Source organism: Spinacia oleracea, chromosome 4 (genome assembly GCF_020520425.1).
Source record: "Spinacia oleracea cultivar Varoflay chromosome 4, BTI_SOV_V1, whole genome shotgun sequence".
NCBI classification, from domain to species: domain Eukaryota; kingdom Viridiplantae; phylum Streptophyta; class Magnoliopsida; order Caryophyllales; family Amaranthaceae; genus Spinacia; species Spinacia oleracea.
The window spans coordinates 176,224,956-176,296,484 of NC_079490.1; the positions used below are offsets into that span (position 1 = coordinate 176,224,956).

The 71,529-nt window shown below is 38.9% G+C and overlaps 5 protein-coding genes across 8 annotated transcripts in view; 2 read left to right on the top strand and 3 right to left on the bottom strand.

Annotated features, from left to right (window-relative positions):
• Positions 1–14,790: 14,790 nt before the first annotated feature.
• On the bottom strand, positions 14,791–16,677 carry LOC130472199 (uncharacterized). Its single transcript, XM_056842699.1, has 2 exons — positions 16,145–16,677; positions 14,791–16,057 (listed from the first exon to the last, which is right to left on the bottom strand). The coding sequence occupies exons 1-2, from the start codon at positions 16,675–16,677 to the stop codon at positions 14,791–14,793; spliced, it is 1,800 nt and encodes a 599-aa protein (XP_056698677.1).
• Positions 16,678–20,667: 3,990 nt separating this feature from the next.
• Positions 20,668–23,242, bottom strand: LOC110792848 (uncharacterized). Its single transcript, XM_021997669.2, has 2 exons — positions 21,406–23,242; positions 20,668–20,675 (listed from the first exon to the last, which is right to left on the bottom strand). Exons 1-2 carry the CDS (start codon positions 23,240–23,242, stop codon positions 20,668–20,670), a joined length of 1,845 nt encoding a protein of 614 aa, XP_021853361.2.
• A 28,606-nt stretch (positions 23,243–51,848) lies between these two features.
• Positions 51,849–56,862, top strand: LOC110792854 (probable protein phosphatase 2C 60). Its single transcript, XM_021997678.2, has 5 exons — positions 51,849–52,262; positions 52,619–53,247; positions 53,748–54,115; positions 55,117–55,353; positions 55,929–56,862. The coding sequence occupies exons 2-5, from the start codon at positions 52,929–52,931 to the stop codon at positions 56,172–56,174; spliced, it is 1,170 nt and encodes a 389-aa protein (XP_021853370.1). The 5' UTR covers positions 51,849–52,262; positions 52,619–52,928; the 3' UTR covers positions 56,175–56,862.
• A 5,774-nt stretch (positions 56,863–62,636) lies between these two features.
• On the top strand, positions 62,637–67,097 carry LOC110792853 (protein ROLLING AND ERECT LEAF 2-like). The gene is made up of 4 exons (XM_056843010.1): positions 62,637–64,661; positions 65,100–65,329; positions 65,535–65,758; positions 65,835–67,097. Exons 1-4 carry the CDS (start codon positions 63,575–63,577, stop codon positions 66,706–66,708), a joined length of 2,415 nt encoding a protein of 804 aa, XP_056698988.1. The 5' UTR covers positions 62,637–63,574; the 3' UTR covers positions 66,709–67,097.
• Positions 67,098–67,218: 121 nt separating this feature from the next.
• LOC110792852 (protein CHAPERONE-LIKE PROTEIN OF POR1, chloroplastic) overlaps positions 67,219–71,529 on the bottom strand; it is a 4,344-nt gene continuing 33 nt past the window's right edge. Inside the window, exons 1-4 of one of the 4 annotated variants that reach the window (XM_021997674.2) lie at positions 70,997–71,529; positions 69,102–69,459; positions 68,159–68,330; positions 67,219–67,610 (exon numbers count right to left, since the gene is read on the bottom strand). The exon at positions 70,997–71,529 is cut by the window's right edge and continues 9 nt beyond it. In XM_021997674.2, coding sequence (XP_021853366.1) covers positions 67,454–67,610; positions 68,159–68,330; positions 69,102–69,459; positions 70,997–71,290 — 981 coding nt within the window. In that variant the 5' untranslated portion in view covers positions 71,291–71,529 and the 3' untranslated portion in view covers positions 67,219–67,453. Of the gene's footprint in view, positions 67,611–67,666; positions 67,884–67,971; positions 68,331–69,101; positions 69,460–70,996 lie in introns of those variants that run through there. The other 3 variants (XM_056843012.1, XM_056843013.1, XM_021997675.2) reach the window with 3 other exon arrangements.

Genomic DNA, 71,529 nt, shown 5'->3' on the forward strand with positions numbered 1-71,529 from the left:
TTCTTTCTCCATGGCTTGCATCCAATTAATATCATCTTTAGCTTGATGATAGGTTTTGGGATCATTGGAAGAAAGACTTACAGAAAAAGCAAGAGAATCCCAGATATCATAAACGTCCAAAGCCAGATTTAATAACCAACTATCATCATCAAAATTATCTGTTTCTGTATGAATAGAAGAATCAACAGAAAAAGAAAGAGACTCACTAGTCTGTGATTCTGGTTCATCTCTGTGTGGAACATAGCTTCCAACAAATTTTTTTAAGACAACAGGAGGTTTGATAGGTCTTGTAGATTTCCTTTGAACAGGAATTACACTCTGATTAGGAACAAGAGGAAGGTGAGAATGGGTAGAGGAGTCAGAAGAAATAGAAGTAGGCATAGATTGTGAAGAATTAGAAGGAGTGGTCTGTATGTAAGGAGTAGGAGAAGTTGGAGGAGAAAGATGAGCAATGTCATTTGGTGAAGTCAGGGAAATATGGGGTGAAGGATTTAGAGTAGGAGTGGATACAGTGGAAGAAGAAGTGTTTGAGATAGGAGTTTGACAAGAATTAGTGCTTAGATCAATCATAGGAAGAGAAGTAATCATTGGAATATCAGATGCAGATGCCAGCTTGTAAGGGAAAACAGTCTCAAAGAATATCACATCCCTTGAAACAAACACTTTGTGTGTGTCAAGATCATAAAATTTAAAAGCTTTACATCCAGCAGGATACCCAATGAACAAACACCTTTTAGTTCTTGAGTCAAATTTGTCTCTCTGAATGTGAGAATTGTGAACAAAACACAGAGAGCCAAAAACTCTGAGATTTGCATAAGCAGGAGGAGTGTTAAACATGATCTCAAAAGGAGTTTTCCCATTTAAGACTTTGGAAGGGATTTTGTTGATCAAATGAGTAGCAGTGAGAACACACTCTCCCCAGAATTTCTTAGGAAGGCCTGCATGAAATCTTAGAGCTCTAGCAATTTCCAGCAAACTTCTATGTTTTCTTTCAACTCTACCATTCTGTTGAGGAACATAAGGCACACTTCTTTCATGTAAAATTCCCTTGCTGGCAAACATGTTTCTACAAGATTCCTTGATTATTTCAGTGCCATTATCAATTCTAATTTTCTTTACTAGTTGATTAAACTGAGTTTGGACCATAGAGAGGAATTCAGAGATAATTTTCTGAACTTGCAACTTATTATGAATCAGGTAAGTCCAAGTTATTCTGCTATGGTCATCAACTATAGTTAAGAAATAAGAAGCTCCATCTAAATTTCTGACTCTGTATGAACCCCAAAGATCAATGTGAATCAGATCAAAACATGCAGCAGCTCTACTGTTACTCACAGAAAAAGGAAATTTATGTTGTTTGGCACTATAACAGATATCACAGTTGTATTCATTGATTCCTTTGCAACATTCAGCATTCACAAATTTCATTTTTGACAGAGAAGGGTGACCCAATCTAGCATGTAACAAATCCAGAGTATTTCTAGCATCATCCTTAGTCTTAGAAATACTAGTAGCAGTTTTATTTGGCAATCTCATCATATGTACATCAACCATACTATCAACTGTATTGCAGCTAGGTAACTGAGAACTATTACCTTGACAAATATCAACTGGAGTTTTGACAAAATAGTAGAGTCCATTTGTCCTTTTTCCAGCACCAAGTATCTTGGAATTAGAGGGGTCCTGGAAAATGTATCCAGTTCTGGTAAATGTCACTAGGATTCCAGTATGTTCAATCAATCTCCCAACAGACAGTAAATTATGCCTAAAACCTTTCACTAGTAGCACATTATGTAAGACCAAATCATCACTGAGGATAGTATCACCAATTTTCTCAACTATCATCTGAGTTCCATCAGTCAAACCAACTTTGATAGGCTGAATAAGAACTCTTATGTTGGTCAAAATATTTTCATCAAAGGTCATATGATCACAAGCACCAGAATCAACAATCCATAAATGATCATGACTTAATTCAGTTGTAGTGCAGTTAAAAGAATGAGAAATAGTACCTGCATAGTTGGCATAAGAACAACTTGCTGCAGGAGTATTTGCATTCTGAGATTGTTGTCCTTTCATCACCTTCATGACTTCTTGACAAATGGCATTAAGCATTGCACTGTTAACCAAACCATTATCTGCAGCTGTATTATCAAGAGGATCATCACCAGCATCAGTTGCAGAATTTACATTAGCAGCAAATCTAGTGTTGCTTGAGTTACTTCCTTTAGATGCCTTGATAGAGTTGTACCAATCAGGATAACCAATTATCTTGAAACATTGTTCTGCAGTATGGCCTTTCCCTTTGCAATGAGTACAAAACCTATTTAACTTCTCTTTCTTAAGCTCTTTCCAATCTTTCTTTCCATGATTTCCATCATTCTTCTGGACCTGATTTCCTTTGTAAAACTGTGCAGCCATGGCACTACTATTCAGAATGTTATGCTCAACAACAACATTACTCACTTCCTTCTGTTTTTCAATCTGCTGAGTGATTGAAAACACTCTATTCAAATTAGGCATAGGATCCATAGCCAACACATTAGTGATGGTACTGTCAAAACCTCTATTCAAACTAAGCAAGAACTTCATCATTTTGTCCTCTTCTTCGAACTCAGCCACTTTCTTCAAAAATTGACAACTACATGTCAACATAACACCACAAGTACAAGTAGGAAAGGCTCTTAGAGTCTACATCTCATCCCATAACTTCTTCAGCTTACTGTAATATGACACTATAGTCATATTTTCTTGAGTCAAATTCTCTATTTCCTTCTTTAACTGATAAATCAATGGACCATTAGATTGTCCAAATCTTTCAGCCAATTCAAGCCACAAGTCAGCAGCATTATCAATATAGCCAAAATCATCACCAAAATCATGATTCATAGAGCTTAAAATCCAGCTCACTACCATAAAATCAGCTCGTTTCCACTTCAAGTAATCCTTATGATTAACAGCAGGTTTAAGCAACTCACCATTAATGAAACCTTCCTTATTCTTAGCTATTAGAGCTCTTTTAACATTCCTACTCCATCGAACAAAATTCGCACCAGTAAAAGGAACAACAACTAAACTAGAAGTAGGATTGTCTGAGTTTGCTATGAAATAAGGATCAAAGTTATTGTTGTTACCTTCAGAATTTGATTGAGAACCTTCACTTTCATTGTTTCCAATCGCCATTGCAGAAGTCAATTTCAGTAAGAATCAATTTCTTCAGATTTCGTGCAAGAAATTTCGCAACAATCGCAAGAAATTTCGCAGCAAAATTCCAGTAGGAACTTCAGTGATCAAACACTATTAATCTGAGAAATTCGAAGAACAAATCTCAAATTGAGAGACCTCAATCTCTTATCAGAGATTATTGCTCTGATACCATGAAGAGTCTGAGCAAAATATCAGAGTAAGCAAGAGATAATTGTATTCCAGAATTTAGTGAATGAAAACAGAATTCATTGCTTGAGAAACAAGTAGACTAGGGAATATATACAAAGACCCTAACCAACTAATAACAGAAATCAATTATGAAAAAATAGATAAAATAATAATATAAATTATATATTTCCTATACTAAGGCACTGTCAAATTGTCAATAGTGTAATGCCAAAATTATTGGATTATTTGTCTGAATTGCTGGGATAGAGTAACTACCATCAAAATGAGATGGCGTTAATGTTCAAACCAATGCTAATTTAATGACTAATTTCTTATCATTCCGTCTACTATTTTTTAACTGTTACATCATATCCAATATTATGCTAATTGAATAGTAGGTGGATGGCATGATATTTAGCCTGAGAGCATTATTATACTAGTATTTTTTTTAGAAAGGTACAACACGAGGACTTTTCAGGAGGTCACCCATCCTAGTCCTCTTAACTCCGGAGTTATGATGAAATCCGGTGCATTAGTGTTGGTATGATCACACCCAATTAATACTCACAATATATAAACGCTAATATATAGAACATGTATTCGCACATTGTCTACAAGTATTGTTTCTTTATACAAGTATGGATCAGTATTTAGAACTCGCGCAATAGTATAAGATATACGGAGTACGAAGTACTGTAATTAACTACTCCCTCCGTTCCTTTAAGTTGTATCCGTTTCCTTTTTAAGCGTTTCTTTTTGTTGTATCCGTTTCTATTTTTGGACATATATTTTATCCTAAAATACCCTTACATTTCTATCTAATTACCAAAATACCTAAAGATTCTACCCATATTCCCACCTAAATTTCCCCACCCTTATTATTTAATTCTTTTCCCTTCCCCATATACCCACTCTCTCACCTCCTTTATCACCCATCATTATCACTCCTCTCTCTTACCTTATTTCTTTATTATTTTCTCACTTCTTTTTTATTATAATCTCTTACATACAATAATTTTTCTTACACCCAATCATTACACTTATATCAATACAAACCAAGATTCCAATTTTTTTAAAACCCCCCACTTTCCTAAATGGATACAACTTAAAGTAACGGAGGGAGTACTCCAACATTTACTCTCACTTGATGTGAGACCAAGATTGTGACATCAATATGTGAATTTTTATTCAAGTGAAAAAGGGAGGCAATAATTGGGCACTAGCTCCTGATTATAGTTAACTAACTTAACTACTTATCTAAATCTATGAAAAGCAAATTAAAAGTTAATTGTACATATCTTATATTCTATATATAGTCCAAACGGAAAGCAATTAATTGATATTATATCTAGTTAAATTATATATTTGTGTGTGTATTTATTTTAAATTAAGCTAGTGTAAAATAGTGGACAAAATGTAAATGCATGGTTTCATCACTCTTTGTACTACCACTAAATTTTACGGAGTAATTGTTTATGAATTGTTGTATGATACTCCGTAAAAAAGTATGTACACGTGCGCTTGTAAACGAGTAACCTCCAGTCGAACAAACAACTAAAATTAGTTCTGATAAAACTCAAATCTTAAATTGGAAGTTTTTCATGCTATAGCACTATGTGTCATCTCTTTGAATTTTATTTAATACGTAGTATATAGTTTTTTTTTATAAGACCATCGTTAATGTTCTCTTTATATATTATTTCCTTTATAGATGTTATAATTATACACAAAGTATCAGTTCTCAATTCTCATACACATAATTTTATTTGTTTCACATTCCAATTTTAATTTCATCACACTACAAATCCATGATCTTATGATGTTTCAAAATTTTCGTATCATAAATGATAAATCTTCTTAATTCCATTATACCAAAATTTTAAATTAAGAAACTCGAACTAGATAAACACTACTCCTTCCGTCCCAGATTAGTTGTTACACTTTCCTTTTTCGTCCGTCCCAAATTAGTTGTTATACTTCTAAATTAGGAATGACCCCACAATTATTACATTGTCTGAATTTTAGTTGAAAATACTCACCAGCTAGTAAAGTGGCCCACCACAATGCGGATGACATGCTGAGTGAATGACTTTAATGCAGTGTTAGAAGTAGTAGACTAGGTACATCATTCTTAATTAATGACGCACAAATTTTATATTAATTAATGAATTAATTGTCTAAGTTAATCTAGATTATCTTTGATGAAATCCATGCGATAGGTTAGTTTACGTGCAGATTCCAATTGTCAATATACTTGAACCTACCAAAGAAGATTGGATATAGAGATTATGTACGTAGGTAGCCAGTTGTCTGCTCGTATCTTAATATTAACGTTATCAGCTCAATATTCCTTGGTGGATCCGAGATTGATACCGTCGACCATGGTGGTAAGGGAAGCTCGTAGCTAGCTAGCTCAGACGGTAAGTTATCCCGTTGTTCATGAATATATAACGGATTCAATTAAGTTATTAGGGAGGTCGAAGAGGTCTATAATAGGAAAGACTCGAGTATTATGAGTTTATCACATTTATCGGCGTTTATTGTTCATAAACACTAATTAATTCAACAATAATATAGGTTATATATGGATTAAAATTGTTGCTTGGATAAGATCGATCGATCGATCTTAAAACCCTTGGTGCACGTACCACTCTTGCAGTGCAATATACGTAGTATGAATAATTGAGCAAAATAAATTAAATATCAAGTGTTATTTATTTCCACTTTTCCAGCAAAGAAATCTCAAGTCATATTCAAAATGGGTCCCTGAATATTTTGTAACAAACGTCATAGTAGCTTAATTAAACCAGATTCATGCATATATATGCTTTCACTTCGATCTCCAATCACCCCTTTGAATTTTTATAACTTATAGGTACTACCTATCTGAAGACTACGAGGGTCCATAATTCAAGTACGGCCCTAGTTCTAGTGTCATACTCAGCTCGTATTTCTATTTTTCTCCGTTCTTAAAGGTTTCCTCCTCTATTTTTCTATTGGATAATACAGCCTCTAAAATATAATACGTATCTTAATTAATTAATTTATTTATGTCGTCTCCATTATTTTTCCTTGTGCTAACAAATAAATCCACTTATACACGTAATATATGATTTTTAATAAGGTTAAATAATAAAATGAGAAGGAGTAAACTCCAACAAAAGTGGATGCACTTTTTTGAATGAAAAATTATTGAGGTCTTTAGCCCTTGGTCATAAAGATTGTTGTTATATTAATATATAAATACGAAATATTCAACTTTGGTCAAAATATTATTTGTTTGATTTTGTGGAATATAATTATAGTACCATCAACTAATTAATAATTACGTGGTTACGGAGTACTTTTCTATAAAGTGAGATTACGAGAATACAACTTAACTTTTGTTTATTTGCATGCATGAACTGGGGAAGGTGTTTTATGTACGTGCATTTTTGCTCTTTGGTCAAAATATTAATTCTTTGATTTTCGTTAATTATTATACTCCGTACCCCCAAATATTATAATTTAAAATAATAAAGTATTAAGTAATTTAACGTAAAGAAAATTGATGTTTTGTTTGTGGCAGTGAATTGAGATTAAAAAATCTCATGTTCCACAATATATGCTTTATGTGCCACGTCACTTTCTTTTATAGGTCAATATATATCAATGTAGATTTATTATAAAACAAAAGACGTTTGAATATGAATATAAATATCAACCAATAAGTGAAAGTAGTGTACAAATGAGACGTAAATTGTAGAATAGAAAATTCGAAGACCTGAATTGATACTTGTTTGCATGAATTGGGGAAGGTATTTTATGTGGATTTGAGAAGAAGAGAAAGTCAGGAAAGCCCTATTTTTATTTATTCAATCATGGATGATACACGTTGCCAAAATGATTATCTCCTCTAATAAGCTCTCTCTCCTCCTTGTTTCTTAATTATCAATTATTGGGTGTGTATTGTTAGTTTGTTACCATCATGCTACAAAGAGGACAATTAATCAAATTGTTCTGGATTACCTTAATCAGCTGGAGAAGATTCATCGAATTTTCTTGAACTTGATCAGCGTATGTTTGGTTTAGAAAGTTATACCTCGTACTCTATACTAGTAAGAGGGAAAACCACCAAAGAACCCGTCTGAAGCCGGCAAAAACGGACCCAACGACGAGGAAGACCAAACCTGCTTAATAAGAGGGCAATCCCTAAACAGATGATCATTATCCTCTAGACCCTGGTGACATAAAGAAAAAGAAGGATCCACAGGCATACCTCGGTGTTTCTTCGTCGATCTTCTTAAGGGATCCTGTTTATGCCAAAATTCGTATGGGGGCGACTTTCGGCTAGGGTCGACACTAACTAAGCAAAGAATCAACGACACAAATAAAGAGACACGACACAGAGGAGTGTTGACGCGGAAAACCCAGGAATAAGGTAAAAAACCGCGGATAGCTATGAGGCTATCAATCCACTAAGTATTCTATATGATTGTTTATGCTTTTCTTTCTGAGAATCGATAACTAAAATCTCAAGTACAATAATGAATAATGAAACAGTTTACAACTTAGGAATTTCGGTGCTTGAGTGAACGTGGCTTGCTTATCATTATCTTCGTCCTTTTATAGGGTATTCTCAACGGTCTAATCGGTTGAGAAAATCCCACAAAGATAGGAGTATCTTCATCACACGTCTCTTCAGCCTTCAACTGCCTCCGCGCTTCTCGCGTGAGTCTTGGACTTGTTCTTGCTAGCTTGACGGCGCTGCCTATCATGGGCTTTAGGTCAACTTATCTTCATCAACCCGTTTCTCGAGGACGTGTCTCAGTTGCTTGTACTTTGTCGCCCGTCCTTCGTCGGTTATACCTCGTCGTACGATGCTACGTCGGACGTATCTCCCTGGAGCTGTGTTTACCTGCGACACGACAGGACCTGGCTGACACGACATGATCAAACGTTAGAACGGTTATGTCGTTAGTCCAAAAAGTGGGATAACAGTTTGCCCCCAATTGTGAATTTGCGGAGTCACACAGAGCAAAAGAAACAATTCAAATTAAAAAACCGTCTTTAACTGCCTAGTTCGTGGGATAAAACCGTTCAAAGTTCTAGAGTAATAAATACCAATTCACGACATGCAATAAAGTTCTTCACACCACGCTTTTCAAAAAATTTCTAGATCCGAAAGCAGGAGAGAGAAGAGGGAGAAGGCGAAGTCGATTTTCGCACTGAGTCTGTTCGATTTCAGGTAAAATTTGCTTTCTTTTTCGATTTCCTTGTAGATTTTTGTAAGTGAGATGGGTAGATCTAAGTCGGTTGTAGCGAGAGGAAAGGGGGAGTCGGGTTCCACTCGGGTTAAGTCCCTTAACCCGATATATTCTACTGTGGTGGATCCGGCGGCTTTTGTTGAACTTGCTGGTTTGCCGCCGTCGGCGGAAGTGAAGATTCCTGGCTCGGATGAGGAAGCCTTTGACTGTCCAGAGGGGTATGTGGTTATGTATGAGTATCCGTTCACAATTGGCTTCAAGTTCCCTTTCACTCCTCTAGTTAGGTCCTTTATCGAGGTTTTCCATTTGAGTCCGGGTCAGTTGATGCCCCAGATATGGCGGGTTTTCACGGTGGTGCACGGAGTTACTGCGAACTGGCGTACGCCGTTTGACCTGTCTGATTTGATGTATACTTACGACTTAGCACTGCAGAAGTGTTGTAGGTATACCTTGGTTACGAAGAAGGGGAAGACGAACTTAGGTGTTGGTTTAGGTGTGAACGACAGGGGTTGGCAGAGTCGTTTTGTCTTTGTAGGCAAAGATTCTCTGGGAGATAAAGGGCGGTTTCTGGTCGAGGGATGGACGATGGAAGGTAAATGTGTCGTTTTATCTTTGTTTCTCGTCGTTTTACTGAACGTCGCCTTACTTGGTTTTGTTTTGCAGTTGTCAAGGCGTCGTCGTTGACTGAGTTGAACGCTGATTCTGAGGATAAGTATCGGAAGTTCTTGGGTTATTCTGTCGAGGATAGGTCTTTCAGTCGCGACGGAGAGTTTTTAGACGAGCAGGAGGTGGACCGGTCAGGCGACGTCGCCGAGGAGGAGGAGACAGACGAGGAATCAGGTCAACTGACTCGTCGTCGGAAAAGGTTGGATTTGCTTGAGGAGGTAGTGGCAAACTCGTCGTCCGCCGAAGGTGAAGTAGGTGATATGGCTGACAACTCAGGTATTTGTCGTTTGTTTATTTTGGGGTTTGTATATATTTTTGTTTTTGCTTTGGATAATGTTTGATCGAACGGTTTTGTATTGGGTGTAGAGCATACTCTTTCGTCTCGTCCTGTGTCGAGGATGTCTCAGAGCGAGATTCAGGAGCGCGCGAGGAAGCGACTGAGGTCGTCCTCGACTTCTGGTGGACGAGGTATGACGGTCGTACCTCGGTTTTCTGCGATAGGTTCGTCGGCCGAGACGCCTGTCGTCATAGGAGCCGAAGGCTTTCATCCGATTGCTTCGTCGTCGCCTCCACAGCCGTTCAAGGCGTCGTCTGCTGCTGTCGACGTTAGTAAAGTGTCTACTTCGTCGGCCAAGAAGCGACCTGTCGAGACGGATCCTGTCGAGGAGACGGTTATCACTTTGCCCCCAAGCTTCTTGGGTGATGAAGAGGCGTCGGTTATATGGCCTTTCGCCGATCGCTTGATCTTGCCTACGACGTATCGACGATACCATGAGGTGGACCCTCTTCCTGTCGCGTCGGACGCCGCTGAGCTTAGTCTGCTGGTGAGTTTTATTTAGTTTTTTCTTCTTTTTTGTTTGCGAAAGATGTATGTTGTGTAAATCTGTTTTGGCATTGGTTTTGCGCAGGCGTCGCAGGCTGCCTTGGCTGTACGCAGGCAGTGTTCGTTGCTGTGCGACGAGGTGACGAATGCAAGGCAGCTGACAGCGACGGCGAAGAAGACGGCCGCGTCGTGGGAGGCGAAGTGGAAAGCTGCTGAGAAGAAGGTCGTGGATCTTGCTGCGGTGGTTAAGGCTAAGGGTGACCAGTTGAAAGGTAAGGATAAGCAGTTAGCCGACGTGGCCAAAGATCTGGAGAAAGTGAAGGAGGAGTTGACCTCGACGACGGAGGAGTTGGATGGATTGAGGAGCTTGTACGACGCCCTGCAGGAGGAGGCGAAGGACGTCGAGGCTCTTGCTATATGGAGGACGCGGGCGCAGATGATGTATTCCTGCCTGATTGGGGAGACTAGCCTTTGGCCGTGTCAAAAAGGAGGTGGATGACTATCTGGCTAATGGCGGTACTATGGCTGACCTGTCGGTGCCTGTGGTGGATTCGGAGGAGTTGGCGAAGACGGCTGATACTGCTAGTACTGAGGCGACGGAGGTGGATGCGGCTTTGTTGGTGGTGAGTGCGCCTGTTCCGGACCAAGAGGGGGAGGTTTTAGCTGTTGGGTGCGAAGAGGAGGCCCTCGTCGTCGTTTCTCAAGACGAGACGTTGGACGTGGCGTCGGTGGAGGCGCCAGTCGTGCCCCCAGAGCAAGAGTCGGAGCAGGAAGCCGTGGTCTATACTCAGGAAGAAGGGATGTAATAGTTTGTAGTTTTTGAATTTCTGTTGGTTTTTGTGTTTTGTTGGTAAACTTCTTTACTCGTCGTCGATGGCGGCGACGAGGTGGTTTGGATGACTTGTGTTTTGTTTTTGTGTTTGGAATGTTTTTATTCGTCGTCGGTAGTGGCGACGCGGTGTTTGGATAATGTTTTGTGTTTGAATTTCGGAGATCGTGGCCTTAGGGGTCGCGCGTCGTGTATGTTAAGTTTGTTTTTCTTTTCCTTAGTCGTCTGTTCTTTATGGTTATCCCGTCGCGTTTTGATGTCTTAGTTTCGTGTAGCAAATGCTTTGCAAGTAATAAGTATTGAACCGACTGTTGTGTAAAATCATACCTGCGTTGTTAGTTCGTTGTCTCTTGCGATCTCGTTCTGAGTCGTACGTTGTTGCTTATGGATGTCATTCGTCGTGTGTCTTGCATTCTGCAAAAGAAAACAGGGGTCGCTAGGAGGATTGGCCGTTGGGGATGCCAACGGCCCTCCGATGCCTAAGTCAGTAATGGTTTTTAAAATAAAACGATAAAGAAAAGTAAAGACGACGATACGACGACTGATAAAATTGGTCACGACGAGATTTCAAAAATGGTAGAGTTTAAGATGTGTCGCGTTCCAGCTTCGGGGGACCGACTTGCCATCTTTGGTAATGAGTCTGTATGCCCCCTTTCCGACGATTTTGTCGATCAAGTACGGTCCTTCCCAAGCTGGTGCTAACTTACCCGCGTTTAATTCTTTCGTGTTTTGAAATACTCTGCGCAGCACCCAATCTCCTTCTTTGAACATTTTCACTTTGAAATTTTTGTTGAAGCATTTTGCCACGATCTGTTGTTGTGACGCCATTCTTATCAATGCTGCTTCCCTGAAATCTTCTGTGTTGTCGAGGTTTTCGCTGAGTTCTACGTCGTTTTGCTCTGGCGTCATGAGTCCATATCGTGCACTGGGCAACGTCACTTAAGGGGGAAGTACCGCTTCGCACCCGTAAACGAGTGAGAAGGGAGTCTGTCCCATCGCCGTCCTAGGCGTCGTCCTGTTGGCCCATAGGATGGATGGCAATTCTTCTGCCCATCGCCCCTTCTTGTCGTCCAACCGCTTTTTCAGCGACGCGATGATCGTTTTGTTGCTGGATTCCGCCTGTCCGTTTGCTTGGGGGTATCTGGGCGTCGACGTCTTTAGCTCGATGTTCCATGTTTTGCAGAAAGCTCTTGTCTTGTCGCTGATGAATTGTGATCCGTTGTCGCAGATGATTTCTGACGGTATTCCGAACCTGCATATTATGTTAGTCCATATGAACGAGCATACCTCTTTGTCCCTTACTTGTTGGAATGCACCTGCTTCTATCCACTTGGAAAAATAATCTGTTAGGGCTAACATGAAGACCTTTTGTCCTGGGGCGACGGGCAATTTGCCAACGATGTCCATCCCCCATTTCATGAAAGGCCACGGAGTTAGGGTTGGATGCAAGAATTCGGATGGTTTATGTGTCATACCTGCGTGTCGTTGGCACTTGTCACACTTGGATACGTACCTCATGGCGTCCTTAAGCATTGTTGGCCAATAGTATCCATTTCTTTTGATTCTGGTTGATAAGCTTCGTCCTCCTTCGTGTCCTCCGCATTCTCCTTCGTGGTATTGTTTCAATAGTATTTCCCATTCGATCTCTTCGGCACATCGCATCAACATTCCGTTTGCTGATCGCTTAAATAGTACGTCCTGCAAAATAACATATCGTGAAGTTTTGAAAAGTATCTTTCTGGCGTCTAGCTTGTCGTCGGGTAGAGTTTCGTGCTTTAGGTAATCGAAGATGGGTTTGGTCCAACTGTCTGTGTTTAAGGTTGATAGGACGAGGCTGGCGTCTTGTGGTATGTCTTTTTCGACGGCGGGCGACAGTAGGTGTACTAGAGGTATGGTCGAGAATGGTGATTTTCTGAGTGCGGATCCTAGGTTGGCAAGGGCGTCGGCTTGCGTGTTTAGGTCTCTTGGGACTTGTTTGATGGAGAAGGGTTTGAATTTGGAAGTTAACTCTTTTGCTTTCTCGAGATACAAGGTCATTTTTAGGTCTTTAGCTTCGTAGTCGCCGTTAATCTGGTTGACGATTAGTTGTGAGTCGCTGAAGATGTTGAGTCCGCTTGCCCCTAATTCCATAGCTAATGTCATTCCGGCGATTAGCGCCTCGTATTCTGCTTCGTTGTTAGTTGCCTTGAAATCGCAGCAGATTGCCTGTGCTATCATGTCCCCTTGTGGTGACTTTAGTACGACGCCTAAACCTGCACCACGAAAGTTAGATGAGCCGTCGACGAAGAGTGTCCATATTCCTTCTATGTTGTTGATGAGTTTGACTTCGTCGTCTGCTATCCTCTCTAAGTCGGGGCTGAAGTCTGCCACAAAATCTGCTAGGGCCTGTGATTTTACAGCCGTCCTTGGTTGATACTTGATGTCGAACCTTCCTAGTGCCATTGTCCACTTCTCCATTCGACCTGTCAGTTCTGGCCTACGCATCACGGACTTAATTGGATAGTTAGTCATCACCACTATTTGGTGAGTTTCAAAATAATGCCTTAGTTTTTTGGCTGCGGTAACGAGTGCTAAAACGAGTTTTTCGAGGGAAGAATACCTGGTCTCTGCTTCCAGTAGTGACTTACTGATGTAATAAATGGGTAGTTGTTGTGCTTCGTCCTCTCGAGCTAGGACCGCGCTCACTGCCGTCGAGCTAACGGCTAAATAGAGTTGTAAGACTTCTCCTTCTTTTGGCTTGGATAGGAGGGGCGGCGACATCATGTATTTTTTGAGGTTTTGCAGGGCTGCTTCGTGGTCGTCGGACCAGTTAAACCCCTTGTTTTGCGCAGGACGTCGTAAAATAATCGACACTTGTCCGACGACCGTGATATAAAACGGTTCAGTGCCGCCACTCTCCCTGTCAAGCGTTGTACCTCTTTTATGTTCCGCGCGGATTGAATGTTGATGATCGCGCGCACTTGGTCGGGGCTGGCCTCTATTCCTCGTTGGGTGACGATGTAACCTAAGAATTTTCCTGCGGACACTCCGAAAGAACATTTAGTCGGGTTAAGTTTCATACCGTACTTCTTTAGTATGTCGAAGGATTGTCGTAAGTGCTCCACGTGATCGTCGGCCTTCCTCGATTTCACCAGCATGTCGTCAATGTATACCTCCATTGTGTCTCCGAGTTGGTCTTTAAACATCTTGTTGACTAATCTTTGGTACGTCGCACCTGCATTTTTAAGACCAAAAGGCATGACTTTATAACAATAAATTCCTCTATCTGTTACAAAAGATGTTTTTTCCTGGTCGTCTGGGTGCATAAGGATTTGGTTGTATCCTGAGTAGGCGTCCATGAACGTGAGTAGCTCGTGTCCGGCTGTGGCGTCGACCAGGGCGTCGATGTGCGGTATAGGGAATGGGTCCTTGGGGCAAGCTTTGTTGATATCTGTGAAGTCGATGCAGACTCTCCATTTTCCGTTCTTTTTGCTGACGACGACGAAGTTTGCTAACCATTCTGGATATTTGACCTCTCTGATCTTCCCTGAGTCTATCAGGTTTTGGACTTCTTCGTCTATGATTTTATTCCTTTCGGGTGCGAACTTACGTCGTTTCTGCTTTACTGGTCTGAAGCTGGGGTCGACGTTGAGCTTGTGGGTAATCACGTCTGGGCTGATTCCTGTCATGTCCTCGTGCGACCAAGCGAAACAGTCCGAGTTTTCTCTTAGAAACGACACTATCTGACTTTTGATGTTGTCAGGCAGTGAGGCTCCGACCCTTATGACTTGGTCTGGCTTTGTCTGGTCTAGGACTATCTCGTCGATTTGTTGGTCGTCGGGGTCGTCCGACGTCGACCCTAGCTGTAATTGCTAGATGGGTGACTTGGATGGTTTCAGTGCTGTCTCGTAGCATTTCTTCGCATCCCTTTGCTGCCCTTTGATTTCCATGACTCCCCACTTGGTTGGAAACTTGATTGATTGGTGATATGTTGATGGCACTGCCTTCATTTTGTGGATCCATGGTCGTCCTAGGATGACGTTGTACGCTGATGGACAATCGACGACGTTGAACTTGGTCATCATGTTGACGCCTTCTGCGTATGTAGGCAGCGATATCTCTCCTACCGTCCGTAGTGCTTCTCCACTGAACCCTACCAGGACTGTTGATCTCCTTACTATGTTTTTCTCTTCTAATCCCATTTCTTGTAGTGCTTCCAAGAACAGTACGTTGGCTGAGCTTCCGTTGTCGACCAGTATCCTTTTGATCAATGCGTTCCCTATTGGGAGAGATATTACCAACCCGTCGTGGTGCTCCCGCTGTGTATCTACAGAATCTGAATCGTCGAAAGTGATAGCCATTGCGGTCAGGGACCTGTGTAGTGCGACCTCGTCTTCGGTTAGTCCCTCTTCTACGGTTTCAGATTCTCCCCTGTTAATTTTTTTAGCTGCAGAAGAGGTTAGTCCACAAATATCTGAACCACCGGAAATAACATTTACCACTTTCCTGAATGGTGGTGGGTCTGGTCGCTCGCTGCTTGTCGCTGGGCCGGGCTGGGTGGTTTGCTCTTTGGAAAATGTTTCTTTTCCCTTGTCGCTCAACAGTTCCTTTAGATGCCCCCGTTTCAGGAGGTATGCGACTTCCTTTCTGAGGGAGATGCACTCCTCGGTTGTGTGTCCGTTGTCGCGGTGGAAGTCGCACCATTTGCTCATGTCCTTCATGGAGTCCGGTCTGTCGTTCTTCCGGGGCCATCTGACTGTTCCACCTACATTTTGAAGGGCGTTCACCACACCTCCAATGTCGACGTTGAAGCCGTAGTCGGAGATGTTAGGGTGTTCGACCCGCTCGTTCCTGTAAACATTGTTAGTATCATAATACTGATTGACACTTTGTACCTGGTTTTGCCGAACATATGGTTGGTGTCGCCAATTGTTGTTCCTTGGGGTGTACGATCTTCTGTCGCTGCTGCCCCCTATCGATCGTTGAGATGCTGTTCGGGTAACCTCGTCGTCTTCAATTCGCATCTGGGCGGTGGCCCTTGATCGCACCTCTTCGAAAGTTGCACAGGGGTATTTGGTTATTTCCCGGTATAACTCCGAATTGGGGATGAGGCCTCTCTTGAACGCCTCAATAGCAGTCCTGACATCACAATTTTTTATACCAATTTTTTCACAATTAAAACGGTTAAAATAATCGCGTACCGACTCGGTTGGCCCTTGAACCAACCGATAGAGATCACTGGTTTGTTTTTCTAACTGGCGACTGCTGGCGAATTGTTGATAGAAGGCGTTGATGAGGTCGGACAGACAAGAGATGGATCTGGGAGGGACGTTCGTGAGCCATTCCAAAGCTGCTCCATCAAGGGTGCCGCCGAATGATTTGCACATAACAGGTTCCACTAGGTCGTGCGGAATCCCGATCTGCCACATGCGCTGCTTGTAGAAGTTGACGTGCCTATAGGGGTCGGATGTCCCGTCGTACAGGGTGGTCCAGGTTGGGAGCCGGAGTGTGTGCGGAACTGTCACTCTAGCGATCGCTTCGCAGAACGGCGACGCGGCATATCCGTCGGTCGGCTCGGTCTCCACTGGTGTAGGTGCCCCGGGGAACCTGGTCATCAACTTCATCAGGCGGGAATAGTGCTTTGTCATGCGTGCATCCATCTTGTTCAGGCGTTGGGTCACCAGATCGGGAGCTTCTTTGTCTTCTTCCTCACGGGTTTCCTCCTCATCGTCGGTCACGTCTTCAAAGTCATCGGGCATCTCGAACGTTAGCTTTTTTTGGCTTCCCACCTTTGTAGCGGGACTGGTGCTTGTTGCTCTTTACAGATTCGAGCTCTTTCTGGAGGGTTTCATTGGATGCCCTCTCTTGGGCTAGCTCGGCTTGGGCTTTCTCGTAAGCCGCCTTCATCTCTGCGATCGTCATCTCTCCAGTAGTCATGGTGAAAGGGGTGATTTTGTGTAAAACCTAGTTAATGTCCCCACAGACGGCGCCAAACTGTTTATGCCAAAATTCGTATGGGGGCGACTTTCGGCTAGGGTCGACACTAACTAAGCAAAGAATCAACGACACAAATAAAGAGACACGACACAGAGGAGTGTTGACGCGGAAAACCCAGGAATAAGGTAAAAAACCGCGGATAGCTATGAGGCTATCAATCCACTAAGTATTCTATATGATTGTTTATGCTTTTCTTTCTGAGAATCGATAACTAAAATCTCAAGTACAATAATGAATAATGAAACAGTTTACAACTTAGGAATTTCGGTGCTTGAGTGAACGTGGCTTGCTTATCATTATCTTCGTCCTTTTATAGGGTATTCTCAACGGTCTAATCGGTTGAGAAAATCCCACAAAGATAGGAGTATCTTCATCACACGTCTCTTCAGCCTTCAACTGCCTCCGCGCTTCTCGCGTGAGTCTTGGACTTGTTCTTGCTAGCTTGACGGCGCTGCCTATCATGGGCTTTAGGTCAACTTATCTTCATCAACCCGTTTCTCGAGGACGTGTCTCAGTTGCTTGTACTTTGTCGCCCGTCCTTCGTCGGTTATACCTCGTCTTACGATGCTACGTCGGACGTATCTCCCTGGAGCTGTGTTTACCTGCGACACGACAGGACCTGGCTGACACGACATGATCAAACGTTAGAACGGTTATGTCGTTAGTCCAAAAAGTGGGATAACAGATCCTATGTTTGTGTACTTGGAAAGAAACATTTTATTCCTGAAAGAGACAACTTAAGATCTTACTAACGATTTCCCAACCAAAGCATAATCAGAATTCCATAAAACAATAAGTTTGGTGGAATCAAACAATCATGCACATTTAAATGCAACACTTAAACATTTAACACATGCACAAAGCAATTAACTTCTTATGCTAGCAATTTACTACTAATGCACATATAATTTTATCCTATATGCCCTTTCCTATATTACTCATCTCTCGTAATAAATCAAAATAAGTAAAACATTGAAACACTTAAGGAATAAACAAGAACAATTAAAAGAAAGAAATTTTCATCAAACGAATAAATGGAATAAGATTTTTTTTTTGTTTTTTTTTTTAATTTTAAAATTTCGAATATATTTAATTTAAATTCGAAAAAAAACGTACTTAATTCACATAAACGAAAAGTTTCGAATAATAAGTTAATTTCGAACTTAAATAAGAAATATTAATATAATTTCAAACAACATAAAATGAATCTGGTCCCCCCAAAAAAAATTACGCATTTTTAAATGATATAATGAGTAGGAGCTCAATTCTAGGAAATTCGTTTTAGGAAACTAGCTAGTTTGGGGCCTAAAAATTATTGAAGTAAAACCATAAGCTCTGATACCACTTTGTAACACCCCGACAATTCCCTCTTTTCTAAAATAACCTTTTAATATAATTTTGTAGAGAATTATCAAGGCATTATCGCCCGTGTGAAAACGTAACGGCTTATTCAGAATTTTGCAGCGGAAAACATAAAACTAACTTTAGGTTAATAAATAATCAATTACAAAGTTAATTCTCAAAACCAATCAACGAAAATAAAGTAATGTAGATAGTACGACAAGTTTAAAGTCCAATTTAACAAACCCAAGTCACTTAGCAAAACAAAATAAATACAAGCTCTCTAATCCCGATCCCAATGATGCATCATCTTCAAACCTGTAGATGGACGATGCTTATTGATCCTTAGAGTCTGCTCACTAAAATGGGTCATCACAGGATCAATAAGGCATAGCCATGATCAACACACACAAACAAAGCACGTAATCAGCAAAGCTGAGTACTACATACTAAAACAATAATAATCCTAACATGATTCTATTAAACGAACAATCCTAACATGATACTAATAAAACATAAGTAAGGGCAAATAAAACATATTAACTTGAAGACTATATTTGACTGAACTAAACCTTTGTATCATTAACATTATTTTAATTGAAATAGTCAAAGGACCGAGTTGCTACTAGAAGCTTTCACTAAGGAAGACGAGGTACGGGCTCGACTCCGTAACCCCAATGACCTGCGATATCGAGGAACTTTTGACTGAAATAGAACCGGTGATCAATCCGGCCCCAGAAAAAGACATAGGCGACCTATGACCCCAACTCCTGATTGTCCGTCACTTCAGACGTGCACAGTCTAAAGCTATTGCTACTCAGTTTAACTTTACATGATTTACAGATTAATACTTTGTTATGACTCAACAATCACATAAGTCATACAATCAACAATTAATCACAACTGTTTTTATCTTGGAATTAAGTAAGTGATCACAAAGGTATAAATCAAGAACTCATTCCAATTAATTGAACCTTTCATTTAACAATGATCAACCCCTTGTTAGGTTATGATACATATGACAATACATAAATCATGCGGAAAAACCATAAAGCCAGGAAAGCATATTATTTACACATACTCATTTAGCATAGTATAGATGCATACACTTTGTAGCGTGCCTTCCCTAGCTGCGCCCGAACCGAACAAGAACAAGTCTTTAGGACTCCAAGTGTCGTCCCTCCGTAGATAGTCCACAGTACGTCCGGATCCGCCTCAAGATTGACCAACTAGCCACGCAGCCCACGCTGGGCAGCCTTGCCTTGGCGCGCTGGGCCTGCCTTGCGGTGGGCCTGGCGCTGCCTTTGGCTAGGCGTGCGCGCGTCCTTGCTTGCTGGGCGATGGCCTGGCTTCGTGCTGGGCCTTCGTCCGGCTGGCCTCGTCCGATGCTTATTCGTACGATACGCTTCCGATTAAATTCCCGGTTCCGGAATTCATTTCCGATACGAACAATATTTAATATTTCCGATTCCGGAATTAATTTCCGTTTCGAACAAATATTTAATATTTCCGTTTCCGGAATTATTTTCCGATTCCGATAATATTTCCGATTCTGACAATATTTCCGTTTCCGGCAATATTTCCGATTCCGGCAATATTTCCATTTCCGATAATATTTTCCGATACGTACCATGTTTCCGTTTCCGGCAACATCTACGACTTGGATAATATTTATATTTCCGATACGATCCATATTTCCGTTTCCGGCAATATCATCGTTTCCGGAGTATTCATTTCTTGCTTGTGACGATCTCAGCTCCCACTGAAACCAAGATCCGTCGATTCCGAATATCCATAAATAGAGTATTTAATGCCATTAAATACTTGATCCGTCTACGTACTATTTGTGTGACCCTACGGGTTCAGTCAAGAGTAAGCTGTGGATTAATATCATTAATTCCACTTGAACTGAAGCGGCCTCTAGCTAGGCATTCAGCTCACTTGATCTCACTGAATTATTAACTTGTTAATTAATACTGAACCGCATTTATTAGACTTAACATTGAATGCATACTTGGACCAAGGGCATTATTTCCTTCACCCCTCTATATGGGTATAAGGTTTCAACTTACTAAACAAGGTCCTCGGCCCTCATAAAGTAGTGAAAAGCTAAAAGGGGACAACGATCAATCGATCTAAATCAATATATATTTAAAATAATCTAGTGTTCCCTACCAACATGTTTGCATCAATCATCCATACTAACATGTTATAATTCTCATAACGAAATATATATTCAACATGTTCATCCAACAATATTAAACATGTAAATTTCAACATAACCAAGTTCATCGACAAATTCAACATGGTTTCAATAATAACACACATCACCAAGCACACAGGTATGTACGTACCTTGTGTAAACAAATTGATAGGCTACTATAACAATCTCAAGGGTCGCCTACAAAGAATTATCCACCTAAACACAACCAATATAGATTCATATCAACTCACACTGAATTTTCAGCAACATTAGGGTGCTTCAAGCCCTTCCTAAACATGATTAGAACATTCCCCAATGACAACACTTAGCTACTAAACCTCCTAGCATAGTGATTACAACACTAATGATCACCAATTATCATAAACTTCAATAAAGCATCCCTTTTTAAAATTCCAGCAATATAAAATAGTTTAAAACTTCACCAAACCATAATTAATATGCTTAAAATCATAAAAACAATAACATTAATAATTCATAAACATCATACTATGATTTTCTAACTATTAAAGCATTAAAATTCATGCTTTAAATAATTCAAATCCCTGTTTCAATCGAATTATGTAATTTGAAATTTAATAATTTAATAATTTAATTATGCAAACATGTAAATTTGAAATTCGTAAATAAATTATAAAATCATAAACTTTACTCAAGAAAAACATAAATTGAATAAATAAAATATAACTAAACCATTAAATTAGCTTAGGGTTTTAAAGGAATTAACCAAATAAGGAGGGAGAGAAGAGAGGTAGGCCGGCGGTCAAAGACGACGGCAACAAGGAGGTGCGGCTGGAGGCGCGGCTGGGTCGCACACGGTGGATGTCGGTTCTGGTTCGAACAACACAGAGCAACGAGTGAGAAAAAAAGAAAAGAACGAAAAATAAAGAGAAATAACGAAGGAGAAGGAAAGGGGAGGGGAAGCTACCGTGCAACGGTGGACGGCAAGGCCGCGGACGCTGGTGGCAGCGTGGTGGTGGTGCTGTATGAAAATTGAAACAACCGAGTGAGGAGAAGGCAAGAAACACGAAGGAGAAGCAAGAAGCACAAAGCAAGAGAGGAAGAGGAGCATTACTAGTAGCTGTCTTATGTGGTAGCATAACAACATTGGTATCATGGACATGTTCTACTGTATTACAGCTTTGTTGTTGGAGGGCAATACCTTTGGAAGAACCAGCATGAGAGGGCAGAACAAAATAGTACAAACCATTTGTTCTTTTTCCAGCACCAAGCAACTCATGGCTAGCAGGGTCCTGGAAAGTGTATCTAGTTCCAGTAAATAAAACTTGAACACCAGAATGTTCTATCAATCTACCAACAGACAAAAGGTTATGTTTGAAATCCTTAACCAGCAACACATTATGCAAAACCAATTGATTGCTTAAGGCAGTGTCTCCTATGGTGTCTACAGTTAGTTGAGAACCATCAGGAAGACCAACTTTGATAGGATTAGTTAGAGTTCTGATGTTGGTTAAGATAGTGTCATCATATGTCATATGATCACATGCACCAGAGTCAACTATCCATAAACATTCATCATGCAGCTTAGTCACAGCACAGTTAAAAGAGTGGGAAATTATACCTGCATAATTGACATAAGAACAATGAGCTCCACTTGCCTCAGTGCCCTGTGCTTGTTTGCCCTTCATCACTTTCATAACTTCTTGGCAAATAGCATTCAGCATTTCATTGTCCACCATCCCATTTTCATTGTCTGTGTTGCCCAAGGGTTCATCACCAATGTCAGCAGTGTAATTAACATGTGCTGCAAGTCTGTTTCCAGTAGTGCCATTACTCTTATAAGCTTTGATAGAGTTGTACCACTCAGGGTAGCCAATGAGCTTGAAGCACTGATCAGCAGTATGTCCCTTCCCTTTGCAATGAGTGCAGCTTCGATTCATCTTCTCCTTTTTTATTTCTTTCCAGTCTTTCTTTCCTGAACCAGCATTATACTTCTGAAATTGTGATTGTATCCCTCTGTGAGCTTGAGCAGCCATAGCACTGCTAGTCATAGCATTGGACTCAGCATTACCACCACTCAATTCTTTTTGTTTCTCAATTTGTTGAGTAATTGAGAATACTCTGTTGATGCTAGGTAAGGGATCCATGGAAAGAACATTAGTCATAGTACTGTCAAATCCACCATTCAGTCCAAGTAGAAACTGCATCATTTTATCTTCTTCTTCAAACTCAGCAATCTTCTTCAGAAACTGACAGCTACACTGCATCATAGCACCACATGTGCAACTAGAAAATGCTCTTAAATTTTTCATTTCATCCCATAATTTCTTCAATTTCCCATAGTAAGTAACAATAGTCATGTTTTGCTGAGTTAAATTTTCAATTTCTTTCTTCAATTGGTAAATCAGTGGACCATTAGATTGACCAAACCTCTCATTCAGTTCACGCCACAAATCAGCAGCAGTATCAATATAACCAAAATCATCTGCTAATTCATGATTCATGGAACTCAATATCCTGCTAACCACCATGAAATCAGCACGTTTCCATTTCATGTAATCTTTGTGATTTACAGCAGGTTTTGTTATCTCACCATTGATAAATCTTTCTTTGTTCTTATCTACTAAAGCACATTTAACATTTCTACTCCATCTCATAAAATTCACACCAGTAAATACAGCAGCAACTAATGAAGAGGTAGGATTATCTGAATTAGCAATGAAAAACGGATCACAGTTATCAACATTACCTCCATTGTTGTTGTTGTTGTGTGAATTATCACTTTCAGAATCTTGAATTGCCATTTCTGGTGATCAAATCACTCGAACAATTGTCGAAGAAGATTTTAACTATCGCAAGAAATTTCGCAATAACACTCGTGAATTGCAAGAAAATTTCGTAATAAAATTCCTGCAATCAGATACTCCCAGCTTTGATTCAAAAACAGATCGAATTTTATTTCAAAATGAGCAAACCTCAATCTAAAATCAGAGATTCTTGCTCTGATACCATGAAGAAACTCAAACCAATTTGGGGAGAATTTGAGGAAACAACTGATTGCAGTAATTGAGTTATAATCTCACAAAAGCTAAAACAAGCCAGCAAACTTGTTTATATACAAAGTGTGTTGCCACCTCAGCTATCATCCTAACAGAATTTGTAACTAACTCATAATATAAAGAAATAAATAAATAAAAGTAACCACTAGTTCCTATATAGTTCGAGTGGGAGGAGTTGTGTTTTCTCTCTTGGCCTTCTCCTGATTATTGTTGCGGCAAAGACAAGGTTCTTCGTCGATTTCAATGGAGATTGGTTGGAGTTAGGGTTAAGGCGTGATCGTGTGAATTGGGTTAGGGTGTTGATGGTGGTTAGAGATGAAGATGGGGGGGAAAGATGGTTTGGTGGGAGGGTTCATGTTTCTGGGAGGCGGAGTTAAAGGTAGAGGTGGTTTTCTAGGAGTGGAGGAAGAAGGACGAGGAAGCAGGGGTGGGTCCAGGAATTTACAAATGGGGGTCCAAAAAAAATTATGATTTCCTTTCTAATTTCTCATATTTTCTCTTTTTAGGGGGTTAAAGTTGAGTGGTAAGTAGGCGAAATATTAAAAACGAAATAATAAAATATGTGGAAGATTTATGAACTTTAATTTTGGATTTTCATAATAATAACTAAACACCTAGTCTAAATTGCAACAATAACTTGGTGCAATTTCAATTTTAAATGGAAAAAATGAGTTTATCATACTTTGAAGGAAATTTACTTTATTATAATAATTGCCACTAAACAAATAGCACACAAAGACACTAATAAAAAAAAAAGAACATCATTCTTAACGCTTATGGGGCATTATGCTATTATATACGAAATAATTATTAAGCATCTAAGTCTAAGAAATATGCAACTATAAGTCTATAAAAGTGGAGTATAAAATACATTACTAGAAGTATATCTTATAAAAATTACAACATCTTTTTGAAGAAAAATATCATTACTATAATTATTTTTATTTTTTTGTATTTCGGTAAAAGCAAAATCATGAACCATATAGAAAAATAAAAAATCGATGAAGGAAAAACGACTTGTAAAGAAAAAAATGAAGACAAGTAAAAGACAAAAAAAGGAATAAAAACTCATATTAAATCTCCCTTAAAGAGGATTTGAACCCAGAAAACTTGGGTAGCATAATATTCAAGCAACCATTATGCTATAAGTATATTTCATTATCATTAATGTAAGATAATTACAAATAAATTAACTATTTCAAGTGAAATTAATTACCCCAACATCAATTTTACGTTTTTTTTTTCAAAAATAATGCGGGTCCCTTTGGACCCCTCCGGGCCTATATAGGTCCGCCCCAACGAGGAAGAACGAGGGAAGAGGAATAAGAAAATTAATAAAATATAAAAAGTAAACCTTTTTAACCGGTTTCCAGTCATTTAGGTCCAACAAAGGTTAATGGGGTGCAAAGGTTGGATTATTAGATATAATCTAAAGGTTATATTATTAACGGAAAATGGCTCAAGGGTTGGTTTTATTAAAAGTTAATAATAAATAATAAATAATAATGGAATTCAAAATTTAATCGTTGCACTTTACTTTTACGTTTAATTGTCATATTTCGTTTTATGACGTGAATTCACTAATATTTCTTACCTTGTTTTCCATATCAAAAGTTATATTTGGTGATAAATCAATGATAGCTTGTAAAAGTTTAGAATAGAGAAATGAGCATGAACAACCTAATATGGGGGAGGAGAAATGGCCAAAGAAAGTTCCACACTAGTCCCTATGGTGTAAAACCAATTAGCAATAGCAAAAGTAATGTCCCAAACTTATAAATTAGTATTTTCTTTTATCTTTCTCCAATGAAAAACAACAACTAACATGAAATAACATTAGATTTCAAAGCAATTATTTATCGTATAAAATTTGTGAAAAGTTTAGTGCCACGATTTAAATATGTACTGTTCCGGTGTTGTAAAGGTGGAAACAATGGGCTTCGAATGAAGGCCCTTTCGTGTGTGTCGAAGATCTTGCTTGCTTGAATGAGTCGAGTCCGAATTCACCTGCACAAGAGTAAAATCACTAGCCTCGGGGGTGTTTCCGAGGAAAGCCCCTCCGATGCCTAAGTAAGAACGATGCTCGGATTCTAGAGAGAAGTTCTCTAGAAGAGTAGTCTTAAGGCGATAAATTGAACGTACCTTGAGGTGTGAGCCTTGGCGGCCTATTTATAGTATTTGCATAATAAATGCCCATAGGTCATTTATTGTTATTGGGCCTTGGGCCTTAGTGGATGGCTGAATAGCCATGTTGGTTTGTGGCAGGTTTGATGTTGCTGTTTTGAGCCATTGGGCTTTGGACTTAGTGGCCCAATTGAATATCAATTGGGAGCCCAAACAACATGCCCCCCAGACCCGGTCCATTTAGAGTTAAATGGGTGGGTTTCCGGATGTCAAAAGTCCAAAAGTTCCCTCTCTTTTTTGAAAAGAGGCGACTTGCATTGATGACAAGTGTTGGGACTTGTTTTGAGTTGTGGAGATCGTGGGTTTGAAAGAAGTTAGTGCGCCTTTTTTTCTCTATAAATACTGGGCCCAAGATTTCCTTCAAACCTTTACTTTCTCTCTCTTTCGTACAAAATTCCTTTCTTTTTTCGGCGATCGCAACTTTCGAGTTTCTTCAGATCTACGGATTTCAGTTACCTTTTGTCTTCGGGAACTTGTCTCATTCACTTTGTCGACGAATTCCGCTTCGGAAAAAGGTAACTTGTTTGTGAATTTCCCTTATTTTTTCGCTCTTTCTTCTACTCCTCAATCTAAACCCTGGACCGAGAATTTGCAACCATGGTGAAGAACAAAGGCAAGAGTAAGTTCGTCGTTGGTTCTTCCAGTCACTAGTAGAAAAAACCCCTGTTGCAGCCCCCTTGTTGCAGCGTACAGGTATTAATACGCTTCAACAACCAGTCGGTCAACGCGGGTCAAACCCTTTAAAGGGTTATTGCAGCGTACAATTTAATTGTTCCCTGCAAAAAAGTTTGTTGCAGCGTACATTTTAAAAGCCCCCTGCAATAGCCTGTTCTTATTGCAGCGTACAATTTAAAAGCCCCCTGCATTAGCCCGGGTAAAAAAAAATTCGCTGCAGTATTAGTTGAATAATTCAAAACAAATCAAAGCATCTCAAAATTTGGGTTCTCGCACTTAACTCTCTTCTTCTTCCCTTAGATTCCCTGCGTCGTCCCCTCAAAAAAATACCATTCCCTGCATCGCCCAAAAAGCTTCCTCGTCGATCGTACTGGCCTCCTTGCCAGTCGCTGGTGGGTCTCTTTTTCGCCTCCTCTCCAGCCGCAACCTGTTAGCTTGCTCGGCCGGTGGTTTCAAGGAAAAACTTAGCTGGCTCGCGCCGGTGGTTCCAAGAAAGAAAGTTGCTCGCGTCCTGCTTTCCGTCAACCTCTTCCATGTCCCTTCTTTTAGGTTTGTTCAAGTCGCTTATCTGATTTTCGTTTTAAGAATTAGGGTTTGTTCATTTCATTTTTAGGGTTGTGTGAGTTTGTTCAATTTGTTTTTAGAGTTCAATTCGTTTTTAGGGTTTGGTCATAGATAAAGATGTGGTGGTGTTGGAATTAGAGAATGGTGGTGGGGTGGTGGTGGTGGGGTGGAGCAAGGGAGGTGGAGTTGACGGTTGTATTTTCACTACGCACTTGAATTATGTATGAAAGTGTACCCGAAATCTCTGACAAAACCCACCAAACTCCATAATTCTATATTTCTTTTATTGTATTTATGCTGTCTTAAGTTGAGTACATCTTGCCTCTTTTTAGCTTGTAATTTCTGCTACAGATCTCCAGTGGTGCTTGTTCTTGTTCTTAATCTTCTGTATTAATATTCAAACTTCTGTATGCAAGATGCTGATTGATTTTCTCTTCATTACTTGTCAGGTTCCAGAGCAAGATTGATTCTGCTGAAGGATCATAGCTGCCAGGACATTCATACCCGTCATGTTGCACAAGGTTGTAGTTGCCTGCTTGGTGATGGTGGTGGTAACATTGCCTTGTAAGATTCCCTGTGTATTGGTAACTCCCTTAAGAACTGTGTAGTAGATTTCATCATTCCATGTGTCTTATGAAGTTGATTTCTAACTTGAGAATTATTGCCTCTAAAGTGTGTGTATTTCTAGTAGTTATCCTTTCATTGATATGTATATGAACTAAAAATCGGTTAGGAGCGGGTCACATGAAAATGGTGTCGAACATTGGTAGAAAGGGATTCAATATGTTCTGGACTCCTAGGAGATTCAATATATTTTGCCAACCATCAATTGTTCAACCGAGCTTAAACTTCAGATTGGATTGTGTTGCAGATGAAGAAGAATGGAACCTGAAATTTTCTTTCAGTTATCTTCGCTTGATATTTACAGAACGTAAAATGCTGTTGCTGAACTTATGTTATTTTTAGGAACTAAAATGTTGTTATGAGCTATAAGTATGTTTGAGGGAAATGCCAATTTATATTATAATATATGTTCCATTTCAGTGTTATTGCTTTTGGGACTCTTTGCAGTCATCTAGTAAGTTAGTTTTTAGATTAATTCAAGACTAATTTTGCTGTTCTTGTCAGTAAACTAAGAGTTAATTAATTGACGATGATTGTTTTCAACAGGGAACAACTTTGCTTTGGTTGACATCCATGATCCCTTCACTGAAACCATCACCTTGTGCTTAGTCTAGTGGTGAGAGTTGTGCCTCAGCTACTCCAATTCAGTATTATTTCTGTTTTGTTCTTTTTGCCTAATCTCGATAAAGAGAATCCCAACAATAAAAGGGTTATAGATAGTTTCTTCAACTGGTATTATGCCTCAACAAGATTAGCAACTATAATTGCTTTGACAGTTATTGTGTTTGATTTTCTATCATAATTTTTGTAAATCTATAACCTACAATTCAAACCTTGCAGTTAGTTTTTGTTTACTGCGTCATGTGCTGAAATTATGCCAAGTTGTAGTCTTTTAGAACAATCTATTGTTGCATGTCGTTCTTATTTTTTAATAGAAAGGGTATTCTAAATGCAAGAGCACCATTTCCTAATAAGAGTAATAACACTTCAAAAGTGTGCAAGTAAAAGCTAATGAATCTTGTTTTAAGAAGATATACAATTAGAGTACATGACAACAAATTTATGTCCTTTATTGCAAATGAGTTGAGCTAACTCGAGTTTTGTGCTGTTAGAGCATTGCTTTTTTGTGCAATGTTGTTTTGCGCTAAACCCAGTTTTTCTCACTTGGTTTGAACATGCTTCATGTTCCAATGAGTTTGCATATGAGCAACTCTAACAATTAGTTTGTCTACTGTTGAGGGCCGTGTCATTTTGGTATTTTATATTAACGCAGTATCTATGTGTGCTGCTAGGGAGGGTGGCAGTAGGGGTTGACTTCTGTGTACTTGTGCAGGCATGTATGTCTATATATTCCTTTGTGATGGTGTTAATAGAATTGTCTGTGTAGCAGATGTAAGGAAATTTTGGAATTAGTCTGTTATTGCTTAGTTTTTCCTCATGTTAACAAGATCACCTTTGGTCTGCAGTGATAAGGCTTTCTTTGTTGACCTATTTGTGCGGGCATCAAATGTACCAGCTATAAAGATGTATGAAAAGGTAAGGCTCTTTTGACTTTTTTATGTTCTTTTTTCTTATGCTTTCTCTGTATTAGACTGAAATGCAGTTCATGGAGATTCTAAACAATTTGATTTCTCTGTATAATGTATAAGGACAATAGTTAGTTCTACTGGTCTTCTTTCTATAGCTTACACTCACAATTACATTTATGAGATGCCTCGGCCTACTCAAGCTACGGCTGATTTATTCTAGTTTTTCAATGATTCGTTAAGGATATATGGCCTGAATATATCTTTGGCTTTGAAATAAAGTTTTATATAGTATACACAAAAGGTCTTGGAGTCAAAGGTAAATTGTTGAAAATGGTTGTGCTAATCATGTTGTGAATCAGTCAACAATAGTTATGGTTGTGATGTCTCAAGCCATCGATTATGACATACACCGCAAACCATAGTTATGTACTATGAAGGTTCATGCATACAACTCTAGTTTGAAAGTAAGATAATATTTGTTATGATGGTGTTTGTCAGAATGAGCTGATATGGAATAGCTTTGGTTATTACTGTTTTGTTTGATTTTATCTGTCATTTATGTTACTGTATTAGTCTATTCTCATTTGGTTAAGAAAGCTGCGCTCCTTTTTATTATTCCCCCAAAAGGCTGTGGACAATCATATGCCTCTTGCTGTCAAGAATCGTACCGTTGAGCAGATTCGTGGACTGGGACTTGTGTAAATGATCTGAAGTCTGAACTATTGCTTTAGTGTTAGATGACTTAGATCATTTATGATCTGCTTGAGATCACCAGCAGTATGGTTTAGTGTTAGATCCGACTTCAAGATTGCTTTTTTGGTGGCATGCAACTATTTAGAAGCCAGGAGAGGAAATTCAAGGGAGGTGAAAACGAGAGTGAGGGGTAGATCATATTGGAGGAGACAGAAGAAAGAGGAGGGCTAATTAAGAGATAGCATAACAGGGGAGGTGCACATAGGGAAGGTGGCATTAGGTTTCTATAATATGGGGTAGGAGTGTTTTTGTCCCTTTCTTTTAATATTTGGGAGTAGCAAAATAGTCATGTACGAATGCGTCGTAGCACATTTCGATCAGAGATACTAGCAACCGACTTGCATTCGTCACCAAGGCGATGCGCTTGCTAAAACTTCCGACTTGAACTTTGACACGGATCTAAATTCTACGACTGTGAGACCAGTTGATTAATATGCTTAGTTTTAAGTTTCTAAGACTTATTCTAACTACTTATACACATTTAAGGCTTGTTTGGTCGTTATAGGACATATTTAGGCTAAAATGACATTTTCGCTCCCAACTATGAACCAAAGAACCTAAGGACTCATTTTAAACTTACTAAATGTTTTATATGCTTATTTTTAACTTTCTAGGACTCATTCCAATCCATTTATGCACATTTAAGGCTCATTGTGTCGTTTTAGGTCATATTTAGGCTAAAATGACATTTTCGCTCCCAACTTTGAACTTAAGAACCTAAGGACTCATTTTTAAATTATTATATGATTAATAAGATTAGTTTTGAGTTTCTAGGACTTATTCTAATCTACTTATACCCATTTAATGCTTGTTTGATCGTTATAGGTCATATCTAGGCTAAAATAAGGCATTTTCGCTCCCAACTTTAAAATAAAGAACCTAAGGACTCATTTAAAACTTATTACATGTTTAATATGCATAATTTTAACGATCTAAGACTCGTTCCAATCTATTTATGCACCTATAGGCTCATTGGGTCGTTATAAGTCATATTTAGGCTAAAATGACGTTTTCGATCCAAACTATGAACTAAAGAACCTAAGGACTCATTTTAGACTATTAGGACATTGTCATTAGTTTCTTGAATGTTAAAATGTGATATTTAATTTGTATTTAATCTAATGTTTAATTTAAATTTCTGTTTTTGTAAAGGTCTACACTCCGAGGATTGCGCCTTATGCGAGGAATTTGATGTGGTTCGTGAGCAATGGGCTAAGTTTTTTACCAGCAAGTATTTATTATTGGCTTTAGCGCGCTTGATCGAGTTGGTTTAGTTATTATAGAATAAATTTTATATTAAAATGTATGTTTATGTTGAAATTGGAACATATATTTAAATGTAATATGTGCACTTTGGTTTTGGGATATATAGTATACAAAACTCCAGTTGTTGTTTTTATATTTGTTATACAGGTTGCGTTATTCTATTATTGTTTTGACAGGTTTCTATATTTGGTGCAAGGCACTCTAGGTATCCCTAAACAAAATTAGAATTTTCCCGCCAAAAGTGCTTTGTTGCAGCGTACATATATATTGTACGCTGCAACAAGGGAAAAAAATTTCGCAACATTTCAGACTTGTTGCAGCGTACAAATAAATGTACGCTGCAAAAAGTTGAGTCTTTTGCAGCGTACATATATATGTACGCTGCAACAAGTCCAAATTTTTGCCAATTTTTTGGCACTTGTTGCAGCGTACATACATATGTACGCTGCAAAAAACCCCTTTTAGCAGCGAACATTGTACGCTGCAACAAGTTCAGACTTGTTGCAGGCCCCCCAGTTGCAGCATACGATGTACGCTGCAACAGGGGTCTAAAAGCCCGCTGCAATAAGGGTTTTTTCTACTAGTGAGTGAGAGGGAGGAAGTGCCCTCGGAAAGGGTACAGAAAACTTCGAAGGGCTGGCCTTCGGATAAGGTGGTGGAGAAACGTTCGACTGGTTGGGATGCCTCCAAAGATTGCGCTGTTGGAGGATCTGGTGGGTCTGAACGCGCTACTTCTGGTAAGAAGGCTGGTTCTTCGGGTCTCCGTCGGCCTTACCCTGAGTTTTCAGTTCATTGGACTGAAGCTGATCCGAAGGGTAAGTATGCTCTGATTTTGCATGAGACCACCAAGATTGATGGTCCGTTGGAGAAATCAATCAGTGGTGACTGGTTAGTGGAAGCGAAGCTGGGGGCCTACCATCGGAAGGCCGAAGAGCTATATGGAATCCAGCATGCTTTGGGGTACTGGTGTGAACTTCCCGATCAGGAGCGTCCTCGGGTGACTTATCCGCCGAAGGGGTTCATCTCTGTGTACACTCATCACTTGGAGAATGGTCTCCGTTTTTCCTTGGATCCGTTCATTTCCGAGCTCCTGGTGCCGTACAACATCAGTTTGTCCCAACTTACTCCCAAGTCTATGAGGCACATCATCGGATTTCGATGGGTGTGCGATTTTGTTAACTTTCCCTGCTCCGTCTCCGTTTTTAGAGATCTCCACGATCTGTCCTTCAACCATGCTTCCAAGGGTGAGGGGTATGGCTGGTGGACCATCATCAACAAAAAATCTCGAAGAAGGGGCGAGCCGAACTATATTACGGCTTACCCTTACCTCAACTCCGACCATAAATGGAAGACGGAGTGGTTGCTCGTTCGTGTGCCGACGGATCCGAAGCACCCCAATTTCTATCGTCCTCCCAAGTGGTTCGTGAGGCCTGATCCTGATATGGTGGGGGTGGCTGCTCCGGATCGGAATCATCAGCACTACGTGGATCTCCTCCAGTGGTTTCTGGCTCGGGAGGATAACTACAAACTGCCGTCTAGCTGGCTCCCGAATCTTAACTACATTTTGCGGGAGGACATTATTGCTGTCGCCGGTCTCAGCAGGATTTTTGACAGGGGTATGTGTCTTTCGGCTGGGACCGTGTTTCAGTGAGTTTGGCCTCCTCTCTTTTCCTTCGATTTATTGACTTATTTCGTAATTTGTTTTTGTAGAATACGGTTTCAGTTGTCTTGATCCTGAGATCCTGGGCATTTCTTTGGATCTGCGAACTATTCACGACTCGACTCCTGAGTACAAGTTCGGGAAAGAGAATCCTCGCAATCCTCGTCTGAAGGACTATGTGTTGTCTCCTTCGGGTGTTGCTCGGATTTCTGAAGTTCGAGCCGATCCGTTTGATTCTGCTTCTTCTCCCGAAGCTGTTCTAGTGAAGGTCGTGCTTCCTCCCTTAAGGACAACTTCAGATCCGGTGAGTGTTTCTATCTCTTCGATTTTTATTCGTCTTTACTCCTTTTTGGTTGGCCGTCGGCTAACGTCTTGGTCATGGACCATCTTTTTAGGGTACTGGGACTGACGATGTGCCGCGCGCCGTTCCTTCAGTTTCATCCCCGGCTCGGATAGATATCTCTTTATCTAGGAACCGGGTACTTCACCTTTTCTTTATTTCTTTTTTTTTGTTTTCTTCTGGTTTATTGACCCTCGGTCTCCTTTCTTAGGATCAGAAGAAGAGGAAGGGTAGCACTCTTCTGAGGTCTTCTGCGCATCCAAAGAAGGCGAAGGCTTCTCAGACTTCGGAAAAGGTATTGCTTTGATCCAGCAGCTTTCTTGTGTTCCGTCCTTTTCTCTTCCGCAGTTGACCTTTGAATGCTTGCTTTTGTAGGAAACGGCTTTGGAAGATATGCCTCCTCCCAAGAACCTTCTTCACTTCATGCCCTTGCCAGGGCAGAAGTTAAAGAGTGTGGTGGTTTCGGAGCTGCCGCCCGTTGATCAACCGTTGGCCGAGGAAACTGCCATCCCTTCTTCGCTGAAGCCGTCTACTCCTTCAGGGATCGTGATCCAGGATATCACCAAGGCGGTGGAGGCGCTCGAGACCGACTCTGTTCCTGGCTCGGATGTCCTCATCGTGGCCGAGGAAAAAGAGAAATCTGCTGACGTCCCTCTCGAAAGGGAGAGAAGTCCAGATAAGGTGATGGTAGATCTTACGGGTCCTGATGTTGAGATTCCCGAGGCTTCGGTGGCCGAGAAGACTGTCCCTTCTGCTGAGGAGGAGCAGCCCGAACAAGGCAAGGGGAAGAAGAGGCGCCATGAAACTTTGGGCTTTACCTCGACTTCGGCTCTGGATAGGCTGATCCATGCTGACCCTTGCTCGGATGTTCCGTTGAAGCGAATTCCCGAGGAAGTTAGGGAGGCGATGGCTCAGTATGCCAGGCCTTCGGTCCTAGGGGAGGATCCCTTGGCTCATATGGGTTCGCTGGTGGGTCCCGAAGCTGCTAGGGAGAACCTGCTTCGGGCCAATCCGCAGTGGAGGGTTCCTGGGGTCGAAGAGAGGAATCCAGCTATGATGGCCCAGTACTACTTGAATGAGGTAAATGTTGGAATTCTCTTTGGGTTGTCCCTTTGTTTTATGCTTCTCCTTTTTTTGCTTATCCTTTCTTCTTTCCCAGGCTGTCTTCTGGTCCTCGTTCGCTTCCGAGTGCAGCTCGATTGAGGAGAGAAAACTGAAGAAATATCAGGAGGCTTATGCTCGTGATATTCCTATTTTGGACCAGAAGGCTGGGCAGCTATTCTCCGAGCTTGTGGAAGTCAAGAAACTGTACCTCCAGTACAGTCGCGAGGCTAGAGATATCGCTGGGAAGATCGGGGCCGAAGTTGGCAAGCTCACCTTCCGAGTCGAAGAGGATGCTGAGAAGATAGCTTCCTTCGACAAGGAGAAAAAGGATATGGCCACCAAGTTCGCGGGCGAACTTGAAGAAAAGGATAGACTTCTACAGGAGATGAAGTCTAAATTTGAGGCGGCTGATAAGGAGAGCAAGGATGCGGAGGCGAGGCTCCAGCAGTTTGTCAAGAATCGGGAGATGATCCAAAATCAAGCTGACAAGGTGCCCGTTCTTCGGCTGGAGATCCGAGAGAAGGATGAGTACATTCGGAGGCCGGAGCAGGACAGAGCTGACCTCTATACTGCTGATCAGTGTAGAGAACAGTACTGGAATGGTATCTTGGGTGCTCGGCGCATGTTTGCGAAGAACATGCCTCATTTCCCTTGAAATGAGAAGGTTCCTCTCTGGATGCGGGCCCAGGACCACTTGGTGGAATGCCAGGCTGACCGAGATGAAGCCGAAGCTGAACGCCAAGCTGCTCTTGCAGAGGCTCGGGCTCAGAAGGCGATTTCCGAAGGTGACACCACTGCTGGAGGTTCTTCGAAAGATGCTCCCCCAGGGGATTTTTCTGAGACTCCCAAGAGTTAGGGATTCGGGCAGTCGTCTTCCTCAGAGTCGGTTGGTTCCAGTTGAGGACTTCCGAATGTGTGCTTGCCTTTCCCTCTATTTCCTCGGCGCTGCGTTGTACTTATTTCTTTTTGCTTTCTTAGTACTTCGGTAGGCCGGTATTGTCTGTTGATGGCTTCCGATTTTAACTGTTTCATTTTGTTTTCAATTTTTGAGGGTCCTCGGGTATGCACCGAGTTGTTTGATGTATTTGTACTTCCCCCGAATATTGAATGAAAAATGAATATTTGTTACTTGGCTTTAAGTCTTTTGCACTTCCGAAGCTTTAAGTCTGCCTTTGAATCCGTGGATTTTTCGAGCTCTTTCTTTTTTTGCAGATTTGCTAAGAGACTCTTTAATACTGCAAGTTCTTCAAATCCGTAGATCTTCTAAGAGACTCTTTAAGTTTGTGAGTTCTTCAAATCCGTAGATCTGCTAAGAGACTCTTTAATTTTGCGAGTTCTTCAAATCCGTAGAGCTGCTAAGAGACTCTTTAAGTTTGCGAGTTCTTCAAATCCGTAGATCTGCTAAGAGACTCTTTAAGGATTGCGAGTTCTTCAAATCCGTAGATCTGCTAAGAGACTCTTTAATTTCCAGACTCTTCAAATCCGTCGATTTTCTAAGAGGTCTGAATTGTTCTTCCGATCTCTTGTGGTTCGGAAACCTGGGCAAGAGATCGCTAGTCTGCCTCTCAGTTATGACTTTGGTTCCAGGTAGCTCTTCTAGCCACTTGTTTTTGTCATCCTCAACTCTTTTCTTGAGTGCTTTGAGGATGAGTTTGTTTGCAGCTTCGGCTTGCCCGTTGCTTTGTGGGTGGCAGACTGCCGAGTAAGCTAGGTGGATGCCGAATTGCTTGCACCATTTTTGCAGCGGGGTGTTGTCGAACTGTTTCCCGTGATCGAAGACCATTAGTCTTGGTATGCCGAACCTTGTGATGATGTTCTGCCATATGAACTTGCTGACCTGAGGTTCGGTGATGGAGGAAACAGCTTCGGCTTCGATCCATTTGCTGAAATAGTCGACTCCTACAATCAGCCACTTCTTTTGGTTCGCAGCTGAGGGGAAGGGACCAATGATGTCTAACCCCCACTGTGCGAAGGGTAAGGGATATATTGTTGATTGTAGAGTTTGGGCTGGCTGGTGGATAGCTGGTGCGAATTTTTGGCACTTCTCGCATTTCCTCGCCATCTGCTTTGCTTCGGAAACCATGGTGGGCCACCAGTATCCGGCCCGAAGGGCTTTGTGTGCCAATGTCCTACCTCCGATGTGGTTTCCGCATATTCCGAGGTGGATTTCCCTTAGGATGTAGTCAGCGTCGGTTGGACCCACACACTTCAGCAATGGAGCAGAGAATGATTTCCTCATGAGCTCTCCTTTGGCGTCAATGATGAAGCATTTGTTGAATCTTTTCAGCTTCCTCGCTTGTAGCTTGTCTTCGGGAAGTTCTCCCCTTTCTTTGTATGCAATTACTGCGTCCATCCAGCTAGGCTCGGTACGTAAACTGCATATTGTGGGGGGTGGCAAATCAATGCTTCTCTCTTGGTGAACCTCCACGTGGACCGACCTGTTTAGGTAGATGAGTGTTGAGCTTGCGAGTTTTGACAGTGCGTCAGCTTGCGTGTTTTTTCCTCGGGGAATGAGGATGACTTCAAAGGATCTTAACTTTGACGTTAAGGATTTGATTTTCGCTAGGTAAGCTGTCATGCTGGGCCACTTGGCCTCATACTCCCCTCGGATCTGGTTGGCTACAAGTTGGGAATCAGTTTTGAGACAAACATGTTCGGCCTCCAGGGATAAGCAAAGCTCTATCCCTGCGATCGCGGCCTCGTATTCGGCCTCGTTGTTAGTTGCTTTGAAGCCGAACTTCAATGCACACTCTATGCTTTTCCCTGCTGGGGGGATTAATACAACTCCTGCTCCCGAGCCGTTTACTGTGGAAGATCCGTCAATGAAGACCTCCCAAGTGCTTTTCGTATCATCCAACATCTCTTGGTATGAGCACTCGGCCAAGAAGTCTGCCAGGTCTTGTGCCTTGATGGCTGTCCTCGGCTGATATTTGATGCCGAATTCTGATAGCTCGAAGGCCCAGGCAGCCAATCTTCCCGACCTCTCTATCTTGTCAAGTACTTTCTCGAGCGGTTGGTCGGTCAGTACTGTGATCTGATGAGAGTCGAAGTATGGCCTCAGTTTCCGTGCAGCTACCACCACTGCATATGCAACTTTCTCAATGAGTGGGTACCGAGTTTCGGCCCCTGTGAGTGTTCGGCTGGTGAAGTAAATCGGCTGTTGCTTTTTCTCTTCTTCCCGAAGGAGTACTGCACTGACTGTTCCGGGGCTAACTGCGACATATAGATATAGGGTCTCCCCTTCCTTTGGTCTGGCCGGTGTCGGAAGTTGGGCTAGGTGGGCTCTGAGCTGTTGGAAAGCCTCTTTTTGCTCTTGTTCCCATATCAGCTCGGGATCCACTTTCCTCGGGACGCCCTTTCTCTTGATTGGCTCTGCTTCTCCTCCGGGGATATTTTTTGGTTTTAGCGCTTTGAAGAAAGGAGCTCCTTTGTCCGAGGCCTTTGATATGAACCTTGTTAGTGCGGCTAACCTGCCGGTTAGCCTCTGCACGTCTCTCTTGGTCCTCGGCTCGGGTAGATCCAATGCTGCTTGGACTTTGTCCGGGTTTGCATCGATTCCTCTTTCGCTTACCATGAATCCGAGGAACTTTCCGGACTTCACCCCGAAGACACATTTTTTCGGGTTCAGCTTCATGTTGTATTTCCTCAGATTTCCGAAGGTCTCGGCCAAGTCTTTGACATGGTCCTCTTCCTTGATGCTTTTTACGATGGAGTCATCCACATAAACCTCGACGTTCCTCCCTTTCTGGTCGGCGAAGACGTGATCAACTAGCCTTTGGTAGGTAGCGCCGGCGTTTTTCAAGCCGAAGGGCATCATTTTGTAGTTGAACACTCCTGCACTCGTGATGAATGATGTCTTCGCCCTGTCATCGGGGTGCATGAACACTTGATGGTATCCTGAGAAGGCGTCCATGAAGCTGAGCAGTGCATGGCCGCTTGTAGAGTCTACCAATTGGTCTATCCTCGGCAGGGGATAGCAGTCTTTGGGGCAGGCTCGGTTCAGATCTGTGAAATCCACGCACATTCGCCAAGAGTCGTTTGCTTTCTTGACCATTACCACGTTGGCCAACCATTTGGGGTACATGCATGGCTCGATGAATCCAGCCTCTTGCAACTTTTTTACCTCTTCGGCGATGGCTTTGTTTTTCTCCGAGGAGTAATTCCTCTTTTTCTGTTTGATTGGCCGAGCTTCAGCGTTGACGTCCAGCTTGTGACAAATCAGCTTCGGATCTATCCCTGGCATGTCTGCTGCTGACCATGCAAAAATGTCTTTATGATCCCTAAGCAGTTGGATCAAATCGATTCGGAGCCCCGAGCTTAGGCCCTTGCCTATTCGGACGCTCCTGTCTGAATCTTTTTCGAGGAAGATATCCTCCATTTCTTGATCTGGCTCGGGAGATAGGGTTTCGGGGCGAGCATCAACCTCCGCGGGAGATAGGCTGCTCGTGCCTGCTTTTCTCCTCTTTGCCTCGTTCTCCTCTTTTGGAGTATCTTTCTTTTCTTCCTCAGCCTCGGAATCGTCTCCTAACTTAGGCTTTCGGATGGCGGTGTGGCAGGTTGTTCTTGCAACCTCTTGATCACCTCTAATTCGCTCGGCAAATCCTGCGTCCGAGACGTATATCATCAGCTGATGGTAGGTGGATGGGATTGCTTGCATTTTATGAATCATGGTTCTCCCCATGATGACATTGTATACTGAGTCGCAATCCATCACTAAGAATTCGTCTCGAAGGGTTTTTGCTGCTTGGCCTTCGCCAACTGTAACTGGTAGGGTGATCTTTCCCCGAGGGATAGCTGCGGATCCGTTGAATCCGATCAGGGGGTAGCTAACTTTTGTCAGCGATTCTTCTGTCTCCTCGAGGATCAGCTGCTCGAAGCAATTTCTGAAGATGATGTTGACGGCACTTCCTCCGTCGACCAACACTCGGTGTACATTGTGGTTATTGAGGTCCATGGAAATTACCAAGGGATCGTCATGTTTGTATTGGACTCCGAAGCAATCATCAGCGGTGAAAGTCATGTTCGGGGGGTGTGGTTGGTTGTCTCCCACGGCGCTGAAGTTGACTCGATGGGAGAGAGCTCTTAGGTGTTTCTTGCTGGCCTGGCCAGACCTCTGCCCCCCGAACACCACTAGGATGTCATTCTTCTTCTTCCCTGTTGCTTCGTAAACCCTTTTCTGGGATTGCTCATGCGGTTTGCCACTTGCGGCCTTTTCCTTTTCCTCCCTTCGGTCTAACAAGTATTGTTTTAGGTAGCCTCAGCGAACGAGGTCCTCAATGTTATCTTTCAGCGAGTTGCATTCTTCGGTGTGGTGACCGAAGTCATAGTGAAACTCGCACCATTTGTTCTTGTTTCTCCGTGCCGGGTTGGACTTGAGCTTTCCTGGTAGCTTCCACTTCTCATCATTTCTGTTGAGGCTAAAAATTTCTTTTCGGGGCAGAGCTAATGGAGTGTAGTTAGTGTATTTGGGTTGAAGTTCACCCCTTCTCCCGTCTTTCTTCGGGCTCATATCTCTAACTCCCACTTTCTCTTTCCCTTTCCTTGAGCTGCCCTCGGGCTTGCTCTGGTGGTTTTTTGTATCTCTCGGATCCGACGATCCTTTCAACCTTGCAGCAGCTTTGTTGAATTCTTCGGTTCTGATAAATGCATCAGCCATTTGGAGCACGTCGGCTATTTTGGAGGGGTTTTTCATTGAAAGTTTGTCGCGGAATTTCCCCTCATGGAGTGCGTGCTTTAAAGCGAAGATGGCCACGTCTGACTACAAGTTTGGTATGTTTGTTGATTCCTTCATGAATCTGGCCATGAATTCTCTTAGACTTTCGTCTATTTCTTGTTGGATTGAGGTTAATTCTGCGGTGGTTCGTTCGGGGCGATTGTTGCTCACGAACTGCGTGCAGAATCTCTTCTTCAACTTCTTCCAGCTTTTGATCGATCCCTTCGGCAGCGATCTGAACCACTCTCCCGCCACTCCGGTTAGCGTGGTTGGGAAATATTTGCACCAACATGCTTCGGAGTAGGGGCTCAAGAACATTTGTTGCTCGTAGGAGATGATGTGATCCCTCGGATCCGTGGTTCCGCTATACGTCAGGTGTGCTGGCAGTCTGACCTTTGGGATTTCCTCCATGATCAGCTCATCCGAGAAAGGGGATGACGTTGGAGTCATGATTCTTTTCCCTAGTCTATCCCTGATGCCTTCGCTTGCCGGGGTTCTGTGGTTAGAACGCTCGGGCGTACGACGGGGGCTAGGGGTTCGATCATGTCTCCTGTCTCTTCTTCTTTAGACGGCTACTGACCTCGGGCCGTTCGCTGGATCTACTTGATTCGCCTACCCCAAGCCTTGAATGGATCGAAGGTCTTAACCTCGAATGGACCGAGGGCCTCAACCTGCTGAGTACCGAACTTCGGATCCGAGTGTTAGGAGTAGTCGATCCGCTTTGGAGAGCTGTTGGGGTAGGTGTTGGTTTTGCAAACCAATCTGGTTTTTGTTGTGCCGTTTTTTGGGTGTCCCACGTGCTTTCCATCCATCTCGACGTTAGGTGTGTTCCTGTCAAGGGAGGGAGTTCTCGTTCGGGTCTGGACACCTCGACACTGAGCGGCTCGTTCAGCCGTCGCTTGGTCCTCCTCTCCTCTCTGCGATCTTTTGCCAATCCTTGCTGTTTCTTGTTGAAGAGGAAGTTTTGCATGATGGTCATGGCCGCATTGAGTTCTTCCCTGGATGGAATCGGAGGTCCTGCGTTTGTGGCGGTCGTAGCTCTGCTTGGCTGTGACTTCGCCACTGATTGAGGATGCGCCTCCTCATCAGATTCTGAATCTGATCGCACTATCATATCGTCATCATTGTTGTTGACAACATCATTAACCATTTTGCAGGAAGAGATGGTTCGTGTTTTTCAAGGCTTTGAAGTGTTCTTCCCCACAGACGGCGCCAAATTGTTCCGGTGTTGTAAAGGTGGAAACAATGGGCTTCGAATGAAGGCCATTTCGTGTGTGTCGAAGATCTTGCTTGTTTGAATGAGTCGAGTCCGAATTCACCTGCACAAGAGTAAAATCACTAGCCTCGGTGGTGTTTCCGAGGAAAGCCCCTCCGATGCCTAAGTAAGAACGATGCTCGGATTCTAGAGAGAAGTTCTCTAGAAGAGTAGTCTTAAGGCGATAAATTGGACGTACCTTGAGGTGTGAGCCTTGGCGGCCTATTTATAGTATTTGCATAATAAATGCCCATAGGTCATTTATTGCTATTGGGCCTTGGGCCTTAGTGGATGGCTGAATAGCCATGTTGGTTTGTGGCAGGTTTGATGTTGCTGTTTTAAGCCATTGGGCTTTGGACTTAGTGGCCCAATTAAATATCAATTGGGAGCCCAAACACGTACGGAATACAAAGTAATGGAAATACAAAGCAATCGAGGACTAGGAGCAGTGGTAAATTGCAGTAGATCGATTGGGTGTTGATTCTCTTGAGATTAGGCCGGGTTTCAATGTTTTATCTACGATACTGTAATTGATTTAAACACGTGAAGAGTAATGGAAATAAGAACAACAACGGGTATACGTAACAGTCTTTTTTATTTTGTTGACTTGAGAACACACAACTAGACCTGGTTATTAGACAGGGTAGTCCAATGGATATAGGGTTAGGGTCAAGTTAATAGGGCTTTTATTGGGCAGGGCTCTTATTGGACAGGGCCTTTATTGGACAGGGTCATTATAGGGTCAAACTTATACTACAATTATTTTGAAAATTAAAATAGCAATGATACAAAAAATTACGTGTATAGATTCGTATTTACTTGTACATGCACATGACTCTTTTATTTTTCATTTTTCATTGCTCGTTTATTGACCCGCCCACTAATGACCCGCTATTGACCCGCGACCCGCTTTTGACCCGCCCATTATCGACCCGCTAAAAATGACCCTTTCAATACCCGACCCTCTTTTGACCCGCACCGACCCTGACCCGCCCCGCCCGATAACCAGGTCTACACACAACTATGTATACTTTTGTTGACTTGAGAACATGGAAATAAATCAACAGTAAAATAACTAAATAAGTCCGTCGCATTGACATTATCACAATAAATATAACAAGGCGAATAAGTAATTCATCGTCCACATACTATATACCATAATATATATAACCTTCAAAAAATGTACCATAATATATAAATGTATCTATAAGATCGTGTTTTCACTAATGTATAACCGGTTATATATATATATATATATATATATATATATATATATATATATATATATAACCGATTGCTTATATCCATAGCTAATTTCATAACTTCATTTCATTAAAAAAAGGGGGGGAGGGGCAACAATTCGCTTTTGGACAGATTTGATGAAAAATGAAGCAGTTAAAAACACTTAAAATAAAGTCCCATACTAAAACGTAGGTCCTATTTAGTTCACCTTATTTCAAGACTATATTACTTATTTCAGATTTAATCAGATCAGATCAGATCAAAAAAAATAAGTCAGATCAGATCAGAAAAAATAAGTTCATATCAGATCAGATCAAATTATTATTATTATTATTATTATTATTGTTATTATTATTATTATTATTAGTATTATTATTATTATTATTATTATTATTATTGTTGTTATTATTATTATTATTATTAGTATTATTATTATTATTATTATTATTGTTATTATTATTATTACAGATCATGTCCATATCAGAACCGATTAGTACAGATCATAACGGATTTGTACATATCATGTCCATATTAGAAATAATTTGTACAGATCATGTCCAGATCAGAACTGATTTGTATAGATCATATCCAGATCAGAACGGATTTGTACATATCACGTCCAAATCAGAAATAACTTATACGTATCATGTACAAATCAGAACTGATTTGTACAGGTCATGTCCACATTAGAACTTATTTGTACAGATCATGTCCACATCAGAACTGATGTGTACAGATCATTAAAGTGGGGTGATTTATTATAATTTCATGTAATCCAATTCATGAAAATAATAATCTAGGCTAACGTTATATTCAACTTTAACGAAAGAATCTAATCAACAAAAATTCGAATATTTTAGATAATCCAATCCGACAATTTAAACTATTCCAAACAATTAAATTTCAGATTTTATCAAATTTGGTTTAGGTGAAAGATTAAAATTAACGAATCCAATAAAAATTTTAATCCTTAAATTTTTAAATGAGCCAATTAACCATGAAATCATATTCCACTACTCACCTAAGCAAATTTTCAAATCTAACCAATTAATATAATTAAGTTTCGATCATTAAAATCATAATTTGGGGTTTTCGGAATTAGGGTTTATAATTATAATTAATTAAGGAAATTAATTTAAAAACTTCATATTAATTATAAACAATCATTAGGACGATCCACGAATTAATTATACATTGATTAGCAATCATAATTAATTTTTAAAGTCTTTTTTATTCACGATTTAATTGATTCGAACAAAAACGCCTCAAAAAATCCGACTTAGAGGCAGAATTTTGTGTTCTTGAGCTTTGCTTAGAACGCCAAAAAAATCCGACACTTTTCAAAAATAACAATTTTCATCGATTCATCCAATAATCCGAAAAATTTCGAAAAATTGACAGCAAAAATTGATCATATGAATCATGAATAATACGTTAAAAATTACTTAAAACATGGCTGATAGCCTGATACCACTGTGGGATTTAATGCTAATTAAATAACAAAGCGGAGAACAATCCCAGATCCAGAATCTCATGCAAAGATATTGATTAAATGAATACATACATTTGATACGTGTACTTCCACTTATCTCACGAACGCGAACGAGAACTCCACTTGTAGTTCATCTACAATCGTCCACCGATATGTTTAGATACGCCTTGGTTCCGTTAGCTTAGAACTTCCACAAGGTATTTGGCTACTGGGAATTAGCACATGTAGAATTAGGGTTCTTGGTGTCTATAGGGTTAGACTGATGTATTAAATGAATTAGTGTTGTGGAAAATGTATTAGGTTAGTAATATAACCTAGGGAATGAATGTGGTGTCAACTAACCAAGGCCAAAGGCCTTATGGTCGACCAACACAACACACACACACGCCCAGCGTTGGGCCTCGGGCCGCGCCCAAGCCAACTAATGGCGCTGATGTGTTGTTGTGCAGGCCCGCACGCGTCAGGCAGCAAGGCCATGGTCCGCGTGATGATCTGCTGATGTACGCCCATAGGACTTGCGCTTGCACGCTTTGACTCGTGGGCTTGGCACCTCCTCGTATGTGACTGATTGGCCTTAGGGCCAATATTCATCGTACAGAACTTTATAGGGGTGTTCAATTTCGGATATCGGATCTGATCCGATCCGAAATTTTGGATATCCGAAACTTTCGGATCGGGGAAATGTGATCCAAATCCGATCCGAAAGTTTTGGATATCCGGATTTTTCGGATAGGATATTTCGGATCGAATATCCAAAAATCCAAAATTATCCGAATTTAAAAAATTAAAAAAATAATAACGTTTTACACTAAAAAAAATTTGGATATCCAATCCGGAATATCTGAAACCTTAAAATCGATGGGATATCCGAAAATTTGGATCGGATTATGTGATTTTTCTATTGTTTTTTTAAAATATTGAAATATTTCGGATATCCGGAATGAAAAAAATAGTGATCCGAATCCGATCCAAAAATCAATTTTTTTCGGATATCAGATCCGAAATATCCGGAATCTTAATTTCGGATCGGATATCCGAAATTTCGGATCGAATCATCGGATTTTCGGATCGGATCAAACGAATTGGATATTTTTTCACACCCCTGGCACTTGACGATCCAATTGTCGTACGATATGATTAATCGTTCGGCCCGGCCGACGATATACGCAATACGATATATGATTACGATCCAACATCTTATTATATATTTACGTTTTTCGAACTAAATTCGGGAATATTTCTGATTCATTTAATCTGGCGATTTGTTTTATATCATTTAGTGTGACCTTGTAGGTTTAATCAAGAGTAAGCTGTGAGCCTAATAAGGATTAGAACTCACTGATCGGAAACATTTCTCCAGCTAGCTATTCCGATCACTTGATCTTGTTGAATTAATTTTTCGTAACTAATCTGAACATTGGTATTAGACTAATGTACCTTGGGTGAAGAACACATTTCTGTCACTGGCGGGGGAGTATTCTGGGGCTATATCACCAGCTATGGCCAAATACGTGAGCAGTTTTTCAACCTAGGGATGAATTTCAGTTTTCAGGCGCAACAAATTTAAGTGGGGGTGATTGTAATCATCCTGCTTTTCTCTAAATGGATTCAATGTATTACTTATACCACCAAGGCGCACCTTTCTTTTAGGGAGTCCATATGCTAAGATAGTCCATAGTTAAGCACTTAAGTGTGCTTGACTGGGATTAGTATTAGGATAGGTGACCCCCTGAGAGTTTTACATGGTGCGCTTGAGTGAGGACAAAATGTGACGGAAGAGCTTGTGGTGGGGCCAGTTGTTGGTCTGAGGTGCTCATTTCGTGACAATTGGCTCCACCCTAATTAAGGGTAGGGGTGTTACATTAATAAACACTTTTAAATTATGTATACATCACAATTCAATAAACGATCTTTTTTTGTGAGACGCAAATAATGATAATATTACTTCTTTACATCAATGAATTAATTAAAAGTAATAACATCCAATAATCATAATATTCTTTACATTAATGCATTAAGTGAAACACTCGTAGGGAGTGTCAAAATTTTATTTTTCGTCCGTGATAAAGTTTCATTTTGGAGTATAAATAGGTTATTAAAGAGTTAATCACAAATATATTTTTACAATCGGTCGAATTCGTACTTGGATTTTATAAATTTGAATAATTATTAAAGAGTAATAATTTGAATTATTAAAAAAACATAATAATTATAACATAAAAAAAAATTAAAAGATAAACTTTGACCGGCACATAGTTTTAGCAAGTTGAGCTGAATTTTTTAAAGTAAGATGAAAGTGGGGTATTGAGTTATTATTTATTCTAAGAAAATTGATAGTGGGTGAATTATTTATTGTACTAAAAAGAGTATGTAAGTAAGCGTGGAGACCACTAAAAGGATAAAAAAAAAATTGGAAGTGGGGACCATGACATGCTAAAAATAGAAAGTGTATTTTTTAATAAAATACGGCCGAATAAGGAAAGTGTATATTTAAAATAAATACGGAGGGAGTAAATAATACTCCCTCCGTCCCTTAATACTTGACCTGTTTTCCTTATCGGGCCGTCCCTTAATACTTGACCTGTTTCTAAAAATGGAAATATTATAACAATATTATATTATTTCTCACTCCCCCCTATCAACCCACTTACCCCTACTCCATACAAAAAATAATTAAAAATTCAACCCCTACTCTCCCCCAACCCCACATCTTTACACATTTCCCACTAACTACATTAAAATAATACCCCACTATCAACTACTACCTATTAAACTAAATAAGTCAATTCAAGTCCCTTAAACTTTGTGTCGGTCAAACCGGGTCGAGTATTAAGGGACGGAGGGAGTAATTGTTTTATTAACTTATACTTCATCCGTCTTTTAATACTCGCAACGTTCCTTAGTTTCACGCATGCCAATGCACAACTTTGATCATTTATATTTTAAATTCTCTTTATGCAAAAATTATAAAAAGTTGATATTTTGAAAATACACATTGAGACGAATCTAACAAGATCCCACATGACTATGTTTTATCTTATATAAAAAACACTAAGAATAGTCAAAGTAGATTATATGAATAGTGGCAAAAGTCCAAACGTTGCGAGTATTAAAAGACGGAGGAAGTATTTATTAATATTTGAAATCAACTTTTATCAATAATCTAATAGCTAAAAGTTTAGTAATAATCTAACAAACTTTAAGTAAAGTCTAATAAGGTTTAATAAAGTCTATAAGGTCCTATAAGGTCTTACATAAGACCCAATAAGGGAAATGAGGTCATATAAGGTCTTATAAATTAAATAAGGTCAGATAAGTTCAAATAAGTTTAGTCCTTATAAGTTGAAGAGAACACACCCTTATAGTACATATTATATATGTATGTGGTAAGAAACTACCTTACACGAAATACTCCTTATAAAATTTTACGTAGTACATAGGGATGCAAATGAGTCGATACGTTCGCGAACAACTCGCGAACAAGCTCGGTCAAAGCTCGTTTATTAAGTATTGAACGAGCTTGAACAAAATTCCTAGGCTCGATAAGTAAACGAGCTAAGTTAGAACAACATCATGTTCAACTCGTTAATGTTCACGAGTACTCGTTTATAGATCGGTAAAAAATTACTCGTTTATAAGCTCGTTTATGAACCCGTTTATGACTCGTTCAAGCTCGAAAAGATCATTTTATTATGAAATAAAATATAAGTTTTCTTAAAAATATTACCCTTAAATGTCAACAAATATATTATTTGAAGAAAGTGAACAAATCATATAGTATTATATCCCGTAATCCCGTAAAATATTTCATTTAAATCATATATTTTGTCAATTTTCTCCATGATTATATAATTTACCCTAATTTGAGGATTTGATTGATCGATCAATTCCCAACTTTTCAGATGAAGAATTTGTGGGTTCTCCTTGTTTCCAATTTCATTCCATTATTATTGATTCCCTTCAAATCTCAATGGGTAGTATAAATACACCTTCAAAATCATTACTCTCCCTCAAGCAAAACCAGGGATTTGTTTTAAGGGAAAGACAATTGGGTGCACTGCGTGGTTGTTTATTTTACTTCAGTTTGAACTCTATTGTATTGTGTTGAGTCTTTGAACCTTATAACGAGTAGATAAGTATAAATATTCCTTTCATTTTGTAATTGTTTGCCTGCTCTATAAAAATAAAAATAGCAAGTTAATTTTTTTCAAAGCTCGTTTATTAAGCTCGAGCTCGCTCGTTTAGCTCGAGCTCAAGCTCAACGTTTAACTCGAGCTCGAGAAGGTAAGAAGTTTAACGAACAAAGCTCGAACAACAAATTGCAAAGCTCGGTAAAGCTCGAGTCAAGCTCGAACAGTTAAAATCCTCATCAAGCTTGGCTCGAACAAGGTAAAACTCGGCTCGACTCGGCTCATTTGCAGCCCTTGTCTAGTACATAGTATGTTATAAGATGGTACCTTACTACCTTATCCAAATTATGCCCTTTGGCCACATTATTCCCTTGCCCTCGATCACTAGATCCATGGCCTACTTTGGCAAATCTATACTACAGTAATATATTAATATTCGTTTCTAAGAAAGTCTACACCATGCCGCGTAACGCTCTCCTTTCTCTATTCTAACACATGCATGTCTTCTACATGCATTTCAAGAATTAGAAATACCATATAGTTTAAACAAAATTCAGACCCCAAAACCTCATGATTAGAACATGAATGACCTTATCCACCATTATATGTCATATTATGTGTTTGCAAACAAATTCAAATAAAATATTATTTTAAATAAAAATAGGAGCTAAGAGTCTAAGAACCTATGAATCTGTAATGTTCATCTTATTCCCACTTATTTATTGCAAAAACTTATTAGCTGGATACTCCGTACTTTAAAAAAAAAAAAAGGTACAGTAAGTTTATTTGAGCAGGCAATGTGGTAGCTAGAAATGCATGCATGATACCACATTTCAGGGCATGACAAGCATCGAGCTCACGTGAAAATCTATCAATAGATGCTCAAGGCTAAAATGTCTGTTTGACTAAAACAAAAATAGTCATATTTACTTTATTTTTCTCTAGCATGCATCTCATTTCTTTTATTTGTAAGAGCATGAATAACAAAGAGGATCCACCCTCCTCTTAGCACTCTCTCTCCTTAAAAAAGGAGTCCTCATTGTTGTTGAAATGGAAGAGATGATCTATTTTTTGATGAGGAATGGTCTTCATCCTCTATGGGAAGAGGATAGCTCATATGCCGAAGAGGAACTTTTGACAAGTTAAATTTCGACACTTGTCACATTAATAGTGGCTGTTAAAATTACCCATGTTTCTAATGGTTATAATTATTTAAACGGTATTAAAATTAAAACGAAAACATATTTTTTTTATAAAAAGAACACCAACGACCATATAAAAAAATTATCTATAAATGAACCTAATTTTTACCTATTTTCATATTATACACTTTGTTTTTATCGTAAGATATATCTATTATCATATTTTATTATTTATTATATGTATGATGGTCATTTTATTTACTAATGAATTGATTTCAATTATCATTAATATTTAAATTTCTGTACAAATATTGAATAATTATCATAATTTGATTTTAATAATTTTAAAAAATTTAAAGTATCTCTAATTTTAATAAGTTGACATATTGAGAATTAAATCATTTAATGTACTAGAATATGTGGTGGGGTATATGTATGAAGAGAGAGGATACTCTTGGTTGTGGGACAAATTGAAGAAAGAGGAAGAGGAAGAGGAAAGAGATAGTGGGAAATTATGTGGAGGAAAGAGAGTGTGATGTGTCAAAAGGAGAAGATGAGAGATAAGAAATAAGAGGAAGGTAACCTCCTCTTTGTTAAACATGCTCTAAACTGGCCAATGAATGACACGGTCGGAGTAGGGTTAATAATATAGATGAAATTCGATTCTGTATTTTGTATATCGCGCAAGGGTGACTGGTATTAGTACTCTTTAAGGACGATCATAAAATTAAAAGGAGGAAAGAGTATTAATTGGGAGGTGAAGTGATAGAAGTAGTAGAAAAGTTTAAAGGTCGGCGACCCAGAAATAGCTCGCAAAAAAAAGCAACAGAAAAAGCTCGGAATGAGCTGTTACAGAGTTAGCAATATTTAGAGAGGTTGGTACCCATGAATTGGAGTTTTATGTCCTGTGCTACTCCCTAGTCCCTACCATGGGCGCTACATCCCATGTCTTTCTTGCCACCATGCCTAATTTCATCACTACAATTCAACACTATTTTAGATTAAGGATTCCCCAAACGGATACTTTTTTTGGAAACAATATCAAAACTTAATTTTTGTACCATTTTTAGTAATGGTGTAATTTTTTTAAACAGACCAAATAATAAATGGGACAAAGAAAAAAAGACAGATGGAATAAAGTCTAGCCATTTCAATAGCCAACGAGCGGTGTAGAACACTTACAACTTGTTTGATAGGCCACAATATATGATGATAATGGTAACGAGTTTGTATTATGAATTTGAGATAAAAGTCATGTACCAATGCACATGGTAAATGGTAATTCACCTCAATTATCTCATTTTGTTGGAGAAAGAAACTCATATATTTCGTATAAGCTGAAAGCCTGAAGCTTGAAGCTAGTTGTCCCAATTTCTAAGAGCAGTGGACTCCTCCTCCTTGGTTTTGTGATAAAACCTTCTTGACTTTATATGTGATTAGACTTTCTTCCAACATAGTATTATGCTATTTATATATTCGAAAATCAGATAACTAATGCAGTAATGCACTTATTTATTTATTATTTTTTTATAAGTTAAAGTACACGGTTTCTAAGGAGTGATGCACTTATTAGGTTTTTTACCTGTAAGCTAAGTAGATTTCAACCAATCTAGACATAAGTTGAACAAACCAAAGAACTTTAAAAGGTTTTACCAATTGAAGAATTGTATAAAATGGCAAAATCCAAACGTCTATGAAGGCAAAGTCCAAGGCTGCTACAAGAAACACAATTCCTAGTTAAGGCATAAAAGTCACCAAAAAATTACTCCACCTCCCAACTGTTCATTTATGATTTTATTTTATTTTTATATTTATGTTTATTTTATTTGTCTATATTCATCAAAACTTTACCATTATCCTCTGAAACTTCCTTCTGCTCAAAGCTGACCTTGAAAAGCCAACTCTTTTCTTTCATTTTTTATTGCTTAAAGAAGAAAATCAAAGGAGGAACAAAGGGACCAAATGAACCTTCATTGACTCTTCCTTGCTACTTAATTCTCTCTTTCATGAATAATACTCCATCCGTATTTTAAAAGCAGATATACTTTAATTGTCATATAATTTTAGGAGAGTGAGTTAAATTTATTAAAATAAGATGAAAAGGAGATAATAGGTAAATTATTTATTATAGTAAAATGACGATTTAAGTAATTGTGGGGACCACAAAAAATAGAGAACCAGTAATATAATTGAAAGTGGGGACCAAAATATGTCAAAAAAGAAAAGTGTATCTCTTTTTAAAATACGACCGTTTAAAAAAATGTATCTCTTATTTAATTACGGAGGGAGTAATATACAACAAACATTTTACTTCTATATCCCTCAAAAAAAAAAAACATTTTACTTCTATTTATAAAAACGACTAAAAAAACCTTTATATTAACAATAAAAATAATGCTAATTATCGCAAAATTAGACGTCAATTAGTGATTTAGTGCACTAACAACTTAACATATATTCGAACTTATAGCAACTTCACTTCACATATCAAATCTAAACTACTCTGTGACATTTTTATTACTACGTACCAATGTATCACGAAATATGAGTATATATTTAGCCGTTACTCGTTAGAGTTCCATATATTTATAGGAAAGATCGTATAAAAAATGGTTCAAAAAAAAAAAAAAAAAAAACTCTCTAAAAAAAATAGGCTAGTTTCAAGTGGGGTGTGGAGCCCATAGTTGGTCCTATGCTTTGCTGGCTTGAAGCTCTCCATTGTTGGTTTTTAATGGGGTCTGTCTGCTAAGAAGACCCCTCCAACCCCAATCCCTCTTCCAAAAAAAACAAAACAAAATTCAATTCAATTCACCTCTTTTCTGGAAATGCTGATACCTCATTTTCATTCTCTTCTTCAGTCTCATCACTTCCTTCCAACTACTCATACCAAACAAAGTTCAGATTATTAGAATACTCTATAAAAAAAAAACCCAAATTTTCTGCAATTTTTATCGGGGTTTGATTTGATGGATCTTTAGATCTGAAAGTATTTTTCAACCACTAGTAGTGTTTCTTTGTTTTTCTTTCTCCTCTAGATCTTCGCTCTTCTTCTGGGTACCCCTACAAAGAGTGGGAATCCCTCCAATTATAAGGTTAGTTTCAATTTTATTTTTTTCAAATCTTAATATATTTTTTTGGGATGATTTGTTGGTAGAAGTATTTGTGGGGTTGAGTTAAAAAATGGAATCATGTCAGCTTTGTCATCAACTCATTAATTTCATCTCTCTGAAATTGCCTTTGTTGAGGGTTTAGCTATGATATTAATCATATACGTAGTACTTCGTAATAGATATATAGCTTACCATGTACTATTTGTGGCCAAAAAAAAAGTGGGGATAAAAGTTGGGAGTTTATTACCCCTTTACAAGTTGCAACTGTTGTTATTGAAATTGATTTGATTCTTTTTCATGATCGAAACTTAATTGATGTCATGAATTATATGTTTCAGGGAGAAATATAATCGGGTTCCGCAGCTTGAATCGAGGTTTTGTAGCTAAGCTAGACTAAGAATTTGGGGTTTTGATATGATAGGCTTGATCTGTTAGATAATATTGATCACTATATATGTCAATATTGTAGAATTTAGGGTGTGTTTGGATTTCAAAGTGTACTGATTGCATATTGTAACAAGAGTGAAGGGGGGGGAAAGTTTTGGTGGAAAATAAGGGGAGGTTGTAATTGTGTTGGGTGAAAAAGTTGTTTAAAGTGTCCCATATGAAATGTGGGGAATTAGGAGGGTGGTTTGGTTGAGATGAGGTATGCTATCAGGGTTGATGAATTTTCTGAGGGCCTGTTTGTGGCCAGTTTCGGATCCTTCAATCCACGCGGGTTCGGATTCGAGTGGGCGTCAAGAAGGGCTATTATGGTACAAGGATACTGGGCAACATGTTAATGGTGATTTCTCAATGGCTGTTGTGCAAGCCAACAGTTTGCTTGAGGATCAAAGTCAACTTGAATCAGGCAGCTTGAGTTCACTTGATTCTGGTCCATGTGGTACTTTTGTGGGCGTCTATGATGGGCATGGTGGCCCGGAGACTTCGCGTTATATCAATGATCACCTCTTTCCTCATCTCCGCAGTAAGTACATTCAAACTGCTTTTGAATTCAGAACTTGGATTTTCTATGCTTCTTCTTTGGTTTGTGACTTTGTTGGAATGGAAATGAATGAATGGAGGTATTAATATTTGAAGGTTTCTTTCTCTTTTAGTACCGATATGAGGAGCAACTGTTATTCTCTCTACACTCCAAACATTATTTTTTACGTATATTATTGATGGACGTCCCGAGTTAAGGGGGAAAAAACTATTTTTGAAGTTATGAAATTCAAATTTTCTATTGCATTTCTACTGATTAGAAGAAGAAAAAGTTAATTCCCAATTCACTTGACTCCATTACTCCAAAGACTATCCTTTCTCAGATGTCCTCTAAATTTGTTAAGTTGTTTTATGACGTTGAAAATCGGTAGCACGGTATGAAATATTCTATTATTTGCTTGTAAAATATCCTGAAGCCAATGAAATTGTCTATTTCTATTGTGGGTTTGCAGATTAATTCCACTTATAATATTTATTTTGCAGGATTTGCTACAGAAAATCATTGCATATCTGCAGATGTAATTCGGAAGGCATTTCAGGCAACAGAAGAAGGATTTTTGTCTGTTGTAAGTAGGCAATGGCCAATGAAACCCCAACTTGCTGCTGTTGGATCATGCTGCTTGGTAGGAGTCATATGTACCGGGGCCCTTTATATCGCAAATCTTGGTGATTCTCGAGCTGTTTTGGGGAGACTTGTCAAAGCAACGGGAGAAGTTCTTGCCGTCCAGCTCTCAACAGAGCACAATGCATGTTTAGAAGCCGTGAGACAGGAACTGCAGTCAACACATCCTGATGATTCACATATTGTCGTGTTAAAGCATAATGTTTGGCGTGTGAAGGGCCTTATACAGGTATAATTTCTTTTCATGGTAGATTGTTACTTTCATCATATTGGTTACACAAATTCTATGATAATTTGACCAACTTTCAAATAGCAAGATACTTTTGTTGTGATTTGCACCCTTCAACTGCAAACTTAGAGTGATATTTACAAAATATTGGTTAGAAGAAATAGTGATGATAACTATTAGGATTTTAGCAGCTTATTATAAATCAGATGTTGGGTTCATTATCCTTAATTCCTTCTTTAGCGAATGAAATTGAATAACTTTTATGCTGGTTTTACTGCGGTTGAAGTGATTTTCTTAAATTATGAGTAATTTGTTTTTTTATCAATGAGAATCGAATGATGATGCAAATTGAGTCTCCTGGAAACAATCAATTTCATAACTGAGGCTAAAATACATGCTAAGGAGTCACCATAAGACAAACTTTGGAATATTGATATTGCATTTGCTATGGCTGCAAGTTGAATGTCTCCTGTGAATAGGCTACACTTTAGGTCCTCTAGCATTGACATTCAAATTGGCTATGTGAATTCTTTTCTTTTCCTACTGTAAAGTACGTTTCCAAATTTAAAAAAAATATAGTTGTATATGAGGTGGTTTTAATGAGCAATAGGTCTTCCTTTCACCTGTAGCTGGTTTCCGATGCCAGCAAACTTCCAAAAGCTAGGGAAAATCGTGGATCCCATCCTGAAGTATATTATGCATGTTGACAAAAATTGTGTTTAGTAGTCTGGCCAATTTTTTTGGACAACATTTTTTTGGCTGTTAACATAATCTACTTCCGTCTTATGACTTTAAGGTTATTGTTGATCGTTAGAAGCTCTGTAGCCCGTGTTTGTTTTAATATAAGATGAACTGAGTGAGGCTTGCTAGGTTTGTTATTTGTTCCATGCACCTATGCCATTTCATTTTCTAAAGCACTAAATTATTGATTGACAAAATTCAGATGATGGATTTTAACTCACACTTATGGCAAATAACATTTAAGAGTCTCCTGAATGCAGATTTCTAGATCTATTGGAGACGTATATTTAAAGAAGGCTGAGTTCAATAGAGAACCTCTTTTCGCCAAATTTCGCCTGCGGGAACCTTTCAAAAGACCGATATTAAGTGCAGACCCATCAATTTTAGTTCATGAGCTGCAGCCACATGATCAGTTTGTAATATTTGCTTCAGATGGACTATGGGAGCACCTTAGCAATCAAGAAGCTGTCGATATTGTGCAAAATAATCCACGAAGTGTAAGATTTTCTTGTACAAACCAGTAATTATATTCCTGCTGTCGATATATGTCATGGTTTAGTAGATTTTAACTTGAAGTTGTTAAAGTAGAATATTCTCTTTGCATTGTTGGCTAAATTTTACTTCATAATTTGTTGAAAGTTTTTTGAAATGTTCTGCCCTTAATATGGAATTCTGATTTGATTTTAAGTGTCTGCACAATTGCACCTTAGAGATGTGAATATGTAGATGTACAAAGTACTCTGTTTTTATTTGCATTGACATGTATATATGCTCCTGTTGTTACTGACTTTGCATCTTTAACTGAATAATCCCCTGCTCCTTAATGTTTTTCACACTTCCTTAATATGGATGTCTCGAATTCTCTATTCTTTTGTGGGTAAAAAACACCTATTTCATTCCCCAATATAAGTCTCTAGTGAACGTTGAAGGCACATGTCCTACTCCATTTATACATATTCAATTATCAAATGTTATGCCAGTACATACATTCTAGCCTTGCCAAACTCTATTAGAGCAAGGAACTAGTACATGTGTACATGCATGTCTAATCAAATATCTCGTGTATTAACAGGGAAGTGCTAAGAGATTGGTAAAATCTGCACTTCAAGAGGCGGCTAAAAAGCGAGAAATGAGATATTCGGATCTGAAGAAAATTGACCGTGGGGTTCGACGTCATTTCCACGACGACATCACTGTGATTGTAGTATTCCTGGACTCAAATCTCGTGAGTCGGGCTACTAGTGGATCTAAGGGCCCACAAGTGTCGGTTAGAGGAGCTGGGGTTACCCTTCCTTCTAATACTCTAGCACCCTCATAGATGGATGTTCAGCTAATGGCTTTCAGAAAATCTAGCGCGTTTTTGAAGAATTGGAGAAGCTAGAAAAAGAGGGTACGGTACGGTACTATAACGTGTTCTCACGGCGTATGCCATAGCTACTTTTAACTTGGAACTGACAGTGGATTTTTAAGTTCTATCGTGGTATCGAGAAGAGAGTGAGATGGAAATCAGGTGATGGTTATGATAGTTAAGTTAAAATTCCTCATATTGACTGGTATCTTTTGCGGTGACGATTTTTTCACTTTTGCCCTATCTATTTGTTAAATTTTACTCCGTATTGTTTTACTTACTATTTTCAGAAGGGTGCTTAGGCCCATTGTATAAAAAAAAAAAAGGAAAGGAAAAGGTACCATTTTGGCTATACCACTTGAGTTTGAACTGAAAAGTTTGAGCTAAGAAGCCAACTGAAAGGGGCTTTAGCTCGAAAATGTGATTTTCACCTCCTTTGGGTTATAGATTTTGGAGTTAATTTGCCCTTACTCTGGGATTGTAGATATGACTTTGGTGATATGTGTCACTTTTTATTGCATAAATTGCCTTGAAGATAGGCACAAAGGGTAATGGGTTTAGGTTGGACCCTTCTGGATAGTTTTGTTCTTGAAGGAACTTGTAATGTACTGTACTACATTTAGAGGTTAATCAACTACTGTTTGCTATTTGAGGTTAACGTCTGATCAAGTATTAGTGTATTACCTTATAGGGTTGTATTTGTATATATCTTGCTGTTTTTGTGAACGAGATCTGAACGAGAACTGCATTTATTGGGTTAAACATTCAAGCCAACAAAAAGGAAACATTTGGAGCATTACAGCATTAGGTAACACAGACACAGGGGGGTTGAATTGGTCAACGTTTAGGGATTGACTTTTTGAGTTATTAGATTAAACTGAATTAGTATGACTCAAATTCGATGTCACGGGATTTAGACCTTGTGCCTCTGGTATTGGATTTCCGAACTTTTTGCCTTTCCCTAGTCGGGTACAATATATACTTTCTCCGTTCCGCAATAGATGCATCGTTTCTCTCTTGGACACTATTCATTAACTAACTTTGACAATTATTCTTTCACATTATGTAAAAACAAGCATAGTCAAGTGAGATCTTGTAAATTCGTATCAAGGTGAGAATTTCAAATATCAATTTTTTATAATTTTTACTTACACGCAATTAGAGATATTAACATTCAAAAAAGCATGTCGGAATACGTGAAAAAAAATGATACATCTATTGCGAAACAAATGAAGTAGTTTACCAGTTACAAATTGCATTTTGTTTGGTGCTTTCTAATTGTTCAAATTTACGTTCAACCAATAAGCAAATTTTTTGACGAAAACTTGCTTTGGTAAACAAGGTGCTTGTTTAAATCCAACAAAAGGGCCAAGAGTTCTGACACTGAGTTTATTAAAATGAATTTTCTTCTTTAAATGGAACCCTCGTTGGCTCGTTGTAGTATTGTAGGGAGTATTTATGAAGAGGAACAATACTTACTGTGAAAGCTACTTTTTAGTTTCCTCTTTTCCTTGCGTGGGAAGTTGGCTTTAATAACATCAAACTCTGTCCGTCTCAAAATTATAGTTCTGTTTAGATCAGATAAGTTGCAATCAGGTCATATAAGTTTACTCTCTCATGTTTAATTTGTTATAATCAGGTTCAATAAGTTCTAATCGGATTTAATTAATTATAATAAGTTGAGGTTTTTTCCAGTGAAAAAGAACGCTCCCTGAGTTAGTTTACCTGAGAGGTGGTGTCGGTTTCATTAGGGTTGTGTTTATTGCCCAAAAAGAAAAACAAATGGATGGGTGCAGTTTTCTATGGACCGCTTGTTTGAGTAGGGCCAGTTCATCAGACTGAGGCCAGAGTCCACACTCTTGTTACCAAATGGCCCAGTTTTATGGGCTTGATATGACAAATACACTGACAATTTTGATCATTTCGTTTTCAAAAGTAGTGATACCCCTAACCCAATTGTTCTGCTATTGGGGCATAAGTTCATAATTGACAGAAATGGCAAAAACAGAAGAAAGGAAGTTTTGAAAATCAATAAAATAAAAGGACTTATACGACTTGATCGGGAAAAAAAAAAATCATGTTTAATTTTCTGAAATATGTAAATTGAAAGATTTAAGAGGGCATGGTCAGTTTAATAGTTTCGCTTTATCATGTACTTCCTCCGTTCCACAATAGATTCATCGTTTCTATGGAGTTGAAATAGCTACCCATCTCAACTCCATAGATTCATCGTTTCTCATTTGCGTATTATTCATCAATCAACTTTGACAATCATTTTTTCACAGTTGTTGAAGAAAAAACATAGTCAAGTGAGATCTTGTTAAATTTGTATTAATGCAAGGATTCCAAATTTTCAACTTTTTATAATTTTTACTTATACGCCTTTATAGATATTAATGTTCAAATAAGCGTATTGGCATACGTGCAAATAGAAATGATACATCCTTTGCGGAACGGAGAAAGTATGAGATTGAGACGTATGACTGACCGGCCATCATGGGCTGGGTCATCCAGGCTCCCTCGGGTCATACCTCATATGAGCCATATCTCATGATTCGCGTATCACAATATTTCAACACTCTATGACCGTATGAAGTTGTGGGAAAAATTGGGATATGTCGCCTCCAAAACATAATGTCATACTCGAGTGTATAATCACAAGGAAAAGACTTCAAAAAGAAATACAAGAGCAAGACAATGTTAAGTAAGATTTTAACCCTATAATTGATAGCCTTCCATTAACATAAAAATAGATTAACAAAAGCAAGTTTTTAGAGAGAGAGGGGGAGAGAAGAGAATTACGAGCCTATGAGGTCAGAGTATTGTCAGAGCATATTCTCACCCACCCATAAAAACATTTCAGAATACCTAATTAAGCTAATGACTCTAATTAACCATTTAATTATTACTAATTAATTTAAGGTTTTAATTGTACCAACTTATTTCAGACTAGTACTCCGTAACTATTTTACTCCGTATTTTTTAACAGCTAGTGAATGGCTCGTATATCAATGTCACTTTGCTGGTATGAAAAATGCTTCTGTAATTGTTACGATTAAAGATGCTCCATTTTCTTCATCTATTTACCGCTCATCTACCATTTTATCCCATCGGTTTTTTTTTTTACCAATTTGAGGTTGTAATTGGCATTTATTAGGTTGTATTTGACAAATCTGCCCAATTAAAAAGAAGGGACTCTTCTACTATAACAAGTTAATCCGTCTAGCTACACAGATTTTCGTTTGATCTATTTCTAAACATTTCGTAGTTGATGAAGCTTAACCTGTGTCTTGTGACCTTCAAGTCACAAGGTGAGTTCCCCACCAACTATGTTAATTATTTTATCCTATCGTGGTGGGTCAATATTATAGGTGTTTGGTTATGGTAATTCTTCCTTGTTCCATTTTTTGTAGACTGTATGTCTGAGAAGTTTGTAAGCCTTTTGGATGTGGTTGGTTGAGGGTTTTTATAGCCCTTTGAGTTGTATTTCTGTATGTTTTGAAATAATATTTCTTCACTTACTACCAAAAAGAAAGTTTGGAGGAAAAAAAAAATTAGGTAAACGAGAGGTTTGACTATTTCTTAAATTACGGAGTATGAATACCATTTTAGTCCATCATGGTAAGCCATGTATTGTTTTCTTTCTCGCACTGGCCCTGTTTGGCAATTGGTTGTTGGTTGTTTTACTTGGATGGTTTGACATGTATGTTTAAGTTGGCTGCTTTTGTTGGCTGTTTGACTATTGATTGTTTACAAATATATTTTGTAAAACTAGTTGTTGGCTTTTGGCTGTATCTATGTAAAATACTCCGTAACATTTAAGGACATTTAATGATCTTTTATTCATTTTTTAATAAACACTTCGTATTATGTAGGGAGTAAAACCTAATAACAAATAAATAGAATATACATTAAAAATGAATTATTGTATTATTTAGAATATTGTTTTAATTATTAATTATTTATTATCAATTACGGAGTATTAATTATTAATTATGGAGAATTAAATTATTAATTGGGTTTAAATTATGGAGAATTAAATAATTAATTATTAATTGGGTTTTCTCTCTCGCCGCTTTCTCTCTCTCTTCTAGGGTTTATTTTCTTGGCCCTCGTAGGTCGAAAATAGTATAATTTCTTCGGAAATTAGACTTTTCCGACCCTCTGTTTTTAATTAATTCATCTATTGTCTCTTAAGTTTAATAAATTTTCACCATATGGGCGGAGTTCGTCCTTATTGGTTAGTCTCCCTATGGTAAAGTTAGTTTTAATTCGTTTGGTTTGTCGTTCACTAGTAGTGGATTTATGTAGAATTGATTCGTTGGTAAAGTTTATGCGGGATAGCAACAAATATTAATTTTTCGAGTACATTCAGATGAATCAAGTGGAAATCATACTCGCGGCTACAACAAATCGTTAGACCCCCTCTCTGAAAAGACTTTATTTTCCAACGTTATATACGGGAGACGTTTTACAATGCAAGATCTATTCAACGACCGTAGGTTTGATGAAGAAAACCTTTATTTGATTCAATATGTCATGTATTTGTTAGATCTATATTTCTCTTGTAGATGTCGTATAACTCTTTATTAATGAATTAATTTTTCTTTTAAAAAAAATAGTGAGAAGCCAAAAGCCAACTCCAACACTAGTTTTTCATTTTTGGCGAAAAAGCTGGCTTTTCAGCTAGCTAAAAAGCCAATTGCATATTTGTTGGTTGTTTGACCAGATTAAAAAGCCAACCAAAAAGCCATCAACCAAACAGGGCCCCTATTTTACGTCCCTCTTTGTTTGTTCCATAGGCAAATTGTGCTTTATTAAGGGTTGGGTAAAATTTTTGCAAGGAGAAGGGGTTAAATTGTCTTTTAAACTTTTTTAAGTGTATGAAATGAGATAAATGTTAGAAACTTATTACTGTATAAGGAAATGGAGCAATTTTTAAGGAAGCGACTAAAACAGAATACATGGCAAACAAATAGAGACATAGATTGTAGATAGACTTGCAATAAGAATGAAGAGTGCATATGATCATTGCAGCTTAAAAAACATTGAACCAGATAGATGTGTGCCCGATCAGATCGTTTCTCGATCAAGCCCGCATGCTTTGAGTCCGGGTAGGCTCAACTATCTAGTGGGATGAGCAACCCAAGTCAAGTGTCACCATTTGCCAATTTCAAACGAAAATGTCACTTATTTTAGCATGATTTATCATGGCGTACTTTTTAAAATGAACGAGACCCATAAGCACAATAGTGCACTGTGTCATGCCTACCTCATGTACGCTCTATCTTTTTCGTGTTGGCCTACACTCTTATGTAGTGCTACAGACGGACACTGATGTAGAAAAAATCCGATTACATATCCTCAATTATCACCCTTTAAGGCTTTAACCAAGGCTCGTTCGGTATCACTGTAGGTTTCTAGTTTTTGGTTTTTTGATTTTGAAAGTCATATGATTTAGATTGAATCATGAACTAAAAATTAGTCATACTTATAGCAATCATGTTGATTTTGAAAACTGACAACAAAAAACTGAAAACAACTTTTTGTGGTTTTCATAATTTGGTTTTTAGTTTTGTAAAAAACAAAAAACTGAAAACAAAAAACGATACCGAACAGGGCCTAAACTAATTGACATTCACAACAATTACTATATTGACATTCACACTGTAATACTCCATCACTCCTTACCTTCGTATTTGAAGAAGTTTCACATCAATTAAAAGTTCTTTGAATAGGAGGTTAGGAATAGGAAAATGTTTGGTTGACCCTAAGGGTTGACAACCCCTAAGATACATATAACATAAAATAATATATAAACATAATTAATTGGAGAGAGAAAGTGTTGTATGTAAAATTTCAATGCATTTGTAACTAATCAAAAATTAATATTAAAAGGGTTACCAACCCTTAGGTTACCCTATCATTCTCCGTAGGAATAGAAGGATATCATCATCTTTTTTAACTAACATTAAATTTCGATGCCTAGGAACAATTATATTCCCCTATTTTCGAGTATTACATTTACTTTCTTCAAGCAGAAGGTGGGTGACACTATCATACTCCTATAATTACATGTTTACAAACTTAAACCACCTTATTTATTAGCTTATTAAATACTCCGTACTCCGTAACCCATTTCTCAAAATTTTAAATAAAAAAGTAAAAATGTGAATTAAAATAATAATAAAAAAAATAGAAATGTACTGTACCACGAAAGCATAGTAAAGTACAGTAGCACCCATGAGCCAAAATCTAACCTCTCACACTCTGACTCTCTCACACTCTCTCTCTATCTCTATTCTATCTCAAGAGCTGTGACAACTTTTTGTCAGTGTTTTTGACTCCTCTTTTCTCACAAAAGTTCCATTGAGTGACCAGTCCAAAAATATGATCTTACATAGATATACATATACTTGCTTTCTCTACATTTCGTTGTGTTTGTTAGTACATCACATTACTCTATTTGTTGTTACATTATGTCAGCTTATCATACCTTATTCTGTTTATTTCTATACCATATCATAACTACTCTTACATACTGTAAACTACCAAGTTCTGATGGAATTTGGTGCATTAATGTCGCTAATAAAAATGAAAGTAGATGTTTAGAGTCATTTTTTGGTGCATTACTGCAGGCTAATAAGAAATGAAAGTATAGAGTAAAAATGTAGAATAGAACAAACAAGTAGGGAGTAAGTAACCAACAGAATTTGAAAAAAGAACACAACTCTTTCTCGAGCCCCTTGCCACCCTAACCGAGCTTTGATTCTTCCTGTCCTCTTTCTCTCTCTCTCTCTCTGTCTGTCACCCCCTATTCCTCCTACTTTCTCTCTCTTCTTTTCCCATCATCTTCTTCTTCTTCTCCTGTATTTCTGCCAAGTAAAAAGAAAGAGAGAAAGGAGAAAGAAATCCAACAAGACTTCAACTCTCTAAATATCCTCTGTTTTTTTTTTCTCTTCTTCTGTCATTTAAGTTTTTGTAAAGTTTTCTTCTTTTCTAATTTTAAAGCTTAGATTTTGACAGAAAACCCATTTTTATTTTTGCAAAATTAGGAAAGAAAAATGAGTTTTTGGAGAACTTTTACAAGAATGAGTTTGCTTCTCTTAAACCCCAGTTGAGTGAGAGAGAAAGACAAAAAGAAGAAAAACTCCATTTTTGGAAGAACCTCAGAAAACCCTAAAACTTTCATCTTTTTTACATTTTAATGATAAAAAGAAGAAAAAAAGGACTAAAATATGCTGCACATTCCTCCAAAATTCCACCTTTTTGATATTTTTTCCTCTCTTTTAAAACCATTAACCCACCATTGTTTTTGTTATTTTTTAAAAATTGAATTTGTGTAAATTAGCAGGAAAAAGAGAGTGAGGATGGGGTGTGTAGCATCAAAACTGGAGGAAGAAGAAGAGGTGGTTGCAATTTGTAGAGAGAGAAAGAAGTTGATGAAGTTAGCTGTAGAGAGAAGGTATGCATTAGCAGATGCACATTGTAGGTACTGTCATTCACTGTATGCAGTTTCAGCTGCCATTAAGCTGTTTGTAGCTAGACATTCAACACCTTCTTCACCATTTTTAATTACTTTCCCACCTCCAAATTGCTCTCCTTCATCCCCAAACCCTCCACCAGAAGCCGAAAAGGTAATCACAAACCCCATGTTTCTGCAGCAGAACCACCCTTGTCAGCCTACAACCACCACCCAAGAAGCTCTCCCCTGCTGTGAATCCCCCGTCTCTTCTTCGTCGTCTTCGGAGGAGAATGGGGGAGAAATGGAGGGGAGTGAGAGAAAGAGGAACGTTGAGACACAACATCAACATCAACATCAACATCAACAGCAACAGCAACAACAACAACAACAACAACAACAACAACAGCAGCAGCAGCAGCAACAACAGCAACAACCTTATGGATATTACTACATGAGCAATATGAGTATGCCAATGTCAATGTCCATGTCAATGCCACCACCAATGGGTTCCCCTCAGAGGGATTATGGTGCGTGGGATTTCTTCAACCCCTTTTACGGGGTAAGAACAGAGGTTGTTGGGGTTGGTGGTGACGACGGTTTGAGGGTGGTGAGGGAGGAAGAAGGGATACCTGAATTGGAAGAGGACGGAGGAGTGCAGGAAGATGGAGGGAGAAACCAAGGGAGTAACATGGTGAGCAATCACAATGTAGTTGAACAGAATGGTAGTTGCGGTGGCGGAAGCAATGTGGAGCATATGATGGGAGGTGGAGGTGGAGGTGGTGATGTTGTTCAGGGAATGGAAGGTGGTAATGTGAGAGAGAATGAAAAGGGACTAACAGTTATTGACACACCAGTTAGAGGGAGAGAATTATTGGATGCATTGAGAGATATTGAGGATCATTTCATCAGGGCTTATGATTCTGGCAAACAAGTTTCTAGAATGCTTGAAGCTAACAAAATGCATATGCAATCTGGTCTTGAGGAAATTAAAGGTAATTTCCTTAAGTTTATTTATTTAATTCAACTTGTTTGCATTATTTCAATACATAATTTGATGAATTATGATATGTGCTGATTTGTTAATTAGCTTGTAAATTATGATACATAATTGGATACTAATCCTTTGACATCATTTGCTGCAAATAAAATCTTCAATCATTTCGGATGACTTAGGTTTTTTATTTCCTCGACAAAAATAAAATAATAATAATTGCTGCAAATAAACCAGGGAAACCAGAAATATGAAAAATGGAGATTTGTGTTACCTTTGTTTATTCTGCAAGATGGTACCAGCTGCTTTAGAAGCATGTGAAGTTAAAGGACTGTTCTTTCTATAAACACACAATTTGATGATAACTTGGATGAATTCTGTAATATTTAAAGCACATTTGAATTTCAAAAGTATCTCACCTGGTTCCTGTACAATGCAGAAAACTCAACAAAACTGATTCAAGCTATTACATGGAATCGATCCAATACATTGCGGTCTTCATCTTGTAAAAGTTTAGTGGCTTCTTCAAGCTCTAAGAACTCCACCACTTCGTGGACTGAGTATAAGAATGATCTTTTCGACGACTATGGTGGTATGTCAGCTGGAAGCCATTCACTGACCCTAGGAAGGCTGTATGCTTGGGAAAAGAAGCTCTATGAGGAGGTCAAGGTAAACGACTCTGATTGGAGAATTTCCCTTAAAACACTTGCTAATTTATTAATTATCTTCATGTTTGATCTGGACTCACCCCAAGGTCATTGCTGCCATAAATTTCACTAGAAAGTTTAAACTATTCAATCAGTTTGGATTGTGATTTGTGACTTGTCAAGTTAATAGGATCAAGTGTAAACTGATGGTTGATGCTCTTAATTAGGCTGGCGATGATATAAGAAAGATGTATGAAAGAAAATGTGCACATTTGAGAAACAAAGATGCAAAAGGGGATGACTCATTATCTGTTGATAAGACCAGAGCATCTGTGAAAGATCTGTATTCCCGAATTTTGGTTGCCATAAGACGAGCTGAGTCTATCTCTGAGCAAATTCAGAAGCTTTCAGATGAAGAACTACAGCCACAGATCCTTGAACTGTTGCAAGGGTAAGAAAAACAGCACAAAAATATACTCATTTCAGTTGTGAATTTCTCACTTCTCTGCGTTCTTGTTGCTCTGCAGTTTGACTCAGTCATGGAAGATAATGATGGAATCCCATGAAACCCAGAATCACATCATCTTTGAAGTCAAGACTTTTGAGTGCCCAACATATGGAAAATTCTGCAATGACTCGCATCGGCTTGCTACCCTACAGCTTGAGGCAGAGATTCAGAATTGGAGGGAATGCTTCACAGAGTATGTTGCTGCTCAAAGATCTTATGTTGAGACTCTTCATGGATGGTTATCCAAGTTCATTATCCCAGAAGTTGAATTTGGTTCTAAAACAAAGAGTTTCAAACCACCACCATATCGAGCAAAAGGTCCTCCAATGTACATGATATGCCGTGATTGGCTAACTTCCATGGAAAACTTACCTGATAAGGCGGTTACAGTGGCAATGAAAAGTTTTGTAAGGGATGTAAGAGCGTTATGGGTTCAACAAGGGGAGGAACAAGAGCAGAAGAGAAAAGTTGACAAAATGGCTAAAGAACTAGAGAAGAAGATGATTGCATATCAGAAAGTCGAGGGGAGAATTCATGAGACTACTACTAAGCTTTTGGAGTATAAACCTTCAGAAACAGAGGCAGAGAGTCAAGAAGATGATACCCAACAACAACAACAACAACAACAACAACATGAAGCTGAATATTTATCAGAAAAGAAAGATGCATTGGACAATTTCAGAAAGCGATTGGAGTTTGAGAAGGAGAAACATCACAATTACATGGAAGAAACTCAAAGGATTACTTTGAATGGATTCCAAACTGGATTCTATTTGATTTTCGATTCCATGGTGCACTTCTCAAAGGCTTCACTGAAAATGTACAATGACTTGGTGAATGACGGGCAAAATTTGGACAAGGGTAACATAGAAGAAGGTTCCTATGCCAATTAGCACCTAAAGTAAAAATGGGGTGAAAAAGGCCTTGAGTATTTTAAGCAATCAAGGATTCTAGAGTCAGTTTGTACATTAGACTTGCAATGAAGCAGCTCGCTGAGGTGCAGGTTTAGAGTGATTATTAGTAGTTATTTGCCGTAGGATTGTTTTAGTTTTTATTGACAGGCGAAGGCGAAGGCGAAGGCGTGCCCACGATTTTGCTGTTAGACCAAAGAATTCCTGATGCTCACTACAGTCACATACATCTCTTGTGGCCTAGTAATTTTAGGTTGTTTGTAGAGCCAGGAATTTTTAGGTGGGCATTCTTTGTGTATCTTTGGCGTTTTAGTACAAATTGTCACCCATCACTATCTTAATTAAACAATGCAACCACCATTTATGTGACATGTTTATTCACATAAACATGATTCTAACATTTTGATGCACATACAATGATCTAACCCCAACTAAACACGAACAAACTCAAAACAAAAACTGAATCACACAAAATGGGACTACACACGAACCTAATAAAAAAGCGTAGACAATGTCAACCATTAAAAACTCATGTGAAAGCTAAAAACTGTTAAAATTGTTATTCTTAGAGACGGCTCAAGATTCAAAAGTCAAACTGAACTTTTCTTCTCAAGGATCATTCGGTTAATACATACATACATACATACATACATACATACATACATACATACTGAAATATGGAGTAGTTGACAAAAGGTTATTTCCAACAGCAAGGAGGCATTGGGAATCAAAACAGCAACAGAACAAGTTGAAGCGCTCCTTTTCTTACTGCCGGGTTCCCAAATACGGGAGTAATATTCAAGTGTGGGAGTAAAACTTTTGATTCACCCAAAGCTTCAAAGTTCATGGAAAGATTGAAGTTGGTCAGACGGCACTTGGTTTTCCTAGGAATGAGAGGGTCAAAGTTCACATGACTAAGTTGGGTAATCAAGAAACAGCATTTGCAACAAAACAGTTATCCCAAAGCAGAGGAAGCATCTTTTTTTTTTTCCTTTCTTTTTTCTGGGATGGAGAATAACAGAATCACCACACAACAAACTCCAAGTAAACAATCTACATATATAACGCCTGATGGACCTCGAATAACCGGCAAGTTTCGGCTCGGCAGTGTACATGGTGATGGTGAACTTCATTTTTCAACAGTGTTATGACCAGAACTTGAAAGTCAATAGATGGATGTGTTATAACTCAATATGTCAGACTTTTCATGCACAACAGAAGTACTCTGTAATCTGTATGCAGTGATTAAGAAATGCATAGTATTTACTTTTAAATAATGTATAAATTTCTGCTACATTTCATTTTTGTACATACCATGATAACATGAGCTACACATCCTAATAATGCAAGGATATGATCAAGCAAAAAGGATAAAACTAAGAGTCTGTAATTATAGACTGCAAGACATAATTACAACTTTGTTAGAGCCTACCTAAGATATAGAGAGACCAAAAACTGAGACAGGATGATAAATTCACTGATAACTGCTGCAGGAGAGTGCAGACCGAGAAACGGAACAATATCTACCTGGAGCCAGTTTTCGACAGCAGAACCAACAACTGCCCCAGCAACAAGTCCACCAGCGGTTATCAGAGTTGCTTTCCCTGAAAACACCAACTTCAATCAATATCTATAACCACACATGAAATCAGAATGCGTGACAGAAACAGTTAAAAATTAGTACGAGTACATAACAACGTGGTTAATACATTCCCAGACAACTTCGATACTGTAAATTATAATTACTCTTGGTCGTGTCTAGCTAACTTCCTGCAATGGTGCCCTTTAACTTATGTTTAACTACATATGTTCATTAAAGATATTTAGGATACTTTGCCCTTGTTAATTCCCCAATTATCCCTCAGTAGCCTGACAAATAGGCTGCTTCTTCGTGATACCCAATCCAAAAACAACAAATGCTTTAGGAACAACATACTGGTAACTGGGTTTAACCGGAAAGATGTGGGCCAGGTTTCCCAACATCAATTTCCTATTTTTCTTCCGTTCTTTCTTTTTAGGGACGGGGTTGGGGTAATACAAGATCAATACAAAATTTCCCCTTAATACAGACAAACCGGAATCATGATAGGTAAATTCTTCATGGTACGAACTGTGTTAGAAGTTGACAGTAACAATCAAGAAACAACCCAAATGACGTACAATTATCTATTGATCATTCTGTACAATTATGCAGAAACAGGTGACTTTAGGTCTTAAGTCTTAACCTCCAGACGCAGACGGATCTTTGAAAAAAATATGATGTCTGATTTTCAAAAGAATGAATATATGTATCCAAATCCCAGTTCCATTCTTGCAGAAGAGTAAACCAGCAATATAAATAAAGACATAGATTTAACAATCACAGTGTGGCATACCTAGTTTCACATTCTTTTTCGTCATGAAGTATAGGGATGCTCCAAAACTGGTGGCTAGGATAAATCCCGGAACATCCGCTCCAGCCACCGCTCCTGCAGATGAAGAAGCTCCATTGATATAAGTCAAAACCATCATTGCACCATAAACACCAGCTTGTAGTCCAAGGTCTGATGCAGCTGGTGTTTCAACCATAACAGAAGAACTTTTCATTGATGACTGCAGCCACTGAGGCATCGTTCCCATGCTAGGAGAGTTAGCAGGTTTGACATCGGCAAAACGAACACTGCTGTTCACGACTTTTCCAGCTCGGCGCTGTGTTAAGCTCTGCATGAGCAACATATCATATGCAGCTTCTACCTGAAAACAATTATGGATGGAAAAAAAAAAAGACATAAGCTACGGCCTTGATCTTTTCAGGTGAATAAATTAGAATAAGTTCAGACAAGTTTCAGAGAAAACAAGTTAAACTGAGTTAAGATAAGGGCTACCAAGTTTCACAACTAAAAAGATGAACTCTAGATAAGAGGTTTTCATGTGAAAAAATGAAGCCTAAATGACTAGGAGAAGCAATATAGAGGAATGTTGATCATGACTATAGTGCTGAATCTCTGCCAATGACAGCACAAGTCACTCAGGTGGCTGGGGAAGTGAATGGAGAGAGATTACGGTGTTTTGCTTCAATTCTATGGCAACAGAATTAAGAAAATCTAACACAGATAAACCAAACTATTGTTGGTGCAAAACAATTTAAACCCCATTATAGAAATATACAATAATAATTCGAACTTCTTTATTGGGTTTATCTGAATTAAATTTTGAAAATTCCTAGAATCAAAACCCAAACAATGAGTGGAATCACCTTAAAGTACAAATCCATTTGCTATCTCATTAGTGCAGGAGAAACATCTTTAAAATTCATCGCTATCTCACAAATTATTGCGGGGTAGCTCAAAAGCCAGAATTACCCGCATAAATACAATTCTATTATTTTGTTTTCCATCATCATCATCTTTTAAGCACCTGTTTCTCTATTAATTAGTTTGCAAAATACCCTCCAATCTTCAAGCTGAAACCACAAATTGCAACATGTTGCATTTCTTAGCCACATCAAGGTCATCAACTAAATTTGGTTCGGTAAGGAAATCTTCCAGCCAAACGAGAAAAACAAAGATCACGTATGTAAAGCAATCACCAGCAATGAGCCAATGACCATATAGCAAACTACTTTAGCACTTTAGCAACGAACTCTGGAATCATTATCACGAAACTACGAAATCAAGCATACTTTCAAGCTCCGTAGAGAACCGATCAAAATCTAGTCATTCCCATCTTAGTATTATCCAAATCAATCTTGCCTCAATTCATATTACACCCTCGGAACCATAACTAATCCAATACATAATGAATTAACAGATTTTCTGCCTCCTTCAAAAAAACAGATTGTCTTCCACAATTAGCTGCAAGGATCAAAACCCAATTACAACCACACACTCCACACTTCTACAAAAATGAACTTTAGTCCAATCACTAATTCACTATACTATATGAGAGTGGATGTCTACATGTCAATTTGTCAAGTAATTTAGTTGGTTAAAGTCTCATGAGGTGTTATTCTGATATCAAAATCTCTTCTACATCACTGGCCTATATTCCATGTGGCTCCTTATACACTAACTATACTATCATTGAAAATAATCACATGTAATACAATTGAAACCAACTATTAACTATAATCAGCATCATACTATCAGAAGAAACTTAATCCCATCATTAAAAAAATCAATCATGGATAAATCTAAACACCCAAATCAATAATTAAACAAATAAGAACAAAAATTTAACCAAAAAAAAAAAAAATAGTAAAAAGGTGCTGAAAATTTTACACTTGTTAAACCTGAGCAATAATTTGAGGGTCATCATTACAAGAAGCTATGATTGATTTCTTGGCACGCAAAATTTCATCAAACGAAGCCCCTTCCGACACACCCAGGAGCTTCAAAGCGTTCTCCACCGACATCCCAAACGGCGCCGAATCGTCCGCCCTTGACCCAGCCCGGACCACGGTGGCGGGCGGAAATGTACGCCGGGAGGGTATAGAGACAGCCCAACAACGCCTGGGCCAACTGGGTTGGGCTGTGGCCCGATGAAATCCGGGGCTAGTGGGCCGCACGGAGAGAGAAGCTGACATTTTCGTATGTGGGTGTTTTTGGCCAGAGAAATTTTGTGAGGCTATGAATAAATTTTATTTATTTGTTTATACAGATACAGTATAAAGGGGATGAAGAATCTAATAGGATAACTGGGATTTGATTGAAAAGGGAAAACAATGTTGTTTTTTTGTTGGATTTTGTTGATTTGTTGAGTTGAGTGTTGTGAGAGGATTCTGCTATACAAGTGTTTATGTGTAAATGTGTAATGTACTAATGT

Coding starts and splice junctions, on each gene's coding strand:
- LOC110792848 (XM_021997669.2), bottom strand. CDS start 23,242: ATGGCAATTCAAGATTCTGAAAGTGATAATTCACACAACAACAACAAC.
- LOC130472199 (XM_056842699.1), bottom strand. CDS start 16,677: ATGCCCGATGACTTTGAAGACGTGACCGACGATGAGGAGGAAACCCGT. Junction 16,058..16,144: donor CAAACCAGTGATCTCTATCG/GTTGGTTCAAGG, acceptor TTGTGATGTCAG/GACTGCTATTGAGGCGTTCA.
- LOC110792854 (XM_021997678.2), top strand. CDS start 52,929: ATGCTATCAGGGTTGATGAATTTTCTGAGGGCCTGTTTGTGGCCAGTT. Junction 53,248..53,747: donor CCTCTTTCCTCATCTCCGCA/GTAAGTACATTC, acceptor TTTATTTTGCAG/GATTTGCTACAGAAAATCAT. Junction 55,354..55,928: donor TGCAAAATAATCCACGAAGT/GTAAGATTTTCT, acceptor GTGTATTAACAG/GGAAGTGCTAAGAGATTGGT.
- LOC110792853 (XM_056843010.1), top strand. CDS start 63,575: ATGGGGTGTGTAGCATCAAAACTGGAGGAAGAAGAAGAGGTGGTTGCA. Junction 64,662..65,099: donor TGGTCTTGAGGAAATTAAAG/GTAATTTCCTTA, acceptor TGTACAATGCAG/AAAACTCAACAAAACTGATT. Junction 65,759..65,834: donor ATCCTTGAACTGTTGCAAGG/GTAAGAAAAACA, acceptor GTTGCTCTGCAG/TTTGACTCAGTCATGGAAGA.